A 68,818-nucleotide genomic window follows, 5' to 3' on the forward strand; every position below is an offset into this window, starting at 1 on the left:
TATGGAGCACTGTCACCTTTTGATCAGAGCAATTTTGACACGGCTCTGCTGATATAAATTACCTTTGCTCCTCCAGGTTTGGACAAGCAGTTCACATGCCATTTCCAATGGAGATGGGAAGGGAGCTCAAGATCAGAAGGGGGACGGGAGAGGAATTTTACCATTTATCAAGATATGAGTTCAGGCACCTCATTTTTATATGAAAACACTTGCAGTGAGTAGGGGATTACAGATTCTCCCAGGCAAACTGTATATCTTCATCGCTAAAATGACAGGTGAGCAAGGCATCTCTCTGGTGCCTTCCAGCTGCTTTAACTGCTATTTTATGGTGATGGGGATTGCCTTTTCCCTAAGGTCCTGAGAAGGCAGAGAGACTGGGCTGGGCTGGGCTGAACGTTGTTTGGGCTCCAGCCAAGGGGCCCTCAGCCTAGATCAGCAACACACCAGTGCCAGCTCTTTCTGCTCGTGGTGGAGGCTTTATTCCTGTCAGTTTGTCAAGAACAGAGTTTTCAAGGGGTGAAGGGGGAGGACAGTCCCTTTGGACCCAAGGAGAACTGGCTCACCTCACTCCCCACCACAGGGGAAGGCAGCTCAGTTCTAGAACCAAGTAACCATTCTGTGGCACTGCAGCTAGAGTCAAGGTGCCTTCACCCCCAGCAGACTCCCTAGCTTGGTGGGGGATCAGAAGGTCCAGGCTGGATGTCCCTGGGGCCTAGGAATGTGCTCTTCTGTGGCATCATCACAGCAGACATGCTGACTAGAGAACTCACAGCTGCCCTGTGCAGCTGATGCCCTGATTGGTGCTCTAACACTGAGAGCATGGGGCGTGGACCTGTCCCGGTCCCCTGTGCAGCTCTTCACACCACCTGCTGTCACCAGGCATCACGGAAAAATCCCCTCTGCTCCAGCAGTCAGGACCAGAGCTGGGAAGTATTGGGGAAAGAAGGCTGAGCCAGGATTCAGATGGGGACCAGTCCATTTCAGAGCCTACCATCTTCCAAGGTATGGTGATGGAACATGTGAGAAGAGGTGGGGGCCACCACAGTCTGGTTAGAGGATGGTGATGGGGATTCAGTGGTCCTGCCAGGATTCCAGAAACTTCAGAGAGAGAAGCAGACCGAAGTCTCTTCTCCCTCTAGAAAGTAGGGGAAAGTAAGGGGGCAGGAGAGTCAGGGGGGGAGGAGGGAGGTCAGAAGGTGCTAGCTGGTGTACCTGGGCTCTCACTGGCCCAGAAAGGCTGGAATACTGTCCCAGCACCCTGCATCCTGCACCCCCGGCCGTCTCCCCCCATAGATCACACATAGGTCCTGCTGCTTGCTATTTTTATTTTCCTTGTGACAGACAGACAGACAGCTGGATGGCTGGGGGGCGGGGATGGTCAGGACAACATGAGCAATTAGGATTGGATGAAAGGGAAACTTCATAAAAGTCAATAAATAAATAAATATGAATGGGAAGAAGGGCGAAGGCCACGGAGGACCAGTGGGGACATCCTTGGGCCAGCACAGAGCCCAGAGCCACATCCACTGGGACAACAGGAGCGCGCTGGCTTGCGTGACCACTGCCTCCTGCCTCCAGCCCTCCACGATTCTTCTTCTTCGGGATGCTGGCAGCTGGCCCACCCCATTCCCACCTGAGTACTTTCTCCTCTCCCTCCTCCACCTTGCTGCCCTCTCTCACATGCTGTATCTGGCACCCTGACACTGTCCCATGTCCTGTCCCTGCTTCACTCCCAGCCCACAGCCTTGACACCCTGGGCTCCTTCCTTTTCCACCTTTCCAGCCCCTCACTCATACCTTCCTTGGTTGCTTCTCCCCCCAGATGCACTGTCCCCCACCCCCAAAACCTTCCTAGAGTCTCCCATCCCTTTCTCTCACTTCCCCATTCTGTTCTTGCCCTTCTTCCTGCTCCCCACTCCACCCAGCCTGGCCAGTGAGTCTCCAGCTCTGGCTCTGGCCTGGTGGCACTGGCCGAAGCCCGGGGCCTCTGTCCCCTCAGGTCCATGAGGTAATAGCCCGGCCGGATGTTGCTGCTGGTGGTGTACGAAGCCCTGAGCCCACCGGGCTCAGCATGGGCCCTGGAATGTCCCGCAGCATCAGCGGGAGCCCCGAGTGGAAGCCTGGGGCCAGGCTGTGGTCCAAGCCACTAGGAGCTGCCTGGATAGGAGCGGAGCAGCACCTTGTGACGGGTGGCAGCCTCGGCCCTGCGACGCCGCTGCTCACCCAGGAACTCCTTGAGCCGGCTGGTGGTGAAGGTGAGTGTCTGGCGACGCAGCTTCATCAGGTAAGCGTCCTGCAGCCACGGGTGGGCCAGGCAGTCCTGCAGGGAGGGCCGGCTCCTGGCAGGCCCGGCCAAGGATAGTGAGCAGGTAGGGCTCTGCCCTCCCATATACCCAAGTCCCAATACTGGATTCACCCCTAGTGAGTGACTCTGGGCAGCTCTGGGGCTCAGTTTCCCAATTTCTGGAATGGGGACAGTGATTCTGCTTACATCATAGGGCTGTTATAGGTTTTAAAATGTGAGTAGAACAACCATTTAGTAGAAGGAGTAGCAACTGTGTATTATTGGGGGCAGGGGTGGAGTTGGGGGATCCTAGGCATGGGCTGGGCCAGGGCAGTCCAAGGCCAGGAACAGGTAATGCTGGGGGGTTGGCAGGTGTGGGGCCCACTCACCAGGGATGTACTGAGAGGACCTTTCGCAAGAAGAGGGTGGCGCTTTGGGAGGTGTTGGGGTACAACTGGAAGGCATCAAAGCGGCCCCCCACAATACGAGCCTCTGTTTCCTGGGGGTCTGGCTCATAGAACGGAGAGCGTCCACTGAGCCTGTGGTGGAGATAGTTCAGTTAACACATGAATGAAGGGTCAACTCACAGGTCCAGGGGGACATTAGTGTGGGGGTTCTAAGGGGCACAGCACTCAGGGAGAGCTATTGGCACCTGGGTACACGTGTGTATGCATGCATGCACATGTGCACACTCACGTGCTGGGGAGGAGGAGAGGGTGTAGGCAGGAAGTGAGTCCTGGGGGTACTCACATGATGTAAGTGAGCACACCCACTCCCCAGATGTCTGTGGCGGAGCCGATGGGGTCTCCCTTCACCATCTCAGGAGCTGACAGGAGACAGAGGCCAAGTTGAAACAGTTTCCTGGTGGCAGGGAAGCAGGAAAATGCTGGGGAGGCCCCTGAGGGCTTGAGGAGCAGGACAATGTCCGGGTCACCAGACCATGGGTCTGACCAGGGCAGCAGGCCCTGGATGACAGCAGGCAGGATGGAAGTGGGGGTGGCCTGCAGGGGAGATGTGGGGCACCTGAGAAATCAGCCCAGGCTCTGAATGGTGGGGGGTCACCAGAACTGCAGAGCTGCTGAGAACCAGGGTCACTGGCTCCCTCAGGTCAGCTCTAAGGTAGGGTGCCCATTCACGATGAATGTAGCCAGCACAAAGATGAAGAGCCTTAGAAATCGGCCTGGCTGGCTCCAATCCCAGGCCTGTCCCTTCCAGCCACAGGACCCTGGGCAATGTACTAAACCTGTCTGGCTCTCTAATCTCCTCATTTGTAAAGTGTAGCTTTCAGAATAACTCTAAAGGATGGACATAATGAACATAAAGTATTTAGCAGGTAGCTAAATGGTAGCTGGTTTTCCTTGTTTATACAAATTAATAATTGGTTCCCTATCTCTCCAGCTTTATCAAATCCTGGCTCGACCATTTAAAACTGTCTTATGTGGGACAAATAATCTACTTCACCTGTTTCCTTGTCTGTAAAATGGGGGTAATGTTATGCCAATCTCCAAGGCTACTATGAAGATAAATTTAAAAAAACCCAAGGAAAGGACTTTGTTCATTGCCTGCATACAGTAAGCACTCAATAAATGGCACATACATGGGTGAAGTGGGGGGACTTATGGCTGCTGCCCCTTTGGCAGTACCCCCAATCCCCTGCCCTGGCTGGCATGGTGCCCTCACCCATGAACTCCAGCGTGCCCGTGCGGTGGCCAAGGGGCTGCAGGGCCTGGGGGTTGTAGGGCTGGGCACTGCCGAAGTCCACGATCTTGAGGGCGTTGTCAGGGGCCAGCAGCAGGTTGTCTGGCTTGATGTCCAGGTGCAGCACGTGATGGCCGTGGAGGTAGTCCAGGCCTTGTAGCAGCTGCACCACATAGGTGGCCACGTCATCCTCTGAATATCGGAACCTGGAGGGCCCAGGGAAAGCAGGTGACATCCCAGGCCAGCTCCCCTTACTCTCACTCCCGGCTCCCCTAGAATGCCCAGCTACCTGTCGCTGAGCCCACATAGGAGCTCCCGGTTGCCGCAGCTCTCAGCGATGAGCACGAGGTAACGTGGGGTGATGTAGGCCTCGTGCAGGGACATGAGCCGCTCGTGGTGCAGCGTCCGCAGCACTTCATACTCCTGCAGGACTCGCCGCTTGCCCTCAGCTGCATAGGGCACGATCTTGGCCACAAACGTTCTCCCGGTAGCATTCTCCCGGCACGTGCGCACTACACCAAAGCGGCCCCTATGTGTTGAGGGGACACCACAGGCTTAGAGAGGGGGGCACCACCATTGTGAAGGCTAAGGGGGCTGGGGTGGGGGGAGCAGGGACCCAAGTGTGAGCTCTGGAGTTTAATCTTAGAAATCTGGGTTCGAATCCCAGTTCTGCCCTTCAGTGGCTCTGTACCATAGGCCAATCCCATACGCTCTCTAAGCTGTTTTCCCATCTGTGAGATGGGTGATGCTAATAATGCAGTGGCTTCCTCTCCGAGTGATGATGATTAAACGAGATCATCTGGCTACAGAGCTTAGCACAGTGCAGGGCCCAGAGGAAATTGGAACTCAATAGTGCTGATGACCCAGATCTCAGCACCTTCCCCGCTCTGAATCCCTGTGTCCCCTGTGCTTCACCCACTCCCCCTCTGTCCTCCATCCCTTCCCCGCCCTGCTTACCTGGCCTTCTCCTCCAGGAAGGTGTAGGGTTTCTGAGGGGGGCCCTGTCGAAGAGTGGTGCCCTCTGGCCCCGGAGAGCTGCGGGGACCACCCCCAGGGGAGCTGACCATCTCCTTGGCTGAACTGAGGGTCCGAACAGTTACCTTGGTGGGCTGGGGAGGGGGCTCAGGGGCTGGGGGCTCGGGGGCTGGTGGTACAGACACAAAGGAGGTCACCATATACAGGGGAGTAGAGGAAGACGCTGGTTTAACCTCTTGAGGAATAGAGGCTGGGATCGGGGTCCCAGTGTCAGGGATGGAAGACTTGGGCTCACTTGGGGCGACCTGGGCACTGGGTGGGGAGGGCTCTGCTTGCCGGGCAGCCTGCAGGCCTCTGTGCTTTCGTGGGGGAGTTGGGGGTGGTGGACCCACAGCCTTGAGTGAGGACAAGGCCTTGGTGGGGGGTGTGGGGGGAGATGAGGGGCTGAGAGCAGCTGACTGGGGGCCTGTGGGACCAGGAGCTGCAGGGGTGGTTGGGGACGGGGCCAGTGAGGTAGGAGAGTCCGGAGGTGGGGCCCTGGCTGGCCCTGAGGTAACAGGGGTGTCTCGGTGAGCAGCAGGTAGCAGAGCTGAGGAATCTGAGTGAAGACAAGGAAAACCATCACCTAGGTGCCCCTGGCAGCAAAACCACGGTGTTCTGAGAAGAGGGTGGATCTTGGGCTTAGGGTCCCCTTCCTTTTCTGGCAACCCCCAACCTCATCGCACCGACCTTGCGTGCCCCTGACGAGGACCTTCTCAGAAGGGTTGCTGAAAGGCCCTTGTCCAGCACGGTTGGCACAGGCCACTCGGAACCTCACGGTCACACCGATTGGTAGGTGGGTCACATTGTAGTAACAGTCAGGGATGCCTGAGCTCACTGAGTGCCAGGAAGACTCCCCTGCAGGCACCATGGGAAGGGCTGAGGTCAAAGAAGGGGTGGCCCAAGCTCCCAGTGCTATCTGTAAGGAGCCTAGGGAGGGGACTTAGCCCGGGGAGGGCGCTTGTCTCCCTGGCTTCTCCGCCTGCCACCTGCCACCCCTTCCCCGGGCCAGCCTGTGCAGTCCCTCACCATCCACCCGCCGCTCCAGTGTGTACGTGCAGGGTGCCCGGCTGTCTCCTGGCTTCCAGAGCACCAGCGCTGTGTCCTGGTAGGTCTGGGGCACCTCGGGAGGGGCTAGCTTGCCTGGGACACCTGGCAAGAGGATGGGAGCCCCAGTGAGCTCCTACGCTCCAGCTTAGAGCCCATCTAACCCTGCCCCAACACCCTTCATCATTGCCCCCCTTGGTCCCTGCCCCAGGCTCACGGGCCACAGCCACGGTACAGGAGCTGGTGACGCTGCCTAGGACATTGGTGGCTGAGCACTCATAGAGCCCAGCATGCCGCTTGCCCGCCCGAGGGATGCTCAACAACTGTCGTCCATCTTTGCAGGACACGATGACCACTGAGGGTTCTGACCGCAGGGACTGCTTGTCTGGGGGCAGAGAGGAGCAGGAGGGATTGCTGAGTGGGGCAGCACATGTGGTCCTCCAGGACTCCTTGGTTGCCACTCTCCCCAAGCATCACCAGGCATTGGGGCCACTTGCCTATGCCCCTCTCTGGGGAGAAGTGATCTTACCTTTCATCCAGGAGATGTGGGGTGCAGGGCAGGCTGCCGGCAGGCAGAGCAGGGTGGCTGCCTCTCCCTCCAGCAGCACCTGGTCCTTGAGTTTGATGTGGAAGACTGGGGGGAAGTCTGGAGGGAGAGCAGACAGCCATGGGTTGAGAGGACCCCTGCTCACTTACTGCTGAGGGAGGGGAGGACGCATGTGAGAGGTGGGGAGCAGCGTGAAAGCTTGTCTCTTCCCAGTCAGATGCGAAAAGTGCAACCTCTCGCCACTCTTTGGAGAATTTTCTTTGGGGTGGGCATCACTCTCCCCTGTCACTCACTGTGTGCAGAGCTATCTTTTCCTTTCACTGGCTATTGAAGATGGCATGGTAGAGACCCAATACGTTTGGAAATTGCTTAGAGCAGGGCCTGGCACTACATTTAAGTGATCTACACACATTCATTAAGTAAAATAAAAACAAATAAATATTGAAAAACTGCAATGGTTAAGATCTGACAACACTCCCTCCCTCTGGGGCACCACAGGGCAAGTGAGAGGAGCTGGTGACCTGAGCTGAGAATCCTGGGGTTGAACATAATGTTCAAGAAAAAATGCAGTCTTAAAAGATCTGAAGTCAAGGCAAAACAGGGGGCAGAGCCGGAAAGTGTGTCAGCTCCCCCCACCCCTCGTCCCCTCTGGGGTCTGGGGACACAGTTGTAGATCTTCTAATATTCCTTCAGGTCAGCAGAGTGGTGGAGCTTTTGAAGGGGCAAGAGACAGTATCTGCACGACCTTGGACCATGTCTTGTGTAAACTGAGGAAAAGAGTAACACCAAACTCATAGGGTTGTTGTGAAACATATATTACAAGAAACATATAAAGTGCTTAATATGTGCCTAAGATATAATAAGTGCTCATAAGTGTTAGCTCTTATTATTGTTATGCTTATTATCTCATGAATATGCTCAGTAGAGAGGCAGGCACAGGTCCTCAGAGAAAGAGGCTGCTTTGGCAAAGTTGGCTTCCCAGCTGACGAGAACTGGCCACGGCCAGGATGCAGAGGGGCCAAGGTCCCCTGTTCCAGTGAAGCTGGCCTGTGGCTCCTCAGTGCCATGAGGACCTGCATTCCTGTTCCCTGGCATGTGTCTTTAGAAATATCCCAATCTGGTCCTGGCCACCGGGGGTGGATTTTTCTCACACGGGCAGAGAAAGCTGAGGGATAGATACCCTGGGAGCCCCAGCTGCTGCCTGTCTAAAGAACCAGGAGGCAGTGGGGGTGGGGAGAGCTGGGCAGGAGAGGAATGCTCAGCAGGAGTGGATGATCAGAGAACGGCATGCCCGCCCTTCCCACTGCACCCGTGTTCCCCAAGGAGGGGTCCCACACTGGGGCTCCAATAACAAAATGAATATAGTTTCCTCAGACCAAGTCAGGGTGCTGGGTAGGGGGGAGAGAGAGGGAGGCCAGGAGGAGAGGTGAAAGGTGACCCTGGCCTAGCTCTGCCAGTTCTACCTCCATCGCCCCAGGGGCTAGCCCTAGCTGGTCAAGCGGACATGGGACAGCCTTCTTCTGCAGGGAGGGGGGAGAGGATGAGGTAAGGGGACACTGCCTCAGCAGGAAATCAGCTGCACAAGCAAAATGGACCTGGGAGGGAGGCCCCAGGTGGGAAGGGATCAGCTGTCCCCAGGCCTCTGTGCTGGCTTCTCTCTGTCTCATTCCCTCTCCTTCTCCACTCCTGCCCCCACCAGCTGGCCTCCCTCCCTCCTCTTCCCTCATTACAGCCCCCCAGGGCCCACTGCCTCGAGAAGGATGTCCCAGCTCCCCTGGCCAAGGCCAGACAATCCCCTCAGCTGGACCAGTTCAGAGTTTTATTGGAAACTGGAGAAGAACAGAACTGGTGACTGCTGATGATCTTGTACACAGCCTGGCTTGGTGGGCCTGTTGCTTTCTGCATGCTGGTCTGGGAGACCTGGCCTCCTGAGCCTTTGTGTATAGTCCTTGAGTAATGCCCCTTTTTCAGGTGAGGAACCGGGTGACCTCAGGTGGGAAATACCTGCCTCACTGAAGCCCAGGACACAGCCCAGGACAGGGGCAGAGAAACAGACCAGGGCATATGCTATGTTCCCCTTCCCCCAAGCAAAGAGCCCTGAAGGTGCTGAAAGTGCTGGAGACCCTGGGGGATGGGGGGGGGGTGGCAGGGAGGGGCACTCAGGTGTTCAGGGCTGTAGAGAAATGGCAAATTGGGGGCACAGTCCAGATTGTGGGCCTCTAGGCTGGGAGAAAAATAGTGTCTTTGTGTGCACATTCAAGCATACACACATAGGTACAGGCGCTGTGGGGCAGGGGAGCCCTACCCTGACCTCCTTCAGAACTACACGCAGTTACAGGGACCTTCTAGGCTCTCCCACGAGGGAGGCTAGCCAAAGAAAGGCATCAGTAGGGTGTCCTGAAGCCACTTCCGGGGTCTGGCTGCACAGGGTCATACAGTCCCGCTCTCTGGCTGCCGCACTTACTACCAGCTCTGTGCCTTCCACAAGCTATTTAGCATGGCTAAGCCTCTGTTTCCTCACCTGTAAAATACGAACATGATGCAAATAACAGTTCCTCAACAACGTGGGAGCATTGAGGGAGGCAGCCCTTGTAAAGTGCTTAATAAGACACTTGGCGCTGCTAATTAATGACAGCTGCTGCAGTTATTATGCTTGTTGTTGTTTTCCTGATTCCAGCTCCCTTCCATCGCTGCCCGGGCTCCTCAAAGTGGTCCATCTCCCACCCAGCTAGGACTGTCCCCTCGGTAGGATGGCCTACTCCTCCAGCAGGCTTCTCTTACCTGATTCGCTGCGCACATACTGGTGACCCAAATCCTCCTGGACGCTGGCAGAGAGGTTTGGCTGTGATGACCCCTTGTCCTTTCTCAGTCGAGAGAGGCCCCAGCGCAGCCGGCTCCGGCTTTCAGCAGGAGCTGTGAAGACCCAGGCACCTGAGCCCTTGCCCAGCCAGGGCCAGACAGCTCCCACCTCTCTGCAGCCCTCAGCCCAAGAGAAGTAGAGCGCACCCAGCCCCAGCCTGGCCTGCTCCCAAACCAGCCCCTGCCCCGCAGCCTCCTGCAGCTCCAGCCCACGCCAATTCCATCCTCAGGGCCCCCAGCACCTCCTCAGCCTCTTTCTGGTGGGTGCCCGGCCCCGCCTCCTCCCAGGGCCTCCCTCCATCGAGGCCCACCCTCTTCCGTCATCCCGGCCCGCACCCTCCACCCGCCCAGGCCGGCTCACGCCGCCTCCCGCACGCTGCCCCCGCCCCTCCTCACCGGAGCCGCCGGACGTGCCGCTGGCCTCGGAGCCCAGGGACTCCTCGGAAGGCGTGGCGGCGCCCGCCTGAGCCGCCAGCTGGTTGTGCGGGAGGCCCAGGCGCCGCAGGCTCTCGCCCTCGGACGTGGCCCTGCGCAGCCGCCCGAACAGCGGCGTGCTCCGGCCCGACGCGCCCCCCGAGTCCTCGCTGCTGCCGCTGCGCTGCAACCGGCTGGACAGCCGCTCCAGCGTGGAGCTGAGCCGCCTGCGCACGGCGAGCGCGGGGGAGCCGCGCGCCGAGCTGCCGGCCTCCGAGCCCTCGCCCTCCCCGCCGCGCGCCTCGGCCGCCGGGGGGCGCTGCGCCGGCGGGGTCCGCCGCAGCCGCTGGGACAGCGACAGCGAGAGGCGGCGGGCGAGGCCCGGCTCCCCCGCGCGCAGGTCCTGCACGGAGCGCGAGCGCGCGGGCCGCCGCACCATCTCCAGCGGCGTTCCCGCGGGGCTGGGCCGGTACATGCCGTCGTCCTCCTCGGCCCCGCGGAAGGGCCCGCGCTCCTCCGAGCGCGAGCGGCTCAGCATGCGCAGCCCCCGCGACAGGACCGACTCGCGGCTGCGCTTGAACTTCGCCTCGAACACGGCCTCGGACTCCAGGTTCTCGATGCTGCTGCTGAGACTGCTGCCCGGCCTGCGCGGCACCGTGGGCACCCGGGCCTTCTCGGCTGGCACTGGGGGCGCCGGCCCCGGGGGAGCCGCGGCGGGCGGCGCGCGCTTGTTAGAGGCTCCCAGAGGCGGGGAGGCCACCCTGGCAAACACGGCGGGGTGGGACTTGGGCTCCGTCGGGGGTGTGGCAGGGCCCTGCCGAGGGCCTTGGGTGTGGCCCGCCAGCTGCAGCGACTGAATGATCTGGGCATAGGGTGTGAGGGGGGCCGCTGGAGTTTGCAGAGCCACGGGGGGCTGTGTGGGTTTGGGGGCGGGGACTGGCTCTGCCTTGGACTCTGGGGCCTTCTCGTGGGCAGGCTGGGATGCCAAAGGCTGAGCAGCAGCACTGGGTGTGGTGGCAGGAGGTTCTGACGACTTGGGGGCACTCTGTTTGCGGGCACTGGGCTTCAGGGCACTGGGCTGCACGGGGCTGGACGGCTGAGTCTCGCTGAGGGCAGACAAGGAGGGAGACTCCTGTAGTCTGCGGGCCCCAAGCCGGGCCACAGGGATCTCGAGGGGCGCCCCAGCGCGGCGGTGCCGGCCCCGGGGCTCTGCCTCCCCCTGAGAGAAGCTACTGCTCTTCTGCAGGCCCCGCGTCTCTGGTGGAGGCTGGTGGCGGGGTGCTGCCTCGCTGGAGGCGGCCCGTGCCAGCCGGGGGTCCCGGGCGCGGCTCCCCAGGCTCTCTAGCAGGGGCCCCCTGAGGCCGCTGACCTTGCCATCCTCGGGGCCTCCCCGCAGCAGCCGCTGGCGCAGGGCCTGAAGCCTCTGGGCATACTCACCCTCACCCAGGCCTCCCCGGGTCAGGCGGGTGGCCCCCGGGCTGGGGCTCCGGCGCTGTGGCAGTTCCACAGACGCCGCCTTTTGCAGGCCCCGGCCCGGCTCCCTCAGCCCAGCCCGGGGCAGGGCGCTCTCAGCTGAGCTGCCCCTCCGGAGCTCTCCCCGCCGGGGGCTGGCCCCAGCGGGAGGCTCCTGGCCTGGGGAGGGGAGGGCCGGAGGGCTGGGGGCATGCTGGTCCTGGGAGGTGGCCCTTCCCTGCTCCTGCCACTCCATGGGGGTGGCAGCCCCAGCTTCTGGGGTGCCCAGGGCCTCGTCCTCAGTGGGAATGTCAGTGAGGGACACTCGGGAGCCTGAGAACTCGGGCTGCAGTGGTCGGGGCACTGAAGGCAGCTCCTCCAGCTCCTCCTCTTCAGAGTCAGAGGAGGAGGAGAGCCCCCCGCTGGGTGGCGTTCTTCTGGGCACGGCCACCCACACCCGCTCTGGGGGTGCCCGAAGCAGTTCAGGGATGGGGCGCAGCACCAGGTGGCACTTGTAGCTGATCTGCGAGCGCTGAAGACAAAGTGCTGGAGTCAGACCTGAGGGACCCTGGGGCTGGACTGACCCGCTCAGGCCCACCTCAGCCCCCCGGGGGGGGGCCTAAGGCAGACAGAGAGGGCTGGGGGCAGGAGGGACACTGGGAGTTGAGAGAGTAAAAAGTAGATGAGGGTGGGTGAGTAGGAAATGAGGGCTCAGGGCAGAAAAAGGCAGGGCTGGAGAGAAGGCTGCAGAATGGGACAGTGGAAGGCACAGAGCAGGACCCAGTCAAACTCACCTGCCACCTGCGCCGGGAGAGGAATAGCTTCAGGTGGTCCGTGCTCACCTCTGCGCCCTTTGCCTGTGTCTGCAAACCCGGGAAAGAGGGACTTAGGGAAGTCCTTTGTCAACCTAGACCCTCAAGGTTTGGCAATGGAGACAAAGTCCACAGGAGGGAACAGAGGGCCAAGCAGCATTGAGTCCAGGGTCCTGGGGGTCCCCTTCCCCTTGGATCTGTCACAATAACTCCCACAGCCAAGGTGCCCACATGTAGACAAATTCCCTGAACCTAAGTGGAGAGGCCAAAAACCAGTGGCTCCTGGGGTGGGCTTTAGAACTTACACCCGGGCTCAAGGCCCTGTCCTGGTATAGTGGCTGCCCTGGAAGGCCTGTGCTTAGGCCGCTGGCCTTGGCCCTACTGCCCACCTTGCCACCTGTCTCCATGTGGAGCTAGTGCCCCAAATAGCTGGAGCCTTGGTGGGCCAGACCAAGACAGATGCCTCCCCCAGCCACCCTCCCAGGCTGTCCTCTCTGGAGCTGGTTTCTGATCTGGGAGACAAGGTTCGTTCTCCAAGGACAGATACCAGAATTACCTCAGCCTTCAGTTGACCCAGCACAATTCCCAATGGATGGTTTATTCAGTCGCTCTTTCTGGGTCATTAGCTGACCCCCCCCCCCCCCCCCCCCCCGCTTGGTGCTGTGCCCTGCAGTGCTGGGGTTTGAAGATGAATGAGAACTCTGCCCGCACAGAACTCAAAACCAAGAGGCCAGGCCACATACCAACCACAGTGCGTGGGGCCAGTGCAGGACAGAGGTGGAAGCACAGGAGTGAGGAGGACCAGGGTTGGTCACAAGAGCCAGGAAGAACCCTGATGGGGACCCCCAGGATAGGAAGTCCAGATCTGTGCCTTGGAATCCATGATTAACCCAACTCAGGCCTCTGTTTCCTTATCGACAAAGTGGGAGTTATAACTTCCTTTACAGAGTTATTTGAGGCTGATAGATCAGAAGTATATAAAATGCCTGTCACAGTAACTGCACACAGTAGGTACTCAATAAATGAAGCTGTTAATGTTCTTTCTCCCTCCACCTCTTCTGCCATGATTTTGCAGAACTAGACTCACTTTGAACCAAGGATGTTCTAGGGTCTCCTCTGCGGTAGGCCTCCTGTAAAGGAACAGGATTAAGAAGGGATTCATCATTCATGAATTCAGTCAGTCAGTCAATAAATGTTTGGGGAAATGGGGCCTCTAAGGACTTGGGGGATTGGATGTCTATGGGCAGAGGTTGTACAGCAGTAGGGGTGGCACTAGGGGATTCTGCAGGTGGGGGCTCCCCAGGGCCTCGTACTCACAGCCGATCCTGCACCAGCACTTTGATGAGGAAGCCCCGGGCCTCCCGGCTCAGGCTCAGGAATGTCGTCTCCTCAAAGGCCACGTTATAGTTTCGGATGTTCATCAATGTCGTCCGATCATTTTCCCCAACAAACGGGGAGATTCCCGTGAGACTGCAGGGGAGCAGAGGGCTGAGTGAGAGGTGGGCCAGGCCCTAGGGCTCAGCAAGAGATGATGGGATGCTAATGGGGACATGGAGTCTGGGAGAGGCGGAGGCCTCGGGGCTGTGGAGCAGACAGAGGCTGGGTGAATCTGAACAGAGTCTTTCGGACACATGCCAGTCCTGCTCCCACCACCATCCCAGAATGGCCGCAACTGGGTCCCTGCACTGGGCCTGTGCTTTAGAGGACCTGTTCTGTCCCTCCTCCAGCCGTGGCCTGTTCTTGAGGTGAGGAGCCTGTGCTCAGGGGATATGCCTCCCTGAGCCTGAGCCTACTCCTTCCAGTCCCTGCTGGACAGTCAGGACCTTGTAGTTCCTGCCTAAATGGCACTGAGCCTGCACTGGCCTCTCTCCACCCAGCCTGGGTACCCACCCCTTATGGAAGACTTGGACACACAGACTGGGGTGTCCACATACATGCACATGAGGCCCCCTGCCATACAGGAAGGAACAGGGAGTGTGGAAAAGAAGGGTGGGCTGCACACCCCAACTTCTCTCTAGCTCCAGGCCCTGCAAATGTTGGGGGGGCCTGCTAAGAGACTGTTGGAGACTGGGGTCCTGAGTACATAGAAGTCCTTACCAGAGGAAGGCAACGACGCCCACGGGCCTGTGGGGAAAAGAGAGTGGGTTGGTGAGAGGACAGCCCACCTCCCACCAGAAGTGAGCAGTTCTTGGCTCCCAAGAATATAGCAAGAACTGTCATCTCTGCAAACACTGTCATGGACAAATGGCCACAGGGATGCCTCCTGCAGGGAAGACTCTGAACTCAAAGGTCTAGGCATCCCTGGAGGAGTCAAGGGTCATGGCAGGACCAGCCCAGGAAACCATGAGACATCTAGGAACTGAGGGACTGTGCCTTCCTCACTGGGGGGAGGCAAGGTGGCTACAGAGGGGGCAGCTGACCGCCCAGGGGAGACAAGGAACCAAGGACTGACAGGCCTGAGGCCTTCAGTGCCCAAGTCATCCCTGATTAATGGATAGGCAGTAATGTGGGCAAGGGACCCGTGAGCAATGCCACCAGTTGACTGTCAGAGAAGGAGTCTGGGCTTAGTAAAGTTCCTCTCTGCCCGTAAGCTACTCCCCAGCACTAAGGGAAACTGCCCTGGCCCACCCCAGCTCAGTGTGCCAACATTACCAGATGTCAGTGACTCCGGACACAGGGGTCTGGTTGACAATCTCGGGCGCCACAAACTCAGGTGTGCCGTACTGGCAGTACTGGGGCTCCCCTGGAGTCAGCTCCTGGGCGTTTCCGAAGTCACAGATCCTCACCTGTTCTTCACCCTCTGCACCGTCCCACACCAGCAGGTTCTCAGGCTGCAGGACAAGGTGTGGGAGCTGAGTGAAGAGGGGACACCCCGCTACCTGGCTCCCACAGGGGCTGCCTGCTTCCCGCCCCCACCTGCACCTCACCTTGACATCCAGGTGCAGCACATGGTTCTGGTGCAAGTAGCATATTCCCTCTAGCACCTGCAGCATATAGGCCCGGATCTGTGGAAACAGGTGAACCAGAGTCCGTGGGGGAAGCGTGGGGTATTACGTTTGATCCCCACCAGGGCTGTGGCAAGACGTCAGGCCATGCCTGTAAGTGGCCTTCGGATGGCCAAAGGAGGGGATTGAAACATAGGTTTGGGTTGTTGAGACCTAGGGCCTCCACATACAGCTACAGGGTCAGGCACCATGATTATAGAAGGGAGTCATTTACATTATAATAAACAGAATTGCACAGTGCACAACTTGTACAGCCTCCATGGCAGGACAGCAGCGGGACTGGATAGAGTCTGGGTGGAGCTCCTCCTGGGAGTGATGTTTGAGGAATGTTCACTTGGGGAGGACTGGGAAACACAGAGTTAGGGGCAGGGTGGGTCTGCCAAGATTTACAGAGCACAGTGCCAGTTGGGGGGGGGGGCAGTCTGACGGAGAAAGGGGACTCTGCTGCCTGCCTGACAGTGCTCTCCAATACCACCCTTGGCCTATTCATGGGCACAGATGGCATGCCCAGGACCCACCCCTCAGCTCTCAGAGTTCAGGTGGGTGAACGCTAGTGCCCAACCTGACCCCTGCCACCCACTGCCCTCACCTCAGACTCACACACGGTGGGTTTCCTGGCCATTCGCTCCAGCAGCTCCTCTGTGCAGCTATGTCAGGGTTCAAGGAGAACAGTGACCAGTTCCAACTGCCCAGCCCTCCCTGGGCAGTAACTCCCCCCCCTGGAGCGCAAGTCAGATTCCAGCTCAGCACAGGGCTCTCCTTTCCCTTAAAGCACTTCTGATACCAGTTAGCAACTGTGTCCTCATTGTTTCACCTGTCACCCAGGTGCACAGATAGAACAACCCTGCTTATACTTTCATTTGCTGTGGGATCTCAAGCAAGGCACCTAACCTCTCTGAGCCTAGATTCCCTCAGGAATAAAATGGGGATAACATCTCTTGCCCACCCTGTGAGGTATTTACAGAGATCAAGTTCGAGCAGAATTTTGTTGACTGTAGATGGAACTTATTGACTCTATTCGAGAATGACCTAGAAGGTCCATGACATATAATAATTGGCCATGTTGCTGAGGTCTGGGTTCTAACAGTGCAGACTGGGAGCCTGGTGTGAAGCACATGGTCACCCTGCTAGTGAAAGTGACAAACCAACCACCCAGCATCCTCACCATAGTGTGCCTTCATTTAACAATAGCTCTCACACAAAGTTGAAATCCGTTCTTTATGGAAACAGCCTCCTAATAAAGCCAAGTATTGATGCTCATCTGGAATGGGGTCACTTCAAACATTCAGATACACTGTACTGCATTTCGTGATCAAAATTGCATGCCTTGTCCTAGCTGTGTGACTTCAGTGAGTGCCTTAACCTCTCTACACCTCAGTTTCATCATCTGTAAAATGAGGATGATAAAATTTCTCAAGATAGGCAGGTATACATGAGAATTAAATAGATAAAACTCAGACCATTGCCAGGCACACATTAAGTACTATGTAAGTTTACGCTTAAAGGGGGGGGGGCAGAAAATGTTGGTTTTTGCAGAAGTCTCCAGACTCCTCTCTGTGAAGTATATTGAGAGAACTCCCAATTATCAAGGGACATTTTGTAAAGATAGTCAGCCCCTCCCATCGTCAATGGGACCACTTTGTTAAATGTGAAACATGTTACTATTGGCTGTTACAAGGACCAGTCATTCAGGCCAGGTATCCCCCAGACACCCAACCTCTCCCAGGATACAGCTCGGTGACAATGACCAGTCCCCGACGCCTCTCGAAGGCCTCATGGAAGTAGAGGACACAGTCATGCTGGAGCCGGGCCAGCAGCCGGGCCTCCCGCCACGCTGATGCCTTTGGCTTGGCCTGGCTGGGGATGAACTTGGCTGCAAACTCCAGGCCTGAGTTACGTTCCACCACGCGCCGCAGGTAGGAGAAGGCACCCCTGGGTGATGACACAGGGAGAGGATGGGATTCAGGTGTCGCTGCAATCCTGACTCTCCACACCATCCTGGCTCCAGACCCAGCTTTTCTTGGCCCCCAGACACCACACCCTCTCCTGTCCCACACCTGCCGATCTCCTGGTGGATATCATAAAAGTCGCTGAGTCTCTTTCCTCGCTGCTCCTCACCTTCCCCGGCCCCTTCCACCTCCATAGCTGTCTGAGCTGAGGAAGAGATGCCTGGCGTTAGATGGGAAGGGCGAGAGAGGAATGAGGCAGAGACTGAGGCAGGCAGGGTAGATGGAGTAGGCAAAAGAGAAGCTAAAACATTGGAAGCCCAAAGTGGGGTGCCAGGGCTGGAAGACGTGGGAGCCACGGAGTGCAGGGCGGGATGAGGGACTCCTAGCCAGGGGCTCCATCGGATCCCTGGGCGTGAGCACTTTTCCTTTCTCCCCTGAGCCCTGGCCCACCTGAACGCACAGCCAGCTCTGCTTTGCAGAAGACCTCTCCAGCCAGGTTCCGGGCAGTGCAGGTGTAGACGCCTCCATCCTGGGCCCCCGTGCTGAGCACCACCAGGGAGCACTCGTTCTCCTCGTACACGAAGCTCACGTGGCTGCTCTCGGTCAGCAGCACCTCATCCTACAGAGTTGGCCGTCACCTCTGGCCTGGGCCTGGCTTCACCTCCACCTGGGACCCAGCTTTACCTCCATGCCAGAGACCCAGTCTCACCCCCATCCCAGGGGCCTTGCTTCCCCCCAGGGCCCAGAATCAGCTCTACCCTTTGTCTCCCACTAACAGCCTTGTACCCCCCAATTAGTCCCCTGGTTCCTCACACCCCTGCCAGCGTCACTCAGCACCCCTGGGTCCCACTTCCTTCTAACCTCATGTCTGGCAGCACCTCTGCTCTTCTCTGTCTCAGATCCCCTCCTCCTAAGATGCCTGGACCCCTCCCACACTCCCAGGAAATCCCTCCCCCTTCCTCCCAGGCTCCCAGCCAGCCCCAGGCCAGGGCTCCCCTGAGGCCTTCATCACCCTCTGACCTTGTACCACATGATGTCCGGCAGCGGTTTCCCCTCAACCACCACAGCAAAGCGAGCGGTCTCCCCAGCCCCCACCTCCACGTCCTCCATGATAGACTCAAAGCGAGGGGCCTCTGAAACACAGGGGTGGGGTGGGAGGGGGACAGAATGTTGGGGTCACACGGGCCTGTCTCCTCAGCTCTTCTCCAAGCCCTTCCTCAGCAACTGGCTCACCAGACCCGCCCTCCCACTCCCCAGAGCCCCAGCACCTCACCCACCGGGGCTCTCAAACTCGGCAGGCCTGTGGGAGCACCAGAGTTCCTGGCCTGGACCAAGCGCTCTCCCTGTGAATCCACAGGCGATGTCCTTCAAACCCCAGAAAGCCTAAGCCGGAGGGTGCAGACTTGCTTTGTTTGACTCTCAGTGTTCATCTGCCAGCTTTGAGGTTTTAGGAGATTTTCACACACAAAAGAAATCTAGATTTCCTGCCTCTCTTGAGAATCAGGGCTGGCCATCCTGAGCCTCTGCCCTCACCGCATGAATGGGCTGGCGTGGAGTGGCTCAACGCTGCCCCCTGTGGGCGACCGCCCTTCTGCACAGTCCCACTGAGGGCTTCTTGGACTTTACTGTCCTGAGCCCTGAAGGCCATCAGCCTGTGACCCCGAATCAAGTTCACTATGGCATTGCCTCTGTCTTGAAGTTTACTCTCTGAATCTTATTTAAATGCTTAAGGGGCCTTCTGGCCATCTTGGAGATGGCAAGAAAAACAAACTGGTACCGAATCTCAGCTTAGTTCTCCCACGTGTGACTCTGATTTTATTCTCTACACATATCATGCGATCATGTTACTTCCTTAAAAAGTGGCCTCTAATTCTCATGATGGAATTAAATACATGTTCCAATGCGCTTCGCAGAGGAGCCTGTGACTTCCTGCGCCCCTTCCTGAGCATGGTTGAGGGTCTCCGCCTTTAGAAGAGTGGGAGTGATCAGGCCCTGAGGGCAGAGCAGGGGTGCTGGGCAGGGACACCACCATCACAGGCACGCTGCTTGCTTTCATACAGATAAAAGGGGAGGGCATTCTGGGAGCGGGGAAGATGCTACAGTGAGGCGGCTATGGAAGGAAGGGGCCACTGCCCTGCCTAGGGATGGGGGTGGGGCACAGTGGGACAGGGTGTAGATCCAAGCCCCAGGCCTGTTCTAGCCCTGGTTGGCTGGAACACAGTCTCCCTGTCACTGTCCCAGCCGCCACGCTGCGGGCTCTGGGTGGCCAGGGCCTCTTCCTATATCTGGAAAGAAAGATGCGTCCTGCAGATGGTACTGTCAAGGAGCAAAGCGGTGGTTGAATAGGAAGTGACGGGATGGAGTGGGGGGAAACTGAGCAAGGGACAGACACATAAAAGGGAGACCTCGGGCCCAGATGATCTGTGGCCTCACCCTATCCACCATCCACAGGGGGGCCAGTAGGGCTTCCCCAGCTTCTCCTCACACCCTCCTGTCACTTCTCTTCCACTTTAAAGATGCTCTCCCTCCCCTCTAGGAATCTGGTTCCTAGTGTATGGGGGACATAGGTGGATGAGAGGATGAGCTCTATGAAGGTCAAAGGACTGGGATATTTCAACTGAACTTGATAAATTTTTTAAAGGCACCAGAAAATGCACACTTACCCATGATAAGTATGCCTGGGCTAACTAAAATGTCACTTTATTTGCATTTGGTTGGAATTGTATCTACTCAGCAGGTAACATTGTTTAGCTGGCATTGGTCTGAAATTCTGAGTGGCAGTTACATATGTCTAGAGTTAATTAACAAACTGGGACACAAGGCAATTACTACTTAATGCATGCTGGGGGTTGAGAGACTACATCTTTGATGGAGAAATTACAAAAAGGTCCTCAATGCAAAGGTTGGGAGGCTCTCTCCAGCAGGCTGAGTGAAGGGCAGCCAGGATCCCCAGAGCTGAGAGCCTCATGATGAGATGTGCTCCCCTGGGCTTTTTTTCTTTTTTAAATCGACTTGGTCTCCCTGTGCTGGTTACACTAGAGGTATTATTTCCTGTTGTGTTTAACACAGGAGCTGGGAGCACCCTCTGCCTTTGGAGTTGGGTATCAGAGCTTGAATTCCAGCTCCTGTGCTTATAGGTTGGGCCTGTTACTTAGCATCCTCTCAGCCTCAGTTTCCCCATCTGTAAAATGAGGCTAATAACCACCCCCATCTCACAGGGTTGATGTATATATCAAATGAGTGATACATGTAAGATACTTAGCACTGAGCCTGACATGTACTAAGTGCTTAATAAATATCTTATTAGTACTATTACTATTATTATTAGTTCTGGTGTTATTATGGCCATTAGATGGACATGGCCTGAGAGGGAAGACTCAAGATTGGCAAGTGGATGTGTGCACCTAGAGGTGGGAGGAGAGGGCTGTGGGCCTCAGAGGGATGAGAGGGAAGGGGTCTGCTACCACCTACCTGCCAGTTCCAGCGTGACCGAGCAGGCCTGTGTGCCGTGGCGGTTGCGGGCAGTGCAGGTGAGGGTCCCCATGTCCCGGCGGCTAACCCGGCAGATCCGAAGACAGTACTGGTCATCATCTGGCTGGCTCAACTCGTACACACCTGCCCGAGCCTCCAGGAGGGCCCCTCGGCAACTAAGGTACACATGACAGAGAGGTCACTCAGGATCCAGCCACAGGGAGGTCAGTTGTGGGAATAGAACCACTTGTGGGAATAGAGCATGCAAGGTGGGGCCCCACCTCCTCCAGACGACCTGGGCCTCCACATGGTTGAAGGTGACGGTGACACTGGCAGGTTGTCCCTCCACCACATATACAATATCTGGCTTGTCCAGCACAGCGGGCGCCTCCTCCAGGGGCGGGCCTGGGAGGAGAGCACAGGCTGTATGCTGGGCTTGACACCAGATCCTCAGTACCTACTGCTCTTTTGACCCTCCCCATTGCCCTGTGAGCTCCAGTTTTACAGATGAGGAAGCTGAGGCTCAGAGAGGTTTAGCAATTTGTCTAGGGAACACAGTCATGGAGTAGCGGACTGGGACTGCACTCCTAGCTTATCTGACTCCAGAGCCTTGGCCTCGCCCACTGAGTGCTGCTTTTGGGAGTGAGAAGGAAGCAATTTGATGGTCAAGGTCACACCCAGCCACACCGGTCCTGTCAAAGTTCTAATGTCCAGACCAGCCCTTGAGCTTCCACCATGGGGACCCATTTCCCAGCCCAGAAGAATCCACCCCACTCCATAAGAGCACCCAAGCTCACCTCGCTCCAGCAGCTGCACAGGCTCCGAGGGCGGTGACGGTTTGCTGCTGCTCTTGATGGTGGCACTGAGGACCCGGAAAATGTGCTGGACCCCCTTACGCAGCCCTATGGCTGACCACCCAGGATCCCGCAGGCCCGTGGCCAGCGCCGTCCACTGATCCGAGCCCAGCACCTGGTGCTGCACTGTGTAGGTCAGAGCGTCTGGGTCTGATGGGGAGGCAGCTGTTAGAAGTGGGCATTGCTGGGACATCCCCCATCCTGCCCCCATGTAGTTCCTCAGGACCCAGGAACTCATGATTAGTCTGCTCTGAGGACCTGCCTCAATTTCTCTTGTTGCTTCTACCTGCTCCCATCTGCTCTTGCCCAACCACTGGCCTAGCCAAGCTCAGAGCCAGCAAAGTGCCAGGCATGGGGTCCAGTTACAGGCATGGAGGGAGCTTGACTTGTATCCCAATTCCTTGTTACTATCTAAGGTGGGGAAACTGAGGCATGAAGCAGGAAGAGGTCATGGACAGAGAAAAGAATATTCCCTGGAGCACGACCCAAGCACCTAACCCCTCTGAGAAAGAGAAAGGAATGTGGTGGCCCCCTCTCTCGCCTCTCCTGACCCAGAGCCAGGGCTTCATACACCATGGAGAGGAGGCAGTCAAGGCTGCTCCTGGCCATGGCCCCAGCACTCCGTCCACTCCCCACCCCGTATGCTTCCTTGGGTCTTGCCTTCCCCTCCTGGCTCCCTTGCCACCCTTGCCACCCTTGCCTGAGCCTACCCTGTCCATGCCCTGTCTCCACCACACAGCCCTGTGTGGCCCAACCCACCGATAGCCATGTCCAAACTCCTGGGTGGGTTCCATGTGAGTGTGATCATCCTCCCGGTCACAGCCACCACCTGCGGGGCACCATCTGGGGGGCCTGGAACCACATCTGAAAGCCACAGGTCAAGCATCCGCTGGGTCCCAATGGTTCCACAGGATCACCAAGCCTCAGGGTAGTGGGCTAGGGGCTGGGGGCACAGCCGCAGGGGCAGGGGCAAGGCCAGATGGCTCCTCAGGGGAATAAAGGAAGGGAGTGGGTGCAAAAGCCCCTCCTTCGCCCAGCCCTCTGGGTAGGCCAGAGGCTAGACTGTGCATGCAGCTAGCCTGGAAGGTGCCTGCCTCACCTGTGACATAGAGGTGGGCGTAGCAGGCAGCTTTGCCCAGCTTATTGGCGATGACGCTCTTGTAGACACCGGCATGCTGAGGTCCCACAGCAGGGAACACCAATCGATGGACATCCCTGTCTGGGGTGGGGGGGAGGAGGGACAGTGACACTGGGCCTGAGATAGAACGATACTTTGAGGGGTGTGTCCATGCCACCCCAAGCCTGGCCCTTCACCCCCATCCACTCAGGGAGGAGGTGACAGGGAAAGGAAAGACAGACAAGAAGTGTGTCTACCATGTGGCAAACCCTAGGTCCAGACTGCCGAGTCTACATTTGCAGCCCTGGCCCCTCTCGACTGTCCTTCCACCCTTCAGGCTCTGCAACTTCTCACCTTCCTCCCACACCATTCACCACTGTTGACTGCCCCTCTTTTTTGCACCTCTGGGGGTATGTGTCACATCTCTGTGTCAAAGTTCTGACAAGGCTTGGTTCCTAAGGCCCCTCCCATGGCCACTGGTGGCCCCATTGCCAGCAGAGACCCCCTGAAAGCCCACCGCTAGTGCAGTCCACACTCCACCAACAGCACCGCATGTTGCCTCCCGACCTGGAAACCTTAAAGGCATCTACAACTTATGGACAGCAGCCAAAGCACTCAGACTAAACTCCCATCCTGCCACGTCTCCTGCTAGTCCTCCACTGTCTGACCCTGACAAGCCAGCCGGGCCCTGGACACGCCATAGGAGTTCTATCTTCAGGTCTTTGCTCAAAAATTCCTCCCTTCTGGAACATTCTTCTCTTACTAAGGCCTCCTTCTTTTTCAAGACACAGTTCAAGTGAGTGCCAGCCTGGGAAGCCTCCTGTGCCATGCCTGGTGGGGCCCACTCTGCATCCCCTCCCTGATTCCCCCAGGACCTCCAGCAGAATCTGCTGCCTTGCACACAGTAAGTGCCAAATATATGTATTACATTATACATTCCAATAAGAGTTGTCTGCTATGTCAACTGCTTGACATGCGTTCCCCCCCATAATCCTTTCAGCAACTCTGCAAAATTATCCTCATTTTTCCAATGAGGCCAGAGACATTAATGGACTTGTCCAAGGTCACATAGCTAATAAATGATGGAGCGACGGCTTGAACTTGATTACCTCTGGATTCGAAGCTCTTTCCTTACACCGTGCTCCCTGAATGATGATAAGGGAGCCATTGCCAGCGGGGTAGGAGGGGGAAGAGGCCTACACTGTCCTCCTTCATATAACAGCCGTCTCCAAACACCCCTCCCTTCTCTTAGTGGTTATCTCCCATGGAACAGTCACCCATTCATTTATCTCTACTGAGACTATTTATAAAGGAAGAGAAACCAAGGGCTGCCACTGACCCCAGATACAGACAGAAGAGATGCCAGCTCAGATCCTGAGACAGACACCCAGCCAGGGCCTCAAGCAGACGGAGAGCTAGGAAGCCTGTGGGCTGAGCAGACAGCTGCTGTGGCAGGGGGCTGAGGGGAAGCATCAGAGCCACAGTGATGGCACTGGAGATGGGGCATGGGCAAGAGGGGGCATCCTGGTTAGGAGGTGGGAGCCAGAGTCAGATGGCCCTTGCCTGCCTTTGAGCAAGCAAGGACCTCTGCAAGTCTCAGTTTGTCCCTCTGTAAGCCTCAGTTTCCCCATCTGTAAACAGGATTAATAGTACCTGCCTCACACACAGGCCCATGGTAAGGAAGGTGAGATTGTCCATGCCAGGCCTTTAGCACTCAGAGCCTGGCACACATAAAGCATTCAATAAAAGTGAGTTTTGTCTCACTGCAGCTGCAAGAGGAGGCCACTGTGGTGCCCAGGGGGTTGCTGTCTGATGGGGGTAGGTAGGCCTTCCCACAGGAGACTTGAATTCCTTCAAGGGTAGAACTGAGAGGTTCCCATGAGAAATACCCCAGGCTGGGAGGACACGGTCCCAAATACATCATTTCCCTCCAGTTCCTCCTTTACTTGCTACTCATTAACAACGTTGGCCAAGCATCCTTTCGGTGCCAGACACTACCCACATCGGCCTTCTCACTGAAATGTCTTTGCTTTGCTGACGAGAATGAAATGGTGGCAAAAACAATAGCAATAATCGTAAGATTTAACACGTACTGACCACTTGCTATTTTCCAGGCCTTGCTCTAAGTGTTTTATATGTACTCACAGATCTGATTCTCTAACAAGCCGATTACAGATAAGGAAACTGAGGCACAGAAGGTTCTATAACCTGTCCACGGTCAGTAGCAGGCTGTCTAGTAAGCTCTAATAGAGCTGCCAAGGTCCAGAGTAGTGACTAAGCAGAAGGGTGCTGTGTGGGCTCAAGGAAGGAGGTGACCTCATAGCCTTTCTGGGCTACCCTCTACCAGATGCCCCATCCCTGACTAAGCTAGAAAAGGAAGGCCTGAGGGTGAGCAAGGGGAGGGCACTGCAAGCAAAGAGGGTGCTGGAGGGGCCACTCCCCAGGGTCCCTTCCTGGACACGTACACTGCATCATGCGCCGGTCATCACTGCTCTGGATACGGTGACCGTTGTGGAACCAGCTGATTGTGGGGTAGGGCAGACCAGTCACCTGGCACTCCAGCATGGCCTCCTTGGCCAGTCCCACCTCCAGGTCCTGCAGGGGCCGCAGGAAGTCGGGCATGGACAGCCGCTCTAGTTCACCATGCTCCGGCTCCTCCGGGATGGATGGCATCTTCTCCAGCTTCGAGCTGTAAAAACCACACAGCTGCCCAGAGTCGCAGAGCTTTGCCTCCTACCACAGGCAGGGCTTGGGCCCCACAGTGACAGGCCCACCAGCACCAGGGTCCCAGGCAGTACCTGGGGCCAGTGGCAGCCGTCCGAGGCTCCTCTACGTAGAGCTGGGCCGAGCAATGGGCCTGGCCATGGGTGTTGGTGGCACTGACCGCGTAGAGCCCCTCGTCCTCGCTGCCCACGTGGGCAATGTGCAGCGAGTGCAGACCCCCATCCTGCCGCAGATGCAAGTTCTCACTCTCCTCCACAGCGCGGCCTGGGGGAAGGGAGAGGGAATGCACAGCAGACTCAGAGAGGGGTCCTGTTTTCTGGTCCTGGGGGGTCCCCCAACATCTGCAGTGTAGAGAACCATACCAAAATGAGTCCAGGTCACGGAGGGAGGCGGGGTGCCACTGATCTTGCAGTCAAAGCGGGCCGTGCGGCCTTCCAGCACCTCCACGTCCTCCAGCAGCCGTGTGAACAGGGGTGTCAGTGAGGGTCGCACAGTCAGCCGGGCGCTGCAGGTCAGCTCATCTGCGGGAGGGGTCAGCACTGGGGCATGAAAGGCCATGGAAGTCCAGGCACCCCCACCCAACCCACAGGTCCTACCCTCATGCTGGGCAGGAAAGGGGGGCTGGGCCAGGAGCTGTAGTCTGGCAGAGCCCAGAAAGGTCCCTGGGCACCAGAGTGAGGCAGTGGACAAGATCCAAAGACCGGGCCTTCTCAGGAGGGTGGAGGTTGGCAAGGGTGGCAGCAGGCTGCCATGGTGGCTGGGGATATGATGGGTATCCAGGGCCCCAGACCGGCTCTCCCATCCTCAGTTCACCTTGCCCACCCAGGATGATGCTCAGCTCAGCAATAAAAGAGGGGCCTAGAAGCCAAGCCCCTTTCCTCCCCTACACCCCTCTTCCCTCTCCTTGGAATTCTCCTCTGTGCCTGCGTGGTGCCCATACTTCCTCTTACCCTTGCCAGATAGAGCCCACACCCCTTCGCCCTACTCCACTGCCCCACAGACAACCTTCTGGGGGAAGTAACAGCACCTAATGCTGACCTAGTCCTTTCCTGTCTACCAAGTCCCTCCAGTGTCACCTTAGGTGCTCATTACCACGACCTGGTGAGGCATTGTCTCCACTCTTCAAACAAGGACAGGGACCAGGTCAGAGATGTCATTAATAATAATAACGGCCGACATTTATTAGGTGGCACCCTTCGCCAGTCTCTGTGCTTTGTTCTTTACATTCATTATCTCATTAATCCTACCGATTCCCGAGCTAGGCATTATCATGATCCCTTTTTTTACAGATGAATAGTCTAAGCTCAGAGAGATGAAGGGACTTGTCCAAAGTCACGTGGCTGGTATGTGACAGGACGAGAACTCGAACTCACATCCAGGTGGTCTGCCACATCTCAGCAGACGGGCTCCCAACAGAAGCAACCACTAACACTGACACAGAGGTCCTTCATGCCAGGTGCTGCTCCAAGTGCTGAGTGTACTGAGGCAGGTGCATTGCACCATCTCCCACCCAACGCTATTCACCCAGGAGATGGGACCCATCTTATTCTGCACCCACCTCCTTCACCTCCAGTCCCCTCCCTCCAGCTCTTGGGTGCCCAAGGCAGCCCCAGGGCCCAAGTGGGCAGTTACCTTTGGCCGTGCTGAGCTTGCAGGTGTAGACGCCACTGTCGTCCTCATGCACAGAGGTGAGCAGCAGCTTGCACTTCCGGCCATCAAAATGCATCTTGCATTTGAGTAGCGCAGGCTGCAGCAGGCGGCCTCGGCACAGCCAGTCCACCTCCACGTCAGCAGGGCCCGCCACCAGGCACTCAAACAGCGCCATTTCCCCGGCCCCCACGTCCACGTCCTGCAGGGGGGCCAGCACGGCCAGGGACCGGCTCTCAGGGTGTGCTGGGGGGAAGCGGCCATGGGGGGCACACATGGAGCAGAGACACACGAGGCGAGGGAGACACACACACGCACACAGAGAGAGACAGACAGACACAGAGAGAGAGATGCATTTTGTTCCTTTGGAGACAGAGGGAAAGCCCACCCGCTGGCTGGCCAGGACAGCAAGGAGGTCTCAGGCCTGGCTTCAGGATGGCAACCCCAGCTGGGCCAGGGAGGGGGAACTCAGGGGAAGCAGAAGGAATCAAGGACGGAGAAACTGAGGGTCGTGTAGGGGCAGAGACGGCGGCGGAAAAAAAACCACACAGCACACCAGCTGGGTACAAACTGGACTTTATTTGAACTAAGAAACAGGTATTTCTGAATCTCTCCATGCCCTCTACAGTAGGTCCCTGTTCCTGTGTCAGGTCTGGCTAACTCCCTTATTCCCAGACAGAGCCTCCCAGGCTCTGACAGTAAAAGGGAGAGCCCCAAATGGGCCCTAAAACTGCCCACAGCCAGGACTCAGCCAGGCCTCCTCATCAGCACAGGGCCCGGGGCCTCTGGCTTTTGGTCTCTTGTGAAATAGTGTGTTGTGCCATTTGAAACCCATTTCTGGAATGGTCAGTGCTCTGCCCCCTCTTCATGAGCCCCTTGTCAATAGCACTCTACCTCTCTGGGCCCCTCCATCCTGCAGATGCTATGCCCTGTCTCTCCCCTTCAGCTTTACTTCATGCCAGCTCCAAGGTATCCTTCCCTGACTGTCACAGACACACAGACAGACAAACGGATAGACAGACAGGGCCTATAGCAGCGGTAGCACATGCGCTTGCTGGGTGCTCCCCTGCGGGGAGAGACTGGGAGGGGGTCTTGATACCCCTCATGGCCACCCTTTCCTGGCACTCAGTCCATGTGGGGGCGCCTGGCCTGCCCAGCCATATGTCCACTTGGGGAGGGAGGGGTCCACAGGGGCCCATGGCTATCCCAGGATGCTGCAAGGGGAAGGGAGGGGCGGGGAGGCTGGAACAGGGTCCAGGCCGGCAGGGTCTGTGGGCAGGAGGCAGTGAAACACAGCGAGGTCCGAGAGGTGCCTGAGACAGGGGCGCGGCTCGGAGGGTATCGGGGGGAGCGCAGGCGGCCCCCTGAGCTCACTCGCCTGTGTACAGACAAAAACCTCAGTCAGCAAGCGGCAGGTTAGTGCAGTACACGCTCACGCACACGCACACACAGGCGCGCACGCAGCCTGGCTAGGCCCCCAGCGTGGACAGCTGCCTCTCACATGGCCAGGGCACTGCCACGTTCAGCTCCCCCAAGAGCAGGCCTGGGTGGGGGGCAGGCAGCCAACCAGAGGCCGGGTCTCTGAGTTTCCTGGGCAGGTAGAGGCCCTGGGCACCCAGGGGAGAGGCATTCACAGGTATCAGGAGCACCCCAAAACCTGAGGGATGTTGAGATGAATCCCATAGAGAGAAAAGCACCAAGATGTGGGTTAACATGAGAAGCAGGGCAGAGCCAGGCCCTGAAGGGTAATGAGGACCAGACTGTGGGGATGGGGGTAGGGAGTAGATATAGAAGAATTCAGGGACTGAGAAGGAGGCCACCCCAGGAACAGGAGGCACAGAGCCCAGTAACTGAGGCAGGCAGGGCTCAGCAGAGGCAACCATGGCTGTTAGGGTCCAGGCTCCAGCAGCAGTCTGGGGGGATCCTGGATGCTCTTAGAGCTGGCCTCTGCCAGGAAGGGAGTGACAATGGCTGAGTGTGGAGCTGAGGGGTTCCCAGCCCTGAACTGCCCACAGGGAAAGGGGAGGGGAATTGTGGGGCAAATGGCCAGTCCTGGGGAAGAAAAGCACCAGCCCCGAGGGCAGCCTGGCTAGGGCCCACCATCCCCAATGCCTGTAAGGTCCCCTGCTCTTATGCCCGATTCTGGGACCCAGCCCTCTCCACATTTCTGCTCTGCTCACCCTGGCACCCCTGAGGTCCCTGTGATGCTCCATGCCGAAGTCACCCCAAGGGTCCCTCCGAACGGGTCCAACTATCAGACATTCCCCACTGCCACCCCCAACCACAATAGATTCTACACAGCAATGAGATGGGTAATAAGAGAGAGGAGTGGGTGTGAGGGAGGGGCCTGAGAAGGGCAAAGTGACAAAGGCTTAGAATAGTGTAGGGAGAGGATGGTCAGTGGCAGGAAGCAAGGTCTCTGGCTGACATCAGGGGCCGGCATGACTGAGCATGGGGGAGGCAGTACTGCATAGTACTGAGCACTGAGCAACTTGCTGTGTGGCCTGGGCAAGTCACTTGCCCTCAGTTTACGCAACTGCAATATGAGCAGCTAAACTTGGGGCTCACTTGAGGCCCTTTCAGTTCTGGCATCCCATCACTGAGGTTGTGTGAAAGTTGGCAACAAGGTGAGGACCAGGTTGAGGGGTTCATGGAGAGCGTGATATACTCACCTCGGACTTCCAGGCGGGCCTCACACTGCCGAGCGCCATACTCGTTAACTGCTTTGCAAGTGTAGAAGCCAGCATCACCCCGCTCAGCCGCCAGGATCCTCAGCCGGCACAGCCCACCCTCTGCCTCCTCTGCAAAGCGCCGCTGGTCTGGGCGCACAGGCTGGCGGTTTCTCAGCCTGTCGGAGGGGCAAGAATTCAGTCCCAGGGCCCAGGGTCCTCACCTGCACATGTAGGGAAGTGAGGATACAGAGCCAAGCAGGCCTCTCTTCCCTGCACATCATTTGTCCCCTCCCCATATCTGTCCCACTGAACACTGGCACCCCTTTGTTACAAGTTAGGTTTTTGCCCTGACTCTGCCATCCCACCTCCACCAGAAACTTCCAGACCATATCTGCCCACCTGGTTCGCTCCTTCCTAGGAACCTAACTGCACTTAGAGTGGTGCCATGCTATTCAGCTCTTAATAGCTCTTAAATTTCCTCATGTTTTATTTTTATTTATTTATAATGAACACATAGCTTTTCCACTTCCCAAAAGGGACATGAAATAACTTATAATGTTAAGAAATCACATTGGGAATGAGACAATCAATTAAAAATGAAAAACAGAACCCAAAACAATAAAAAAAAACCCTAAGTGAACTAATCAAAGTGCCAAGCACCTGGGGTGCAACACCGCAGAAGAGCCCCGAATCGAACTCTGGGCTCTGGAAGCTCAGAAACAGATGGTCCCACCTGGGCCTAGCACAGGGCTGGGTGCAGAAAAGACCTCAAAAGTCACCCTGTTGTCAGCGGACTGGGGCGGGGGTGGGCAGCCTTCTCCAGGGGTGAGATGGCTCCAGGATGTTCATCACAAGTGAACAGACAGGAGATCATTTGTTACCCAAACCCCTCGCCCAGAAGGAAGCCACGAATGAGCCCTGAAGCCCGGCAGAGGCAGGGGCAGGAGCAGGCTGGGGGGAGTGGCGCCACTGTACATGGGATGTGGCCCTCTGCAGATCATGGGGAAGTCCACAAAGGACCCAGTCCCTCTACCCAGAGCCAGGTCTCACAAGGCCAAGCCTGGAGTGGGGGGAGTAGGCAGGTGGCCATTAGCGGCTACTACTCACCAGGAGACCACGGGTTTGGGCTCCCCCTGCACACGGATGCTCATGGTAACATCTTGGCCTTCTCTTACTGACTGGTCCATAAGGGAGACCTGAGGGGAACCCCAAAGTGTCAGGGCCCAGCTTCAGTTCCTGGGGGATGTGAGATCTGGGACAGAGGCTTCTTCCACCCCAGTCTAACTGAGGCTGGCTCTGGGTTAATGGGGTCAAGCTCCAGGTGGTACTGGAGCCGGGTGTGGCCCCAAGAACAAGAGGCCACACGAGGGAATGGAAGTACTCAGGGGGCTGAGACTGCTCAGGGGTCTGACCTTGAAGGTGGGGGGTGCCTTGGAGCCAGTGTCTGAGGAGCGGCGGTTCTGGCTGGGACTGAGCTTCATGGTGGGGGGTTGGGGCCAGGTCTCCCCAGGCTCTGGGAACTCCTCTGGGGGGCTCAGGTACTCCTCGTCAGAGGTGATGGGGCTGCTGAAAGGGGATGTGGACCCACCTGGAGGAGAGATGGAGGAGAGACAGTGGCACACAGAGATGCCAGAAGAGGAAGGGGGGTAGAGAGACTGAGAGTTGGGTGGATGAGCCAGGGATCAAAGACCTGATAAGGTCTGGAATGGCAGAGCCTGGGAGGTGAGAGGTTTCCTACAGGCTGGCCCAGTTCTGACTTCACTTCCTGGGGCTCGTCTGCTATGTGACCTTGCTAGGTATTTCCTGTCCCCGAGTCCCTGAACCCTGCTCTGCTACAGACCTTCCCAACACTGACCCTGCTGATCCTCCTGAGTGGAGGGAACCATAGGTAATGGCCTGGGGCCAAGGATTCAGGCAGTAGAGAGGCTGCTCCTAGGCCTTGTGGGAGACGTGGGCCTCCACTGGAGCCGAGAACCCACATTCCTGGCACAGACAGCAGGCTCCTAATGCAGGTGGTTCATGTTTCTGGACCCCAGAGTAGCACAACCAGGACACCCATTTCTTGGGTGAGCTGGGCCTGGTGCAGAGGAACACACACCTCAGACAAGCCCCATCCTGACCTCAGTGCCAGGGCCAATGAGGCGGCACTGTCCAGCCTGCCCTTCCCCCTCTCCCTTCTCAGCTTCCTGCCCCAGATACCCCAGAGGCACCTGTTGGCCCCAGCCTTAAAGCATGGACCCCAAAACTCTCAGGGGATGGGAAAGCAGAGTCTGAGTCATCCACAGAGAAAGGTAGCTCAGCCTGGGGAAGAGGAGGGGGCACCAGTGTGTCTTTGGGGGAGGGGTGTCCCCAGGGCCCTGACGCCCTCCCCTGCAACTGGCCAGTGGCCCAGTCTCACTGAGCTGGCTCCTAGCCGACTGCCAAATACAGACATGAATCTTCCACAGCCCCCTGGCCCCTCCTCCCGGTTCCCCCACCCCAAGCCCCTGTGGCCCGGCCCCCCACAGGGCTGCACCCCAACTCACCTCGAGATTCTGCACACGGACCCCAGCCTGCGCTTGTCCAGAAGGCTCTGCCCTGGCACCAGGCCCTTCTGCTGCCTGCCCACTACCCACCCCGCCAGGCTCCCCAGAGAGCAAGAGCCCAGCCTGCCCAGCCCCACTCACTCGCTGACCCTGCTGAGGCTCTGCACGAGGTCCTGGGGGAGGGGAAGGAGGAGGTGGGGGCTGGCTTGGTGGGGACAGGCTGGGTGGCAGGCAGGCAGCTGGCTGGGGAGGTGGTGCCTGCTGAGACCACAAGCAGCCTGGGCCTGGAGTGGAGGGGGAGGAGAGGGGAGGGGCAGAGTACAGCACGGCTGTATTTAGCCACCCTGCTCATTCCCAAGCAGCAGGATCTGCCTTTTCTCTCCTTACAGCTTCTGGACCCTGACAAGCACAAAGCCCCCTCAGTGGTGCCTCGATTCAAAGTGCCAGGGCCTTGGTCCCCAGGGGAAGATGGGGGTGGCACTGCACTGCAGCATCCAAGACGCTTGCCCTGACCCATTCGATTAGACGGGTCCAACAGAGGAGGTACTGGAGACAGATAGCCCCTATGATGACCCTTGCTCTGACCAAACCACCAAGATCCCCAACAAGCCCCACCGTTTTCTCTGGTGCTGAGAATCAGAGAACTGTCAGGACCCTCAGCCTCCTTCCCAGAGAAGCACCCTCTACCTGAGTGGGCCCAGAATCCCATCTCTGTCTCCCCATCCTGCCATGGCAGGTTTGGGCCTGTGCCCAACACTCTTCTTACAGACGTTCCTGGCTGGCAACTGTCCCTCACCCCATCAGCCCCACCAGGGCCAACAGTCAGGAGGCAGGGGCTGCTTCCTCAAATAGTCCCTCACAACCAGCACCCCTCTGCATCTGGGGTGGGAAAGGGGCTTGGAGAGAGAGCAGTAGAGTAGGGGAGCCGTTGAGAGGTCACATGTCCTTCTCCCTCCTCCTATCACCCCTGCCCAGGGCCACATTCCCAAGCTATGACCTGTGTTTCCCATCATTGCCAGTGAAGAAGGGGGGAACTGGCAGAGGAGGGGGGCTCACCATTCAGACTGGCTGTCTTGAAGTGGGGGTGGGGAAGGAAGTCAGAATGGCCACTTGGTGAGCATCTGCTTAGGGCTTGCCATTAGCTGATGCTGATATCACAGGCAGGGGCCCCTCCCCTCTGTGGATCCTGGTGACCTCTTGAGTCACCTCCAGGTTGGGCAGAGCTGAGGCCACGCATGGCCCAGGGAGGGAGGGAGAGGAGAGATTAAAGCAGATGGGTAAAGTTTGCAGGGAGCCTCAGAGACCCCTGGTGGTGGCTAGGGGAACAGCACCCTGGGGGCATCCAGTGACCGAGCTAACCAGAGTCCTTCAAGCTCCTCAAGAGGGGGGGCTGTCAGAGAAGCCTAGGCAGGAGGCTCAGGCTACAGAGACGGTAGAACTGGGCCTCTATGAAACAAGGCCATGGCCCCTACCCTTCTATACTCCCAAAACTGTGTGGCCAAGGAGGCTGATCAGGGATCTCTGTCTCCAGGTCCCAGAGCCTCTAGGGTTCCACACGAAGCCCTGGTACCACCCCACTTTTCATTGGTCCCACACTAAAACCATCTTTGTAACCAGCCCCTACACCCAGCCCTGCTCCACCCACAAGACCAGCTCTCACTGTCTGAAACATAGTTACACCAGCCAGGGAGTGGGGAGCAGGTACACCCCCAAACCTAGACGCACACATGCCCACCATGTACGCACTGCCCCTGCACCTCCCACCACTGCACAACATGCTGACTCTGCACATGTCTGGCCTTTCAACACTGCTCCCAGGTAAGACTCACTTGATCAAAGTACTGGCCTTGGGGAGCCCACAAGTTGGGGAGCCCTCCCTCCCCAGGCCAGTGCATCCCACTCAATACTGATCCCAACATCCCCTGAGGTGTTCTCACAATAGAAACAGTCACAGCCAGCTACAGGAAAGGCATCACTTAAGGCCCTCTACATCAGGGCTTCTAGGATGGTCCTTGAACCACCCACATCGGGACCACCCAGGAGCCTGTTTAAACTATAAATTCCTGGGCCTCACTCTGACCTGAAAAATTAGATTTCTTGGAATAGAGGTCAAGAAACTGCATTTTCAAAAGCACCTAGTTGATTCTTAAGCACATGGAAGTTTAGGGACCCACATGACTCAGTGTAAGGAGGACGATAACCCTAAGAGGTGGTATCACTCAGTCCCATCTCACTCAGCCACCAAACTTTAGGGCAGGGCTCTGAACCTCAGAGGTCTAGCTCCACAGTCCATGTGTTCCCACTATTCCACCTGGCCTCCCACCTGTGCAAGGTCCCTAACTCTACGGCAGTGGTTCTCAAATTCACCATTCACCAGAATCACCCGGAAAGCTCCTTAAGATATAGGTTGCTGGGACCCACCCTGAGTCTCTGATTCACTAGGTCAGGGCTGGGGCGAGCAATGTGCATCTATAACACATTCTCAAGGTGATGCTGGTGCCCCTGGTCTAAGGACAACACTTTGAGGACCACTGCTCTACAGTCTCTGTCTCCCACCTTCCACTCTTAGGCAAATCCTCACTACCCTTTGCAGACGTGTGTCTCCCCCCAGCCTCTACGTGTTACCCAGGTTCTTCCAGGGGCTTGGAAAGTCTTGGGTATCTCTGCCCCCTACTGTCAGCTCACACACAGCCCTTGACTGTCCAGGAGGCCCTCCAGGTATGGCTGCAAGGGCTAAAATAGCCAAAGCACAGCCATAACCTCAGGAGCCTTCTGGCTGATATGGATGATAAGCCAGATACACACACGACTATAAGAGGAAACAGGGATAAGGTGGCAAGAGGGAGGCAGATAAGGCCACAGGAATGAAGACAATAGGACATTACTCTTGGCTCACAGAAGAAGGGGACTGAGGGAAGGAGTGGTATTAGAAATAAGGGTTTAGTTTAAGCAGAAAAAAAGCAATCCTGGGAGAGGAAATCACAGGAGCAAATGTTCAGAGGCAGAAAGCGTGTGCAGAGAACTGTAGCTCAACCCCTCTGGCTACAGAACTAGGTGGAGAAGAAAGAAATGGGATGTGACAATGTTGGAGCAGGTCCCTCCCTCTGCCTCAGCTGCCTCCAGCCACCCTCAGATCCTCTTCAGGTCCAGAAGGTGGAGGCCAGTTTCCGGAGTGTGGCCTTTACCCTGAGGGCTCAGGGAGCTCCCTGAGGAGTCTGCGGAAGGGAGCAGTGTGCTGGAGGGTCGCAGCCTTGTATGTGGCCTGGCTGCTCACAGCGGCTGTCCGCCCACACTGTCTCTGTGGGTTCCTCCAGAGGTGACTTGCGTAAATGCCCACTGTGGTAATCCCACCATGGAAGTGAGGGAAAGGGGAAGAGTTGTGCTGAGAATGTTTCAGTTTGGTTTAAAAATGAACAAGGAAGCAGAGAGCATTTCACATGGTCAGCCTGACCTAGGCATGGAGGTGGTTAATGTCTTCCCTATGATTATTTAGGATTGCTCCATGTTAGATAAGCACTGGCACCCACAGTAAATTAGGTCCCCATTCTTCTGATAGGCTGTGCATAATGACCCCCATTCTGAGGTAGCAGCCCTGGGGGACACCTGTTGGGGCAGACCTGCTTCTGGTAGACAGAGTGGGGAGGAAGGGCTGAGTCCAGTCAAGGACTGAACTTGCTTTTTTAGGTGCTGTCCAAATCCCAAGGATGGACAACAGGGCCATGTGGCATTCCAAGATCCCCTCCACAGGCAGCCACTGACTTCACAAGTGAGAACCTGCCGGGGCCGGGCCAGGGCCAGAGCCAGAGTCAGGAGGAGAAGGGGGCTATGATTCCCTTCTTTCCCTTTATATTCCTGACCTCCCCAAACCACCTCTTTTCTGTTGTGATAGTGTCATCAAACAGATGGGACCCAAATGAGTTTTGATAAGCCATATCCTCTGGCCCAAAGGTCCTTAGCTAAACCTTCAACCCTGCAGAGCCTCACAAGTCTTACCGAGAAAGCAGCCCAAGAGTTATGATCCTTGCTGTACAGATGAGGACATGGTGGCTAGTTAGTGAGGAGGCCAAGGCCTCCACTGGAAAATGCTAGAACCTTGGGATCAAACTGAGACCTATGCTTGAGGGGAGGACTGCAAGCAACAGGATGAAGGCCTGGGCACATGGAGTCACCCACGTCCCCCTTCCTCCTGACCAGAGCCCTTGGTGAGGTGAGCCGATTGTGTGCATACCAGGCGTGTAGGGAAACAAAGCAGAACCACAGCCATGGTAGAAAGGGAAAGTGAGGAGAGGAAGGAGAGAAAAACCCAAGGCCATCGGCAGTCTTTGTCCTCAAAGACTGCCGATGAGCATAATTCTACCTGAACCTTGAACCTCTTGGGTAGAGGAAAGTAGACAGTATACGGTGCAGTGGTTAGGAGTATAGGCTTGGGAGATCCATGGGAGGGCTTCAAATCACACCCAGTTTCCCACTGACGCTATGCTCCTACAGCTGAGCAAATAGGGTAACTGCTAGCCACTGAGACCATTTAAATGTACATTTATGAAAATGAAATGAAAAATTAACTCTTCGGTCGCACAAGTCACATTTCAAGTGCTCAGTAGCCACATGTGGCTAGTGGCTACCATATCAGACTGAGCACATATATAATATTTTTATCATCACAGAAAGTTCTATTGGTCAGTGCTATTCTAGAGCAATTTGCTAAAGCTTTCCAAGTCTCAGTTTCCTCATCTGTAACATAGGCATAATAAATAGAACCTACCTCAACAGGGTGGATTCAATGTAAGAACCCAATCAGTACAGGGCCTGGTACATACAAAGGGCTCAGGAGATGCTAACTAGTCACATTATGTTCGTCTGCCATCACACTGAGTTTACTTGCTTCATAGGTGAGTATTTCAATCGCCTGCTGCTTATAGCATCCCTAAGCAGATTACGGATGCTAAGTAGAGGCCCTGGCCTTGTGCTATCTCAGTGTCGCTTCACTCTCCACGGTTTCATCTTCCCACTTGTAAACTGGGAATGTCATCACATGTTATGTCCCTCCAAGAAATGTACAGTTGGTCCTGAACAACATGGGTTTGAACTGCAATAGTCCCTTATACAAGGATTTTTTTCCAATTGGTCCGAGCAGTTCAAACCCGTGTTGTTCAAGGGTTAGCTGGCGGTTGGGAATGTGCCCACATGGAGGGCCAACTAAGTTACATGCGGATTTTCTACTGTAACGGCAGTAGGTGCCCCTAACCCCCGCACTGTTCAAGGGTCAACTGTACATGGTGTGATGTAGCTCAAGTAAGGGTAGAGATGTGAAAGGGTTTGGAAAAAAGCATATGCCATTCTCCAAACACATGAAACTGTTTAGAGAGATGTAGCACTTGGCGTCCAGTCGGGACTCAATAAATGCCTGTGTGATGGATGCAGGCAGCTGTGAAGTGCTTAGCTTCAGTTAAGCTCATTCCACGAACTCTCCAACCCCCTGCTCCAATACACACACACCTTTCAGGAGCTCAACTATGGTCTCAGCAGTTATTCAGGGGGGTGGGGCAGGGTGGGAGGGATCCAGGGCTGGGTGGGGCTGCCAGAGCTGGTGAGAACAGACTGGGCCCCCCAGACCACAGCACCAGGGTAACTACATTCTCTAGTTACCGATTCCCTGTCCCAGTGGTTCCCAACCAAGAATTAGGATCTGTGGGTCTTCAAAAGCAGGTCTTGTTGGGGTAGGCACCCCAAGAGGTCACTGGGCAGCCAGTCCTGGCTACCAAAGGGGTTGGTAAGGAGCAAGAAAAGGAGGTGGTTCCACAAGGCCTCTTCCCAAAAGACACTAGACACTCCTTCTCTCAACCTACTCCTACCCCACCCACAGCCACACTGCCAAATACCCTTCCTTAGCCCCACCCCCTCACTCCTTACAAACTCCAGGCCTGGGACCCCAGCCTTTGCCAAATGTCTGTGCCACCCACTGGTTCCACCCACTCTTGCTGCTCTCCCGTCCACTGGCCTCCATCCAGCTGCTCTGGACCAAACAGAGCCTTGTAGGGTAAGAAAGTCTGCTTCCTCCACAAGAGCTGAGTCTGGACCCACGTGCCTGCCCCTCAAGCCCTGGAGCCCTGGAGCCAGTCTGACTTTTAGGAGGTGCTCTCTGGGTGCATGCCCTGGCTCCCCAGGATGGAGAGGCACAGAGATGCTATGAAAGGCTGGGAAATATAGGGGGCTGGGGGCTACAGGCCTGGTAAGGGGCGGGGAGACCCCAAGGCACAGACAGTAGGAAAAAAGGGAAGAAAAGGAAGACAGCTTCCAGAGCCTCCTAGGAAACCTGAACTCCAACCAACATTTGTCTACAGTTTTACAGTTCATAAAGCTCGTTCACACATTTGCTTTCTTTTGTGTGAATAGTATAATTATCTCTGGTTTACAAATGAGGAAACAAACGCAGGGAGGTGCAGCAGGCAAAGGCAAGACAAGTGCAGACAGCTGCCTTGTCCCAACCCTCCTTCCCAACCATAAAAGGCTCCCAAATGGGCCCGAGCCAGTACTGGGGCACCCCTCCTCACTCCTTGCCAAATCTCAGTCCCAACCAGGTATTGACCGGAGTCCTGGAGCCAAGCCTGGGCCCCCTAAGGGGAGCTGGGAGCTGAATCAGAAGCAGATCCCAGAGGTGATGGAAGGAAAGCACACAGTAGAGGGAAAGGTATGATTCATTGAGGTGGGAGCGGCGAGGGGAAGGAGAGAGCCTAAGACCTGAGCTCCTGGGAGGGGTCTGTAAGCTAAGACCTGTCATTCTGCAAAGTCAGACAGGTACAACCATACGGGTGTAAAGTAGGACTTGGATTCGGGTCATATACCACCAAGAACTCCCTAATCATGAAGGTGCTAAGGCCCTAAAACAGCAGCAAGACAGGCTCTGTAATCTTGTCACCAGCAGGGCCGAGTAAAAGAAAGGGACAGAACAGCGTGTGCTTTTTCCCCTCCTAGCATGCCGGGCCCCTCCCACAGCCGGTCTAAATCCCAGCCTCCTTCAGGGCCCCGATGTCTCTCAATCCAGCATCCCTCCACACTGACCCACTGCTCGACCACCTAGGCACAGGATTCATCTGCCCTGCACTTTCCTCCAACCTGAGTGCTCTGATGGAGGTTCATCATTCAGTGATAATCTCCTTGAGGGTTGAGTCTGCATCTTTTCCTTCTGGAATGTCCCTTCCCCAGCCTCATTTCCCCCCAACCCCAACTGCCCAGGGTCAGCACATTGTCAGGCCAAGCAACCTGAACAAGTTGAACTGGCCATGTACATGGACACCAGTCCAGCCCTAGCCTGAACCTGAAAGAAACTGGGCTTAAATCCAAAGGAAGTAGTCCAACACCAAGTGAGGACTTTCATAAAAATAGAAAACAAGGCACTGCTACTCCGCAGCAAGAGGTGGTCTCAACTGCACCCTCTTTGGAGCTCTGGGTTCAACAGAAGGAGCAGGGGAGGGGAGGAAGCACTTAAAAGCATCTCCTTTAAGGGGACAGGGGGTTGTTCTAAAAAGGAAGTGACCTCAGAAGGTTCCTGATGGCTTTTAAGCCCTTCGAGCCCGGAGATTCTTTTTCTCTGAGACTCAAGGATAATTTGCTTTCCCCACAGGACCCTGTTCAGGGAAATGCCGTGAAAGGATGGCATTTAGAGGATGCCTAAAGACAAATTTCAGTGACTTCATGAATTGGCCAGCCTGGTGTGTGCCTTGGGAATTTGGCCTCTGCCCTGAGGCCAAGGCCATTTAAAATGCTTCCACCAGAGCAGTGGACACCAGAGAACAGACTGTGCACGATAGTTGAAAGTTGAGCTCTAGGTTGAGTGGGAAGGGAACCTGGGCCCACAGGGAAGAGTCATTGCTCACCCCACCCGGCCCTGGGGCCCACAGATTCCCTACCAGGTTTCACAGCCAGCGTGGCAGCACAGCTGGCCTGGCCCAGCTCGTTGGTAGCGGTAGCTTTGTAGTTCCCGGCATCAGCTGTCCGGGCCTCCCGGAGCAGCAGGGTATGCCGCTCACCCTCAGCCCGGATGAGAAGGTGGCCATCACTGCGCAGCGCCAACCCATCCTTCTGCCAGGACACTGTGGGGATGCAGCAGGGTGACCAAGTTTCCATGGCCCACAGGGGCCCACTGGGACAAAGCCCCCCACCCACCCAGAACCCAAACCACTCCTCTCCCCACCCTAGGGAATTCTGAGGATTCCCCTCACTCACAGAAGCCCAGGCCTGCCCTCCCTTTTCTCAGGGGATTCTGGGAAAGCTCTAACACACACACACACACACACACACACACACACACAGGAGTCAGGCCAGCCCCATGGAGCAGATGATCTCCTCTCTTCCCCCCCCCCCCGTCTCAACCCCAGCCAGCCCCCAACTCTGGGGCTCACCTTGGGGAGGGGGGTTGGCAGTGATGATACACTTGAGCAGCACATCTGCCCCTGGGGCCACCACCGCATCTTGCAAGGGGATCTCAAAAACGGGGGCCTCCAGGGGCTCTTCTCCAGCAGACACATAAGAGTCGTCCGAAGACTCTGCCAGAGACACAGGTGACAGGGTAAAGGGATGTGGTCCCTATGGAGATTACTCAGGGGGAGAGGGTGTGATGGCAACCCCTCTTCTTGGAAATCCAAACCCTAGAAGGTGGGGGTTGGGGAGCAAAAGGTCTCTCTCCTGAATGTCCTGAGACAGGGAAGAAGGGAAGGCAGAGGTGGGGTTCTCAAGCAGGAAGGGGCATCCCAGACTCTATATTAGTTTGGCTGCTCTTCAACCTCAGCTACAGTGTTGTTTCTGGAGGAAGGCAGGAACTGTGCTGTGTCTTTACACCAATCAGTGGTTGGGGATGGTAGACCAGACCGTGAGGGGCACAGGATATTACAGGCTTCCATACAGACAGAACACAAGCTAATAGCAACCTAAAACAATAACAGTGGTGTCACAGGGCAACACATGGAGTACTGTCATATTAATGATGCCACCCTATTCACAAGAAGGAGTAGCAGGTGGGTCCTACAGCCCTCTGAGAGGCATCATGAAAATCAGCTTTGATTCTGCCCACTAATCAAACAGTAGCACTGTACTGACTGCATACTAAGCTCTGTTTGGCACCAGGGAGATAACAAGAAATAAGATGTGGCTCCTGCTTACAGGGCGCTTGGACACATAAAGAGACCTCTCTGGGTATTTTCTAACTCTGACGTTCTATAAGCTAGATAAAGCGCAATGCCAAAAGAGCAGTGAGGATCCCAATTATGCTGTCCTCTAGCTGCATAAACTTGGACAAATTAGATAACCTCTCTGTGCCTCAGTTTTGTTATCTGTAAGATGGAGCTGATAAATATACCCAATATCTTGCAAAGCTGGCATACAGATTAAGTTAAAATACCCTCTAAGTGCCCAGTTAACAATGCCTGGGACACAGCTGTGCATATGCAGTAACAATGGCCAGTAGAACGATGGACAGGGGCCTAATCATCTCTAGAAATTTTGAGACGGTGATACTTAAATGAAAAATAAAGTAATTCTGCTGAAGAAAAGTACAGGGTGGTAAATGCAATGAAAAAGGCATGCACAGGGTCTCCTGGGCACAGGGAGTAGGGGAGCAGCAGGGGGTGGGAACGAGTGAAGGATGGCTTCCTCTGCCTCAACCCAGGAGTGGGCCCCAAGGTGATGCTCAGGATGAGCAGAGTTAGGGGCAGGGGCAGTCTGGCTATTGGCCATCACCCACAGGAAGACTGGGAGACCACACACAGGCTGGCATGGGACCACAGTCAGCTCAGGATGCAGGGACTCAAGGATGGGAGCGAGGAGGCTAGGAGACTGGGTCAGATCTTAGCGGCCACAGATGGGCCAGGGGATGGTGCCAGGATGGGGAGGCAGAGATGAGAATTGGCTGGTCCAAGGCTTGCCTGTAACAGGGACCTAACAAATTATTTATTGAGGCAGCCTTCCGTCTCTTCCCTCACAGAGGGGCGGTGTGTGGAGGAGCTCCTTAAATCTCCACCAGTGCCTTCCATCACGGTTGTCCTTCACCCCGCAAAGTAGAAGGCCACTGGACGGGGTGGGGGTGGGGGGCTGATGCAGGCATCTGGGCACCGGATTTTGCTCACACCTCAGCTCCACCCAGTCTCCATAAAAACACACGCACAGCGCCTCACCGGCAGGCAGGTTTTATCACAGCAACCTTCACAACCCTACGCTCAAACTTGTGCCTGGGCCCATGCCCTGGGAAACCAGACCCTCGCAACTGCCTAGCAGCTTCCCTCTCCCCAAACGCCCTCCCACCCAGGTCCCAGCACCTCTGGGTGCTTCCGGGGGCCTTACCGAGCTCAGGCGAGGTGGGCCGGGCCCTGCGACCTCTGCCCTGGCTACGAGTCCCTCTGCGGTCCCAGGCCCCCCAGGGGCCATCCTCCTCCGGCCCTCTGCGCAGCCTCTTCTCGGCCTCAGGCCCCGCCCTGTTCTTCTCCAAGGTCTGGGGCACAGCAGCGCCCTCCGGGCCCGGCGTGGCCCAAGGCAGGAAGCGCACGGCTTGTGCCGGGGGCTCCCTCTTCCGACCCGCGGGAGCTTTCGTCCTGGCCTCGGGGGTGTCGGCCGGGGCGGGGGGCGGTACGGGGCTCCGGCTCTCCTGGATGGTTCTGCCCCGAGTCAGCGGGAACTGGTCCCGGCGCCTAACCTCCTGCTGCGGGCCTTCCCCCAGCTCTGTCCTGCCCGCCGCCCCGCGGCTCCGGGGCCTCCCCGGCTCATCCGCGGGCCTCCCCGCGACGCTGGGCGGGGGCGGCTGCGCGGCGGCGGGGCTCACGGCCCGCGAGGTCTTCGGGGTGGAGGGCTGGGAGAAGAGCGGGGGCTCGCCGGGCTCCCGAGGGGACGGGGCGCGCTGCAGCGTGGCGCGCAGGGACTCGTGCGAGCGCACCAGCTCCTCCCGCGACGTGGAGCGGCGGATGCGGCCCAGCTCCTGGGCGAAGCGCAGCTCGAGGTCGGAGGCCGGGCTGCGCTGCCGCGTGCGCTCGTCCAGCGAGGCAGCCTTCTGCTGGAACAGGCGGCGCCGCTCGGCCACGCTGCCCGCGGGCGCCTGCAGCTCCTCCTGAGAGGCCCCGGGCGACCCCCACGAGGCGTCACCGTGCGACCCGGGCTGCTCCAGCGAGCGGGCCTTGCGCAGGGGCACCCAGGGCCGCAGGGGCGCGGGCGGCGAGTCGCTGCGCTCCAGGCTGCGCCGCCGCTCCTCGAAGAACTGCAGCTTGTCCAGGATGCGGGAGCCGGCGCGCGCCAGCCGCGGGGAGCGACCCAGCGCCGACAGGCGGCCCGAGGCCTCGCTCAGCGGCGTCTGCGGCCGGGACTCGGCGGTGCCCGCCGGCGGGGCCCCCGACGACTTGGCCTTCTTCCCTCGCTTCTCTTCGGCGGCGGCGTCTTCGGGCAGCACTGGCTCCGGAGCGCGCCGGTGGGGCGCCGTGGGGGTGGCCGGGGGCTGGGCGCTGGGTCCTGGCGGGGGCCGCTTACCCACCCGAGGGGACGGTGGGGGCAGCAGCGCGGATTTGGACGGCGGCGGTAGGGCCGGGCGACGAGGGGCTTCGCTGGCCCGCAGAGGCTGCAGGTCGGGCTCTTCCCTGTGCACGCCGCTCTGAGGGACACTGCTGCGGAACCGAGACGAAGAGGAGTGGAAGATTCAGGGGCCTCCCCTCCTAGACCCTCCGCTCTTGACAGGAGCTGGTGGTGGGGCATGCTGGGAAGGCTTGGGGGTGACACGGGCCAGACCTCCGCCCCCTCCCCCCAGAGAGGAAGGCACAGCCAGAGCAGGTGCTGTGCTGGGGAGAGGTGGCGGCCCTGGCCCCAGAAGACTGGGCTAGTGGCTGGGTCCAGGTACAGACTCAGCCACGGGGGCTCTGACCAGCCCCCTCCCCCCAGCCCCAGAAGCTGGGAAACAGAAACAAAACAGCGGTGAGACAGAAAAGAATGAGGCCTGGGACCCAAAGGATGCAGTGGTGAGGGAAGGCAGGAGGGTTGGATGGGGAGGGGCCCCCTCAGGAATGCAGCCTCCCGCTCATTCCTGCCCCCAGCGGGCCCCCACGGTCCTGCCCGTCCTCAGCAGGACAGACCCCATCACAGGGGCCCCAGAAGAACAGGCAGGAGCCTTTCAAGCCTCCTTCCAGGTGCAATGCTCCATCCCTGGGGTTCCCTAACACCAACTCAGACCTGAGCCCAGTACTGATAGGGCACAGAAGGTGGTGGCTGGGGTCCCTAGGGTCGGAGACTAGGATACTCAGGTTCCCATTCCATTTCATCAGTCTGCTCCCAGGACAGGCCTTTGACTTTGTCCTGCCCCTGGGAAAGTTACCTGAGTCCTTGGAACTCCCTGGAGAAGCACAGAAGCTCCCCAAAGGGGTATGCTCAGAAATAACTCAGCTCAGAAATAACTACTGCGTGGGCCTGAATTGGGAGTGCGGGAGAAGAGGAGACGGGAAGGAGCCGGTCAGCCCAGAGTACTCCTCGCCTACAGAGCTCTGAGGTCCAAGAGCTGGGCCTCAGTTTCCCCTATCTGGACCCTTGGGGAGCACATCAAACAAAGATTAGCAAGAAAATGAATCTGAGATGTTAACATCACACCTGACACATTAGAGAGAGCTTAGTAAAAAGTACGAAATGGCTCGTTGTGTGCCAGGCTTGTACCAAATGCTTTAAGTGCACTGTCATTTAATCCTCAAAACAATCCTTTCAGATAGGAACTGTTACCAGGTCCATTTACAGATGAAGAAACTGAGGCTTAAAGAGGTAAGGGTGCCTTAGCAAGGTGAGACAGCTAGAAAATGGTGCTAGGACTGAAACCTGAGCCTTTGTTCCCCCCAAAATGCCTGGGATTCTGGGGGCACAAAAGGGAGGAGAAATAGGGTACCAGCCATGAGCAGAAGTTCTAGGGGTGCCTGAGTATAAGGATGTTTTAGACCACCTGGGTCAGCCACCTCCACGGCAGACCCCACCTCTGACGGGGGCATGGGGATGGCAACCCATAGTACCAAGGGAGTGGAACCTCAGCCAGCCACCTGCAGGAAGGCAGAATCTGTTCTGGGGGAGGGACAGCAGAGTCCCTGAGGAATGAGCCATGGGAACTGGGTGAGGCAAGGAGAGAAATTGGGACAGCAGAGGAGGCCTCTTGCCGGCAGTTTCTAGCTCCAGGCCAGCCTCTGTACCACAGACATCACTAAGGAAATGGGTTCCTCGAAGTTGCCATGGCAACTCCAGGCTCTGGCTGGGGCCTGGCAAAGACAAGCAGGGAAGGAAAAGGCAAGTCCAGGGCACAGGAGCACCTGGTTAATGCCAACCAGATAGAGCAAGGAAGCCTCCCCTGCCCCTGCCCAGACCTCTTCCCTGCCCACCACTAGCCACTCCAACCACCTTCCCCACAACAGGCCCCTTCCTTCTCTTCCGTGGTAGTACCTCCTCCACACACCCACAACCAGCACAAATCAGGCCCCCTGTCAGCTCCCCAAATGTCCCCCAATACCTCTTTCACCAGCCACTCCCCTCTTCTACCATAGCACTCCCTCCCGTATCTGCCAATCTCCAAATCTCCAAAAATGGCTCCAGTGCCTCACTCCAACACCTCAGCTTCTCAGCCCCTACTCTGACGACCTTCACCCCCACCCTCGGGAGTTTCCCACAAGATCATCACAGGCACACACACCCCTCCAGCATTCCAACCCCTCTGCCTCTACCCCAGCCCCGTCTCCATCCCTCCCTGCCCTGGCCCCCTACGCCTGCTTCTCCCACACCCCACATCCTCCTGCTGTCCCAGGCCCCCGACCCCACCTGCCCCCGACCACCTCGCTCTCTTCTCTCTCCTGGTTGTGCTCTTGCTCCCTTGCTCTCTCCTGCTCTCCCGGGAGCTGCCGTGGTTCCGTTCCTCCCAGAAAAAGGCCCACAGGGAACAGGAATGTGCAGAGAATGAAAAGGCAGCAGCTGCTGAGACAGCAGGCACGGAGGGGGCCCCAAGGGGGGGGATCCTGGGGACAACTGGAGCCTGAACGGGCGAGGCGGAAGAGGGCCCCTGGGAAAGTGGAGACATTGGAAGAGACAAGGGAGGGACAGAGGGGTCCAGAGACCATGAGATGTCACGGTGAGCCAGAACAGTAGGTGTGGGAGGGTGTGGGTGGTGATGGCACAGGAGACGGATGGAGCACTGTGGGAAGACAGAGTGAATAGCTGGGGCCAGGAGTGGAAGCAATGGGGGGGTGGAGGAGTGCACAGAGGGGTGGGTGTGCCCAGGAGATGGGGGTGAAGGGGCAGTGCAGGACAGCATGGTGAGGTGGGACAGTGCAGGCCCATGTGAAGCGTTACTTACACGTGGATCGAGAGCGCCCGTCCTCTGTACAGACTGAATGCGCTGCCATACAGGTCACTGGCCACCGAAAGGCTATCCTCTGACCCCCAGCTTGCGCCCACCAGATTAGCTCGAGATGCCCGTACCAGCGGCTCCACCCCCAGGTGCCGTGGCCCGGCCCCGGCCGCCTGTGCTTGCCTTGGGCTGCCTGGGAGGCGGCGGGTGCCACCCCTGCTGCCCACTTCCTGCTCCAGGACCGTCTGCCCGCTGCCCCACCAGCTCACTTGCTCCTCTGAGGTGCCTGTCACGGAGGTCGGGGGGGTGTCCAGGGAGGTGCCCACCAGTGTGTCAGAGCCCCCTAGAGAAAGGAGCATGGTTAAGGCCAGGCGCCTTTGGTGAGAGGCCCACCTGCCTGCTCTCTGAGCACCCCATACAGCTCACCTGTGGGGGTACTGAAGGTCCTGTCATCACGAAGCTCCAGGCGCTGGGTCCCTTGCACATCGCTGATGTCATCCTCGCCTGTCTCCAAGTCTGGAGAAACAGGGGTCTGTGTGGGCAGGGCCCTCCTCCCTCTCACTCCAACTCTTCCCCATGCCACCTCCTGCCTCCCCACAGCAGGCTCCATCTTACCACTGTAGGACTCCCAGTACCCTTCTGCTCCTCTTTTGCTCCCCACATTCTCCTGCCCATCCTGGGCTGCTCAGGGTAGGCCCTCCCATGCCCAGCCCCCTGGTTCCATGTCTGGGCCCCTGGTTACTCACCCTTGCCTCCTTGGTAGTGCCTGCCCTCAACTACCTACCATCCCGTCCCAACCACTTAATGAATGACCAGGGCCTCAGCCCCTGTCCCTCCTCCCCTGTCAGTGGTAGCTTAAGTTCCCATGCAGCCCCCAAAATAACAAGGTCCTAGGTTCCAAGGCTCTAAATTCTGGGTTCCAGTACCCCAGGAATAAGTGGGAGTCACCTCAGAGTCGTATTGTCAGGGCACTCGACCAACTGCAGGACCGGCCTGTCCTCCACCCCGAGCCAGCCGGGACACATCGGGGTGCAGCTGAGGCAGGGTGAGGAGGGGCCGGGTTGGGCAGGGAAGAGGGGGAGTGGAGGGCTAGGGCAGGAGCCAGTTTCCTACCGTAACTTTGCTTTCTGCAGGAGCGGAAAACTTCGCTTCCATAGGAGCAGCAGAAGAGAGACATGGACAGACTGTTATCAGAGCGTTTGTGGGGTAGGGCATGGTAGGCAGGCAGCACAGAGGCACAAGGGTACCCAGTGCTCAGAGATGCCCTGTGGGGACGGGGCAGGGGAGGGAGATGCCTGGGATGAGCTCAGCATCTCTAGTTCTTGACTGACTGCAAGCTCCCAGTGTGCCCAGGGCTGGGAAGCCCCCATGCTTTGGCTGGTTGTTCCAACTACCCCAGTTACCCTGTACCCTTGGCACTTTTACTGGTGTACTCACTGGTCACACACACATACACACACACACACACATGCCTGCTTGCACTAGCCCAGCCCCCCCCCATTAGGGATCAGGCTCACCTGCTATTACAATATTTGTATTGCGCTTTGACCCCTCTTTGCAAACTGCCCCCTCATCTGTTCTGCATCATGATGTGACAGGAACCCTCTTCCCCGCCCCTCTCTTCTACTGCTGAATGGTCCTCAAAAATGCCCAGTTAGGCTAGGAGCAGTTTCCTGGGCATATTTTCAACTTTCCCTGACTCTATCAGGTTCTGAGCCTCAGTTTCTCTATGCGTGCCATGACAAGCAGGAGCCATGTACTGGTGGCCAAAGCCTGGCAATGAGCTCATCCTCACTTGGTCCCATGGTGGGGTGTGTATGACTCCCCCACCCCCTTTTGCTAGGTCCTCTCTCAGCTCGGGGCACAAGGGGCCTTCTTGGGTGGGCAGGTGAGTATGGGTGCATGTGGGGGGCGGTGTCCCAAATCTCATGAGCTGTCTTCAGGGCCTGGGTGCCTCATGAAGGAACATGAACCAAGAGAAGGAGTGGGCATGGGTTAGAGCAGGAAGCCCACAGTCCACACACCATGGGTGAGGCGGCTAAAGGCCCGGCGGGAGTGGCCGGTTTTCTGAAAGAGAAAAGCCAGAATGAGTTGTTGAGGGGAAGGCTCGCTCCTGACACCCTTATACCTCCTGTCCAAACATTCCAGGGGCCAGTGGGCAGGGAGCGGGGGTTGGACAGAGACTCAAGGTGGCCAGCTTCCCCCACAGCAAATGTCTCCACTCTTCTAGCCTGTCAGCCCTCCCGGCTGGAGCTCCGCTTGGCTCTGGGAAGGGTCAGGGGAGGAAGGAGAGGGAGGACAGCAAGGCTGTGGGTCAAATGCTGGGACTCAATTCATGGAGAATCCCAGGACAGGGGACCTGAGGGATACCCCCAGAGACAGGCTAGGAGGCAGGATAGGGGGCTGACGGACATGAAGGAAAAGATGGGGGGTGTTGCTTGGATGACTGGGAGATGGAGGGAGGAAACAGATTCCTGCGGAGGAAGGCAGACCCCAGGGACAGGTGTCAAGAGGGCAGGAGGGGGGCACAGAGGACAAGGTCCCCCAAAGGGCAGGGGCCTCACGAATGCAGGAAGGAGGCCCGGGTATGCGAGGACAGGGCAGGGCTTGGGAATTTATTGAGCTCAGCGCGGATCCCTGTGCCTGGCTCTCGGGAGCTCCGGAAGATGGAAGGCTCCAGAGTGGGGGGCTGGGGGAAGCCGGCCAGGGCCCGGGGCCCAGGTTGGCCAGAGGCTAGAGAAGACCAGGTGGCCAAGAAGCCGACGGGCGCTCCACGCCAAAGGCGGCTCGGAGACCTCCCCGGGTGGTCGCAGGGAATGCAGTCGATTGGGGGGGGGGGGGCTTCCTTGCGGGGAGGGGCGAGGGGCTGCGTGCTCGTCTAGCAGATCCGGGAGCCCCCCCCCCCCCCCCCCCCGCGCCCGGCCCGGGGCCTCGGCCGCCAGGGTGGGACAGGCGCGACTCCAGCGCCCCCTGCCCCCGGCCCGGCCGCGGTGACCCGCCCTCCCTCCGGGGCGCCCAGCCCTTCCTGCCCCCTCCCGCCGCCGCCCGCCCCCGGAGCCCTCACCTGGAAACGCTTCTTCACCCACAGCTTCTTCATGGCGGGGGAGGGGGCCGGGCGGGCGGCCGGGCGAGGAGGGGACGGGCGGGGGCGAGGCGGAGTCGGAGTCGGAGGCGGGGCCGGGGGCGAGCCGGGAAGCGGACCAGAGCCGGCGCCGGCGGCGGAAGCCGCCTCGGGGGCGCGGGAGCCCGGGCGGGGGGAAGGCGGCGGCGGCCGCGCCCAGAGCCCGCCCCTCCCCCGCCAGCCCGCACCCCACCTGGCGCCCCTTCCCTGGCCCGCTCCCCTGCGTCCCCGGGGACGGCTATCACCCACCCCGCATCTGCCTCCCGGGCCCTGGACACATGGGGAAACTGAGGCACAGAAAGGGGTGCAGGGGCCCCCATGAGAGATCGGGCCACCCGCTCATTGGCAGCCCTACGCGACCTCCGCGCCACCTCCTTCCGCCGCCCGCGGGACCGCTCGGGAAGGTCAGCGCATCTCGGCTCGCTCCCTCTACAAACATGCGCACACGGACCCGGTGCCCGGCGGTACCCGACTCGCCGCGGCCGAGCCCGCCGCAGGCCCCAGCGCCGGTGCGGGCGCCTGGGTCACACACGGGGCGGGGCAAGGCTCCTCCTGGTGGGGGCTGCGTGCTGACATGGCCCCAGGCTGTAAACACCCTCAGGCTCCCCAGGAAAATCACAGAAGGCTCCTGAGTTCCTGAATGGTAGGTAGGTACTCTATCCCTGCGCCCTGGCGCACGGACACACACACCAGCCAAGGTGCCAATAGGCTGTCCGAGTCACAAATAAGACCCACCTTCTCACTCCCAGGTGAGCATACTCACCAAACTTTCTTTGTTCTCCCATTTAGCATCATGCACACTTTGCCTACACAAAACTCTACTTCTCACCCAGTTACTGTAACTTTCTTAACCATGTGCTAAATGCCAGGCACTTTATAAATGCTACCTCATTCAGGACAACCCCGGGAGCTTGAAACCTTTATGAGCCTTAACTGGCTCCATTTAACCTATAAGACTAAGGCTCAGAAAAACCCTGTCACTTAGCCAAATCCACGCAGGTTGTGTATCTCCACGTGTCCCCCAGATCCAAATTTCCATCCCAGCATTCACAAGTAGTGCCAATCCTGGTTTCTGAGATGTGACTACAGTCATTGTCAACAACACTTATTGCATGCCGAATACGCACAGAGCATCATGTTAAGCACTTCATATGAATAAACTCATTTAATCCTCACAACAAGGGGGAGACTGAAGCACAGACAGGTTACTTGCCCAAGGTCACACAGCCAATAATTGGTAGAGCCAGGACTCTAACCCAGGCGCTGTGACCACTTTGCCATAAAGCCTCACACACTGATTGGTCAGTAGGTTCCCTAACTTTATTTCTTGAAAGCATGGGTCCAAAATAAACACAGAGCCAACTGATGAGTTTTGTTCAGCCTGCACAGTACATATTTTAAGTGGAGCAAGCATGCTCAAGTTCAGCTGCTGACAACAGAGCCTTGCTCATCAGTTTCTACTTGGCTTCTGAAGTTATTTGAGTTTGTGGGCCCCTTATTTTAAAGTTTAAAGTCATGTCTTGTACATTCTCGGTACACACAGGTGGTCCCGTTTCCCAGACTCCCAGAGGCACATACAAGACACATGCACAGGGACATGTGCTGAGAGAGTACATGTGTGTTCATATCAGTTCTAGCCAGAGGAACCTGAACGCCCACAGGCGCCTTCCCTGCCCACCCCCAAACACACCCACTCACAGATGGGGGAGCAGAGTGAGGAGAGGGGGTAACTTGAGCCCCTGTTCTCCAGGAGAATCCGAGGGGCTGGCACATTCCATAGCAAAAATAACCAATGGGCAGCGGGTGTGAGTGACGGGACAGCTGGGCTGAGCAGAGGCCTGTGGGATTCTGTGTTCCTGCTCTGGGTCGGCTCTGCTCACCCCCGTGAGGCTGACCTGGGGCATGCTTGCAGGGTAGGCCCAATATTGCCCCATTTTCTCTCCATGGCTATACTTCTGTGTCCCTCTGTCACTTCACCAAACCCAGACTTCTAATTTCTGCACCACCAGCATTTCCCTTTCCAGAGAAAACCCAGGTCGTCATGCCCTGCCTGAACTCACACAGACCCTCCTCCGAGCCAGTCCCCTCCTTTTTGCCTCCACTCTTTCATGCCTAGGTTCAGTTTCTTCTGTCCCTTCTTTTACTTACCCTGAGCTTGAAACCTTTATCAGCTCTGTATCTCTAACATAGTATATAATTTTTGCTTGTTATGTTTATTGAATGTTGTCTGTCTTCCCTCACTGGTATGTAATCTCTAGGACAAGAATTTTGGTCTTTACCCCTCCCCACACTCATGTATCCTAAAGCACCAAGAACAGTGACTGGCACACAGTAGCCACTTGAAAACAGTGGGAGGGAGATGGCAGAGCGGATGGTGGAGATGATGAGGGGTGGTGCGGATGGGGAGAGTAAACCTTCCAGGAGCAGCTCATTCATCCAGCCTTCCTCCCTTCTCTGTCCTGACCCAGACCTTTTCCAAGAAACAGCTGGAGAAGTTACCATCTCACATTCTACTCAGGATCTGCCTGGGAGGACCTGCCTTCCTTCAGGAAAGCTTCAGTGATTAGGGCCTCTCTGCTCTTCTCTTTCTTTCCTCCCAGAGCTCCTCATTGCTCCCACTCTGGCCCTTCCTCCTCTCCTGATTAGGACCTGGCATGAATGGATGGAGACACTCCCCATACCCATTTCCAGCTCTGTTCTAGTTCCCTCCTGGCTTTTCATTCAGACATTCCAAGTTCCAGATGAAAAGATCACAACTGCAGAATATACCTCAATGCAGCTTCTGGTGTATTCCCCACCTTCCCCTTGCCTAAACTGGCCCTTTCTCTCCCTATCCCTAACCTCTCCTCTCCATGCTTTCAAATCTCCACCACCTCCTGCATGGTTCACTACCATCTGTTGACCTTTGGCCCTTCTGATTGACACCAGATTCCTCCAGACTCTGGCAATGAAACTTCCAGGTAAACAGTGAGCACCATCAGTTCCTCCTTACCCCCTACTCTTTAGTGCGGGCCTTCCCTTCCAGGCACATGTCCCAACCTTTGAGGGTGGCATTTACTCTGGTCACTTGATTTGCACATGCGGATGGGAGCCTGATGTTTTGAAAGAGAAGACTGCCTATCTTGGAAACTGGGCCAGAAGATGACTTTGGGGATATTGACAGAAGGGTGGTTATGATGACAGATCCTTGCCTTAGTCTTCCCATGCTTCTCTTTCTGAGGACAGGCAATATGGCCTAGACCCAGAGACCTGGCTTTCAGACCCAGCTGTACCACCTCACTAGCCATGTGACCTTGGGTAAATTTTCTTTTCAAACCTGTTTTCTTAAATGTATAATATCATAACAGTAACCAGGGGCTTCAGAATTAAATAATGGAATGAGATAAGGTGCTCTACACATGTTAAGGATTCTGTACTTCTGCCATCTTCACTGTTCCTATTCTTTCCTCATTTCTATGCCCTAAATCCCACCTTCCCATTTCCCATTTTTCAAACTTCCCATCCTCCAGCCCACTTGTCTTCTCAAAGGCCTGGCCTCCCCAAGCTTTGCCAATACCCGTCCATTCTTGAGCTAACATCTCAGGCCTCAGCAGTGCCAGGAACCTCAGCATCAACCCCATCTTGCTGAGCCAGACAGCAGTCCCAGCCAGGAAACTGCCTCCTTCCCTCCGAAGCCAGGTCCTGGCTGGGCTTCCTCGAGATCCCTGAAGTCCTCCCACTGTTGATCTCAACCAGGAAAGTTTTCCATGAGTAAACCTGAGCAATGCTGAGCTGCTTGCCCAGCTGCCCCTGAAGAACTTGTCATTGGGCTGGGACTGGTGGGGGTGGGTTGGGCAATAGGAAGAAGCCAGACTCACCCAGTCAGTCCCCAACATCACCAAAGCAAAGCCCCTTCCTCCCCCAAATCACGTGGGAGGGGTGTAGTAGTTAAGCACACAGTTCTTTGCAGTGGAACAAACTGAAGCTTCCATCCCTGCTCTGCCACCTTCTATCTATACATCAGGACATGTCACTTAATCCCTCTGTGCCTCAGTTTTTCCAGGGCTGCTATGGGACTTAAATGATATGTGAAAGGATATGACAGCATATTGCCTACCACACAGTAGCATAGTGGCTATTCATACTATTATAAGTTACTACTAAGAATTATTACCAATTAACAATAACTATAAACCTGCTCTTGGACTAAAGATTTCACAGGTAGGAAAAAGTTCTCAAATGTGACTTGCTGTAGCCTGACCCTCTTCCTGTTTAATGTGGCTGTCAGAAGGCCCCAAGTCCAGTGCCACAGCCCCCAGGGGCCTTTACTTTCCCACATGCTTTTCTAGCAGAACAGCCTGGAGACCACCCCCCTGGCCTCCATCTAAGTATGCCAGCCAGGACTCACTCTGCTGGCCATGCCACCCATATGACAGAAGGGCTGAGAAGACAGTCCTACCGGGGGAGGGGCTCTAGTATCCTATCACTCTGCCCACTTTGAGGGACCAGGGCAGGCTAGGAGCCTCTTGTCTTCAGAAAGGCCAGGCCTGGGCTACTCGCTATACAATGGACAGCTCCCCCTCACCTCTCTCTCCCTCCTCCAGAACTCCTGGAGTACTGAAAAACCAGGAGGACAGGCTTCTTAATTCAGGAGTGGCAATAACTGCCTGTGTGTCTTTGGGCAGATCTCCCTCCACTCTGGACCACAGTGTCCTCACCTCTAAAAGGAGGCGTCTGGAACTTCAGTTCCCTGCGATCCTTTCCAACTCTAAACAAACCTTGTGACCACCAAGATCCTCAGCATTTCCTTTCCCTTCCTTAATATCTCTCTCCCCTGAGCTGTAGTCTCATCACTCTATCTATCCTGTCCTTCGAGTTATGTTCTGTTTTCCATCCCCTTAGGAGACAAGAGCTAAGACCCCCAAGGAGTTCGATCCTTCCCCAGCTCAGAGCTCTGCCAGGATGGTTCCCATTCTCTAACTCCAGGCTAGGAAAGCCTGTACCTAGCCAAGTGCAGGGCCAACCAAGAGAAGCCAGTCTTGACCCTCTCTTCCCCAGGCTTGGCCACTGGAACTCCAAGGAACCAGTCATTGAAGACTGTTGGAGGGTGGGCAGGGTGGGGCTAAGGAGAGAGGGGATGCTGAGAGAGGGAGGGTGAGCCCCTGCTCTATGTCCTGCTGTGGCTGCACCTTAGCGCCTTCTTTCCCCTCCAGCTCCTGAGGTGCTTCATCCCTATGCCTCCTCCTCAGCCCCCAAGGATGTACCCCTACATGACAGCACCCAGCTGGAGGAAGAATTCCCTCTTGAAAATGCCCAGGACACTCTTAGTAACCCCCAAACTAATTTCCATCTCCCCTAACCGCAGCCTATTTCCTCTGAATTCTGTTTCCCAAGGCTCAGTCATGCAAGACTCTGCCTTTGGCCTAGAGGAGGTCAAAAAGGAAGCCCAAACATGGACCCAAGGAGAATGGGCCCTGGCCAGGCACACCCACCACCAATAGGGCTCTCAGCGCCGAGCCCAGCCTCAGACCCCTCTCCTTCTGCCTGGTTTCATCATCAGTCCTTTCACACAGGAGACTAACACTCTACACAAGATGGGCAGGAACCCAGGGACCCGCCTAAGCATCCCCCTTCCATGGCTGGCCCACAGCAACTCCACAAACCTTTGTCCCTCACCTGCTTGTACCACCAGACTCCTCCACAGCCCACACACGTAGACACACAAGCACAGGCACACACTGGCACGTGGATTCTCAGGCACCCACCTCCATACATGCCTGGGAGCCCCCAGGCCTAGCTCTACCTCCTGATGCCCTGAACCCCATTTATTCCTACTTGTCCACCCACTGGCCTCTTCCAACCAGCCTGGTGCTGACCATACCAACCTGCTCCAGTGACAGACTCCAAGGAGCTCTGACCCATCCCCTCAGCTTTGCAGTGGGACCAAGGGGCTGGCTCTCTCCTTCAGACCTGCACAGGCCTGTCGGGCTGATCAGGAGTCTCAAGACTAACTTACTGGAGCTGATGGAGATGATTTTCCACAGGTGGCCTCTAGCTACGGGGAAACTAGGAGGGCGTCCACTGCGAAACTCCCAGAGAGGCCGAGTGGGCCTCAGGCTTTGCTTACCCACTGCTGACCCTTGACCTCTGACCTTGTGTGGGGGCTTCTCTACCTTGACACCCCTTTCCCTGCACTCTCCCCTGGGTGGGCATTTCTGGGTGAGCGCAGCTGAGAAGCCAAAGCACCTGGGAAGAAGTCTGGATGAATCCACGTGGCCCCGCAGCCCTTCCCTACCTCTGATCACCCCCAGCCCCCGCCTCCCCATTACCTCCGACCTCCAGCACTGTGACAAGGGCCTCACAGCAGGCCTGGCCCCGCTCGTTCTGGGCCCTGCAGCTGTACTTGCCGGCGTCCTGCGCCCCGCAGTTCCTCAGCCACAGGCAGCTGGGCTCGGGCGCCGGCGGCGGCAGCAGGTGCCCGTCTCGGAACCAGCTGAGGCTGGGCTGGGGCGTCCCGCTCACCACCACCCGCAGCCGCACGTCGCAGCCCACAAACACTGCGGCGTCCTTCAGGGGCCGCAGGAAGACCGGCGCCCCGGCCGCGGCCCCTCCGCCGGCCCCTCCGCCGGCCCCCACCTTGGCCCTCTTCGGGGGCACCCCGGGGCTGGGGGGTGCCCTTGTGCCCGCCTCCTCGCCTCGCGCGCCCCGGGATTTCTGCATGGCCTCTGCGAGCTGGGCTGGGGGGCGCCGGAGCTGACGGCCACGGGCACCCGGGACGGTGCCCTGGAAGATGAGTCCTGGGGGGCCGGCGCCCTGCCTCTCTGCTGCCCGCCCGCCTTCAGCCTGTGCTACCCAGAAGGTCACCGGGGCGGCCTGCTGGCAATTGCTCCTCGGGGGCTATTTTTAGGCCCCCCGGCTCCAGTTTCGAGGGAGCTGTGGAGGGAGGGGGCAACAGAGGAGGGGACTTGGACTCCACGCTGCTCCTTCCCTCCCTCCAGGAGCCCCCATGTCCCCCTCAAGCTTCGCCGGCTCCCAGCCCCCGTCCCTCGGTGTGCCTGCGCCCAAGCCCACTCCAGGAGGGGGGAGTCGGGTTACCCTGGGGCTCAGTCCATTCCTCCCTCCCTCCTCTCAGGCCCCTGACTCCCAGGCCCCTCAGCTGGGGAGAGGGACAGGAGGTCTGGGGTGATGTCTGAGAGGCGGATGGGAAGGAAGGCCCAATGGAGGTGAGCGCAGGGCCAGAGCGGAGGGCCGTGGCCTCCCGCAGCCTCCCTGACGGTGGTAAACAGTAAGACCAGGAGCAGGGAGTCAGGTGGATTCCCGCTCCCAGCTGGTCCTGGCTGTAGGTGCTGGCTGACATCAAGCCTCTCAGCCTCCAAGTCCTGTCTGTAAAAATGGGTGGCTGAAGAGGATTGCAGTAGGCAGGGAAGAGTGGGAAGGGCATTCTAGGTAAAGGGAACAGCATGACCGAAATCAGAACATATGAAAGTAGATGATGTGTTCTGGGAATCAGAGGAGTTTGGAGGGATTGAACTGCAGTGGGGAGGGGCGAGTGGAGGTGGGAAATGGGGCCTGATCCAGGGAGCTTTGCTTGCTAAAGTCTGTATCATGATACAGTTGGGTGCCACTGCGGGGTGTTAGCGGGATAACATGAGCTATGTTTTAGAAGGATCCCTCTGGCAGCCAGTGCGAAGGGTGGCTTGGAGCTGGGAGAGTTGGAGGCCAGTTAGAGCAGTGGTCCTCAAAATAGGCGCCTGTGAAAAGTACAGGTAATCAAGCCCCACCCCAGAGATGCAGGGTCAGTAGGGGATGCTGGGAAAGTCCAGGAGTCTGCACATATAGCAAGTGTCCCAGGTGACTGGTGCATTAAGGGCTGCCTTTGAGAAACATCAAGATAGGACATACCCACTTTTTTTTTAAATGCTGGCTGGGAAATTCTTTTTTTTTTTTTTTTCTTTTAATCCTTACCTGAGGATATTTTTTCCATTGCTTTTTCAGAGGGAGTGGAAGGGAGAGAAAGACAGAGAGATACATTGATGTGAGAGAGACACATGAATTGATTGCCTTGAGCCCTGAGGGATAAAGCCTGGGAAAGCAGAGGGGAGCCACAGGAGGAGCCCTGAGTCATTTGGAGATGGAGCAAAGTACTTGTAATGTTGCCCACTTACCTCCCACCTTCATTCTAGGAGACCAAAGTCAAAGTGTGCTTGTGTGTGTTCATGGAGAGAGTAGAGGAGAAACAATTTAAACAGTGAATTATGTCCATAGGGATTAAAGGCCTTGAGGAATGAAAAATTTTTTGTTGTTTGCATACATTAAACCTTACTTTTTGTAACATGCAGTTCTCAGGTTTTGAAAAATGCAGAGAATCATGTATCCGCTACCCTAGGACCGTACAAAACAGTCTGATCTTCCTAAACATTTGCTTGAGCATCCCCTCTGTAGTCAACCACACCCTCTGTACCCGCCCCTGGCAACCACTGAATGATGAATTGAATTCTTAACAGTAAATTGAATTCTAAAAAACAGATTAAAATGTAGGGGCAAGACATTGCAAGCAGATGGAACATTAAGAACAAAAAACTAGAGACTGTTTTTAAAAACCAGCAATCAGCCACCTCGCACTGTGCCTCAATGATTTGCATGGAATGCAGTAGATGGTCTGAAATGTTGGCTGATTTGTTGGTTAGTTGCTTAGTTTGTTGAATCAATGAACTGTGTGATCTTGACATCTCTAAGCTCCAGTTTCCTCATCTATAAAATAGGGGTGATCCAACTCAGGGTTTATTCATTCATTCAACAAATATTTTTGAGTTTCTACTATGTGCCTGGCACTGTTCTAGGCACTAGGGGTGTAACAATGAACAAAAGAGACAAGGATTCCTGTCCTTGTGTTGCTTATATTTGTTGCTTATTTCTACTTTATAGAGAAATAATAAAGGTGTTTAGAAGGAGATACGCACTGTGGGAAAAGTGGAACAAGGTAATGAAGATAGGAATATGTTGGGGACCTACATTCTCATGTAGGGTGGTTAGAGCTTCGCTGGGTGAAGGAGCGAAGGGCACAGGTGTCTGGGTAGGACTGCTCCAGGCAGAGGTGGCCTCCAAGAGGAGCCAGGAAGCCAGTGGGGCTGGACAGAGACATGAGGTCAGACAGCCTAGCATCTTGTAGGCCTGGCATTTTTATTCCTAGTGAACCAGAAAGTCATCTCAGAGGATGACTTGAGCCGAGGAATTACATGATCTGACTTAGGTTGTTGTTATGGCTTTAAATTATTATATTAAATATTAAAATGAATATTAACTATTTAAAAAGGACCTGGCACAGAGCCTGGAACATGGCTTGTATGTCTCCTGACTCTTCACAATGGGGGCTGCATTCCTTGATGTGCAGGCAGAGGTGTGAGGGCCTGGGTAGAGAAGGCACTGACCTTTCCAGTCGCTGGCGCCCTCTCCTGGAGGAGCCTGCACTAGCTGTGACAGCAGGAAGCCATCAGACTGGCCAGGCCTGTCACCCAGGGCAGCTGTCTGCAAAGCGCTCATCTGTCCCTCAGAATGCACCCCACACTGCCCCGCGGCCTGGCGCCAGGCTGGGTGTGTGCTGCCAGTCTGCCCTGACTAGCAATCACAAGCCTATGGTGTCATGGAAAGAGAACTGGGCTCTGGAGGCCAAGGAACCTGGGGCCCAGTCCTCCTCTGCCACGGATATGCTGTGTGACCTTGGCAGTTCTCCCCACCTCTCTGGGCAGTGGAGAGCTTCCTCTTATTCATAATGATACACCATGTGCCTGGAACATGGTAAGAGCTCAATAAATGTTGGTTGAATCAGTGAATAAAGTGGGGGCCATCAGCCTTTCTGATAAATATTTAATTTAGAGAAAAGGAAACAAAAGTGCCCAGTGGGTATTCATTCAACAAGTATTTAAATATTTAATGAGCCCCTTCTATGGACCAAGCACTCTTATGGGCACCAGGGATACAGTAGTGAATAAAAACCTTGCCCTTGGGTAGCTGACATTTTAGGTGTTGAGCCAAAGGTCACTGATATACTTGCATACGTCTCCTGGGCGAGTTTTGGGGGGCAGGGGCGAGAAAGTGGTGAATGGGTGTGATGCATCATCCCAAGGGGTGGGGGGTAGGGCAGCCAGAGTAGACAGACAGGGCAGGAAAGTGGCCCCTGAGGCTTCGGTTCCTGGCTTAGGGACCTGCTTGCCTCCACAGTCCTTCCTACTCCTCCAGTTGGTCTGAAACTGGTCCTGTGGCTCTAGTGGGAAGCCGTCAGTCCTTGTTTCTCAATGTTCTGAGTCTTGGAGGAGAAGACGCCAGGCGTCCCCAGTAGCAGGGAGAGGCTCAGCCATGAGTGATGGTGATGGGTGTATGTGTATGACCACAAAACTCAGATCTTCTTTGGTTTACTTTTTTTTTTTTAATGTTTGTAATTGATTTTTAGAGAGAAGAAGGGAGGAGGAGAGAGAGAGAGAAACATCAATGGTGAGAAACATAGATTGGCTGCCTCCTGCACACCCCCTACTGGGGATCGAGCCTGCAACCCTGGCATGTGCCCCTACGGGGAATCGAACCAGTGACCTTTTGATGCATGGCTCAACCACTTAGCCAAATCAGCTGGGCATTTGGTTTACTTTTGTCCATCCTCTAGGAGCGCTGCACCTGTCTCCCACCCTAGCTTCCTTGGGTCACTGTCCAGCTCCCAAGGAAAGAGAAAAACCGAGCACTCAGAACCAGAATTTCTAGTCCCAGGAGGGCTCTGCTAGGAGAATGCTTCCCTACTGCGGGACACAGGGTGGGTCTGGGCCTCCTCTCTTCTCTGAGGACAAGTGTGTAGTCATCACAGGACACAGAGGTGTGCTGAGAAGGAAGGGCTTTCTGATTTTCAGAGCTGTCCCCGGCTGGAAGGGGCCACCATGGAGGTAGTGAGTTCTCTGACACCAGAGACATTCAAGCAGAGCTTGACGATTGCCCCTCAAGGTGTTGGGGCAAGGCTGGGGAGGGGCTTTCAGTATTGTGGGGATCATGGCCTTCCAGGTCTGACTCGGAGTCTAAGACTCCTACACTCCCTCCACCTTGGTGACTCGTTGGCATCTAAGCTTTTCTTTGGAGGATGGCGCTGCCTTTTAGACCTTCCCTGACCTTTGTGTCCCTTTGTCCTTCAGGTGGTAGGTTAGTGCACATAACTCATCCAGGGGAAAAAAGGAGTCTGGAGGCTCAATAAATTACTCAAAGATACACACACCACCTTTTATCCAGCTGGGCACAGCCTCCCCCAGGTGTTCTCTCACAGAGAGACTAACTTAGATTCCAGGGTCCCCAGCAGGCTCAAGGACAAGGAGCCCCTCACCTACCTCTCCTCCTCTATCCCAGTGTAAAGACCTCTAATTTCATGTGGAGCTCTGCTACAGGTTGAGGGGGTAGTTCTGGGGTCTGCAGGGTTCACCCCATTGGAGCACTGGGGAAAAGCAATGATCATGAGTAGACAGTTGCCCAGAGTGGGGACCAGAGGTGCAGGCCCAGATGTTTCCAGGCCAAAGGTGAAGAAACACTAAGGAGCCTTGCCGGAGTGGCTCAGTTGGTTGAGTGTTGTCTGAAAGGTTGCTGATTTGATTCCTGGTCAGGGCACATATCCAGGTTGTGGGTTTGATCCCAGGTTGGGGCACATATGGAAGGCAGCCAATGAATGTTTCTCTCCCTCTCTTTCTCTCTTCCTTCCTCTCTCTATGTGTGTCCTCAGGTGAGGATTTTTTAAAAAAAGAAACACCAAGGAGAAGGGAGTCTTCTTGGAGGGAGGGACTACACAGCCCAGAGGGGAAGGGGCAACTTGTGAGCAAGGAGTGCATCCAAGGAGAGGAGAGAGATACCAGAAAAGCTTTTGGAAGTTTCTAGAAAAAACCTACTTAGGAACACCAGAGTAGGCACTTTAAGACTAAAATCCCATTAGGTTTATTTTACCTACAATCTGAATTTATTGTTTGTGATCTCTACCCTCTTCCCAACTCTGAAGGGTAATCTCTCAACCTGTGAAGAGCATCAGGAAAGCTGAGGCCTACATGGATCCATCAAGCTTCCTAAATCCTTGATCCACCTGGAATTTATTTTTTGGAAGGAGTGAAAAGAGAGACAGCCTTAATCCTGTCCCCTGTGGCCAGCCAATTGCCCCCAGGCCCTATGTTAAATAATTAAGGTTTCCCCACAGAAACCTTTAACATATGGATGTGAATGTTTTATTCCACAATTTCCTAATTTTCTTTTCATATGTCCTACATTCCCCTCCCACCTTCCCAGATTCTCCCCAAATTTCCCTTTAGAGTTTTATTGAGATACCATTGCATTAAAATGATAAATTAATGAAGGGACAGCTTTAGAATACTGGGTCTTCTCTAAGAACAAGATAAAGCTTTTCATTTTCCTTAACATTATCACTTTTCCTGAATTCGCCCTTGTGCATAACAGGTGCTTAGGCGGTTTTCATGGAAAGGGTGTAAGCTGCTTTGGGGAAGGAACTGGGGGAGGAGCCCTACTTCAGAGCCAGTCTGTGGGGGGCGGTGGTGACCTTCAAAAAGAACAGCAGGTGGCATCCCTGCTCCCTGATTATCTGAATGGGGTAAGAGGCCCAAGGGGGGCAGTCCCAGAATTGGGGCCTAATTGGAGGTATGTGTGGTTTCCCAACAAAGGCCCTGTCCAGCTCCCTCCCCTAAATGCTGCCCACGTAAAACAAGGCTGGGAGGCTCTGGGAACAGGAGAGGTGACAGACCCTGGGGGACAGTCTGGCTGGCCAGGAGGGCAGCACAATCCATCACAGGGCACAGTTTGACAGGGCTCAGGGGCCCCTAGAGGAGACCTGGCAGTCAGAACAACAGGGGACATGCTAGGCTTGTGCTTCTCTTTTATTGTTTCTGTCCAGCCCCTGCAGCGGGGGAGGGGCAGGCATGGGGAGGTGGGTGCCCCTGCCACCTGCCTGAGACCACTCTGCCTCTGTCCTCTCCTTTCCTCTCAGCATCTAGCCTACCCTCACTCCTTCTGAATCTCCTGCTCCCACATCTGGCACCTTCGGGGGTTCCTTCTTGCAGGCCCTGCTTTTTAAGCCTACCCTGGGAATGGAAGGGATTATGGGGTTAATTTAGTGCCCCTCTCTCCACAGGGGACTAGTCCCCCAGTTACCTGCCCGGCTTACTGAGGAGTCCCTTTCTTTCTCTGACCTGGTCTGGGGTGTGGGGAGGTCCACTCCATGGGTCCCAACACCCTTCTGGGGTGAGGGACTCTCTCCAAAGCCAGAGGCTAGAGCCTGAGGTCACAGAGGTGGGAGGGGCAGGGCCACTGCTCTGCCTTGGCTCTCTCACTTCCAACATCTAGGACTCACGTTACTGGGGGCTCCTTGAGCCGGGCAGGGATAGGCCATGTTCCCTGTGGGGACCATGAGGGGTGGTGGTGAACAGGGGTCAGAAGCTGTGAGAGGAGCACTGTGGCTGGGTGTGGTGCTCTGGGATGGAAGGAGGCTGGCTTCAGGAGGCAGTGAGGACAGGGGCAAGGATGGTCTCTGGTGGCAGAGGGGTCTCTGGCTTTAGAGCACCTCGTGCTGCTGCTGTGTGGCCTCGCTGACAACCTGGGGAGGAAGAGAGCACAGTCCAGTCCAGTGCTGGCAGGAGAATGGAGCCACAGCCGCCCACCCCCACCCCAGAACAGCAGGACCCCCTCCCTTCAGACAAGGACCCAGACAAGCACAGCTGGCAGAAAGCACCTGGCTGACAGCTTCCCAGACACCCCCATGGCCCCACCAAAGGCAAGGGGACCAAGCAGACTGCTCACCTCCCCATCCCGGGTCTCGATGGTCTTGATCATCACTGTCTTCTTGGTATGGACCTCGGAACCCCTCTGTTCAGGGCTTGTTTCTGTAACAGATCCATCCACATGCTCAGCCTGACCAAGTCCAGGCTCAGACTGTTCCAGGGGCTGGGAGTCCGTCCCTGGTCCCACCAGGCAGAGCCCAGAAGACTCCCCCCCCCCTTCCAGACGGGCCTGGTACTTTTTCAGCAGGACATTTATCACCTGTCCTTGAGCCCAGCTAGTGGCTCTGCAGACCCCAGGGTTAGTCCCACAGCTGAGATGGGATCAGGAACCAACAGATATGCTCCAGGTGTGGACTGGTTCAGGAGCCCAGACCACGCAGCACTCCCATCCCTCACACATCTCCTTGTTCCCTTTCTACCCCTGGGCTGCAGGAGAGCTCAGCATGAATTTTTACCCTAACAGAACCCCAAAGCCCAGTCTCCAAGATACTCTCTTGGAGGCCTGGTACCCAGCCGCCTTTAAGACTCCAGATGACTAATTTGATGTCTTAATGAAAGAGAGTCGGACAGGAGTCAGTCACTGATTCACTGTGTTGGTAGCCAGTGACTGGCCCTCTGTGCCTCAATTTCTTCATTGTGAAATGGTAGCAATGATACTTGCCCTATCATGGCCACAGGACTATTAATTTCAAAAAGCATGAAGCCATTTTAAGTGTAAGGCTCACACTTAGTGTCTGTATAAACGACTAACTGAAAAGAGAGGTTCTGAGTTTTATAGGGTCAAGTTTAGGTCCTTGGTACTAAGAGTTTGGTTTTCGTGAATCTCCTTCTAGAGCAACCAGCCAGTGATGAACGTTGTGACTCGGTGGAGCCAGCATGTGTTTTTCCCTGATGCAAATGAACATCGAAGATATAAACTGTTTGATCTAGGAAAGGCGAAGCTGCCAAGGACTCCGACTTCCTTTCCTAATGTATCATTATAGTGTGTTTTTCTGTTCTCCAGGGTTGGAAAGCCATGCGATCTGCATATTACTAATGGCAGAATGGCAGAATGCCCTAACAGCTCCATCTTCTCATTGTTTGGCTTTGCTAAGGTTTGGCTTCATTGTTATAAACCTGCATCCAACATCTTATTCTAGCAAACTGGAGGTGTTCAACAAGCAGCGGAGAGGGGTGGAGTGGCACTTGGCAACTTGCTAAACAGACAATGGGTGGTTGGTGCCTTATAGCCCAGGGAGTATGGATCTAGATGCTTCTGCTGCCAGGTCTCCAAGGACACCCCTAGTTTTTTCAGAGTCTGGGTATATCAGCAAACAGTTTCTGTTTCATACTCAATACTTCCAGAAGGCGCAGTGGACATCGTCAATACAATACCATGAGATTAAAATAAAACAAAATAAAATAATCTCTTTGTCAGAAGATGCCTCTACCTAAACTGCCCCCACCGCAGCAGCCCCCTTTCTCTTCCCCGGGCCCCAGTGCTGCCCCCACAGTTCCGTCCCCCCTCCTGGCAGGCCTTGGGCACTGCCCATGCCGGATTCCTGCCCCTCACCAGCCCAGCCTCCACCTGCCCACATGCACTCACCTCGAAAGTTGAGGGTAGAGAAGGTCTGGATAGGGAGGTTGATCCTGAAAGGGGAGAGATCAAATCCCCCAAAGGTTAGGACCCTCCACCTCTCCCTGCGACCACCTATCAAAGCTTGCCCTGGTCTTCTCTAAACACCACCCGAAGCTGTCCAGTCCCAGGGTCCCCAGCACTCCCACTGCCACACTGCTCAGGGCATAGGGTCAAAGGCCAACTTTAGCTGTCCCAGGAACTGTCCCTTCTGGAAGGATCACCCATTCCATCCCTAACCTGCTGGCATGACACCGACACCCCCAATCCCACTGCACTCTCCAGTTCAGGGTTTCCTTCTTGCTCCTGACACAGCAGGAAGTATGATAGCAGCTCTGGGGGACACCATTGTGTGTGCCCACCCTCCAGCCAGGCTGGGAACCTTTGGCCCACCCACGTGAGGCCAAGTTCCAGGAACTGCCAGTTAGCTACCTTAAAATGTCATTATATGTCCGTGTTATTCTACAAAATCCGAAATCTATGTGTAAGTCTACATCTATACATATCTGCTGATTTTTTAAAAACTTCCAACGTTATCATTTTTATGAGTATCAATAGGCATCCCCTTTTTTTTTAGTTTAGTTTACATACAGTGAAATGCACAGATCTTTAGTGTGCAATCTGGTGAGTTTTGATCAGGGTCTACATCCATGAAACTACAAATCTAAATAAAAATATAGAACATTTCCTTCACCCCAGCAGGTGACCCCGTGTTCCCTTCCAACTGTATGCTATTTTCTGTGTCTAGAGGTGAATTGACATGTCTGAGCATGTCATTCTGGGTCTTTGCCCACGAGCATGGGTGTGTGTATGTGTGTGTGTGCACATGTGCGCCCTCAGTATACAAGTCTGCACCCTCTCTCTCAGCCTGTATCCAAGGCTCTCCGTCTCTGCCTTTATCTGGCCCCTCCCTTTCCTGCCTCATCCTTCCCCACTTTGCTCTCATCTCTCCCTTGACTGGCAGTAATATTTTATTACCATTTGCTGAACATGGTTTTATGCTGCTGGTTCTTAATTCTGAAGGCAGATGAGGGAATAGTTATATTTCTCTTTTTATAAAAGCTATTAATTAAATCACTTTTTACCCAGGTGGCCTTGGTTAATTCTCTGCAATTAGTGGAGTGGTGGCCTCTTGTATAAAATTGTTTCCAGATCTTGTTGAGTTGATCCTGAGCACCCACTGGGGCAGGAATCGGCCCCCCAGCGTCTCCCAGACCACCCCCCCAGCCCCGCCTTGTCCCTCACCGGCTCTCCTCGCCCTCCAGCAGCTTCCGGTAGGTGGCGATCTCCACGTCCAGGGCCATCTTGACATTGAGCAGGTCCTGGTACTCGCGCAGATGGCGGGCCATCTCATCCTTCAAGTGGCGGATCTCCTCTTCTAGGCGAGCGATGTTGTCCTGGTAGCCGCTGGCCTCACTAGCGAAGCGGTCCTCCAGCTCCCGCATCTGCCTCATCAGGGAATCATTCTGCAGGGGAGGGACGCCCAGGTCAAGATCAGGTTGTTTTAAGTGGGGATTCACTGGGGGTCCAGGATGGGGGAAAGACAGACTCAGGGCTGGGAGGCAACCTTGGATGGTCAGATCCAGGAGTTTTCAAACTCTTTTGAGCCAAGGAACCCTGAACTCGAAGTGTCATGAGGAAACTCAGAGAACAGAAGGCAAAAGGCAGCATCGCTGTTCGGCCTCCACGCCCCCACACAGGGCAAGCCACCTGTTCTTCCCCTTGTGGTGGATTTGAGGAGACAGGGGCCCAGAGAGGGCATGTGATAGGCCTAAGGTCACAGAGTGAGGGTGGGAGCTGCAGGCAGAAGGAGCTGGGCCAACCAAGGTGGGCAGGGACTCACAGTGCCTTTGAGGGCATCGATCTCGCAGGTATAGGACTGGATCTGGTGCCGGTACTCCATCATCTCCTGCTTGGCCTGGCGCAGCGCATCGTTGTTTTTGTTGGCTGCCTGGGTCAGGTCGGACACCTAAGGGCAGAGAGGGGCCCTGAGATGAGGAAGATGCAGGTTGCAGGTCGGGCTAGACCAGAGAGCATGGAGACCCCGCTCACCCTCCTCCCATGGATGGAGCTACAGGAAACACTTCCAGACCGGGATTGAGGGGGACACAGGGGCCAGGCCACCCACCTTCGACTTGTACCACTCTTCGGCTTCGGAGATGTTCTTAGCCGCGATGGTCTCGTACTGGGCCCGGATGTCCCTGAGGGCAGCAGTGAGGTCTGGCTTGGTCATGTCCATCTCCACGTGGACCTGCTGTTCCTGAAGCTGGGCCTGGAGCTCTCGGATCTCCTGAAAGGTGCATCTGGGCTTCAGTCCCCTACCAGGCCCCACACAGCATCCTCACACCCCCATTCCCAGAGCCCAGCACCACCATTCCCCCTTCCTGCCTGCTTTCACCAGCGGCTAAGGGCCCTGAGGAGGAGGGCCCAGAGCATACCTCTTCATGCACTTTCTTAAGGAAAGCGATTTCCTCGTTGAGAGATTCGATCCTGCGCTCCAGGTCAATTCGAGCTAGAGTGGCTGCATCCACATCCTGGGAGAGGTCAAGCAAGAGGGACAGGGTGACCCACACAGGGCTGAGGCAGACCAGGGGCCACACCGGGGGCACGGACGGGGGATGACGGACGGACACAGGGGTAAGGATGCTGGAGATCAAAGAGGGCTCACCGATCGAAAGGCAGCCAAGTTGTTCTCTGCTTCTTCTTTCAGTTGAATCTCCTCTTGCAGCCTAGTGGGGGCAGACAGACAGACAGAAGGATAGATAGTCAGTGAAGATAAAACTGCCCTGGAGATGACTGGCCTGGGGGCTGCCCAGAGAGTGGGCTGAGAGCAGAGAAAGGAGGCCTGGCAGCCTGGTAGAGACAGTAGAGGCCCTGCCCAACTGAGAGAGGACAGGAAGTGGCCCAATCTCTGCCCCAGAGCCACACCCTGGAAGTCTATGTCCCCATCAGACTGTGACCTCGCTGAGATTAGGAAGCATGGTTATTTTAACCACTTCTACGTTCCTGGTTCCTAGCCCCAGCTTGGCCCACATAGGTGCTCAGTTCATGTTTGTGACCTGGGTGGCAGGGTGGTGACTCTGCCCACTGGGGCTGTCAGAAGCAGGACCCACCAGTACTTGCTCTATACTTGCCCTTTTGTACTGGGAGCCCAGTGGAGCCCCCCATCCAGTCCTCCCAGCTTTCTGAGGGCTGCAGCCCCCCACCGACTCTCCCCTGTCCTTTGGATTATCTGCTCCCCTATGAAACGGCACAGCCTCAGCCAGGCCCCCAGCCAAGATCCCCACTATACCCCCTCCCCAGGGTCTCATCACAGAGAAGCTGAGAGCTACTGCTTGGATTCCGCACCCCCTGCCCTTCCCAGCGGGCCCCAGATTTCCTCTCAACCTCCCCTTTTCCCCTCTGACTGAACTGGGCCTCCTTCCTCCACCCATCTGTCTGCCTGACCGCCATCAACATCACCCCATCTTCTTAAGATGCCTTTTAAGGGGGGCTGTCCACAGGGCACCTGTTCTTCCAGGGTCTCCCATTTCCACCCCAGGATGCCTCCAAGAAAACTCTTGCCGAGTGGGAGAGGCCTGGAGTCCATCTCCGCTCGGGGGCGTGAGCAGGTCTTGGAAAGGGGGTTCTGGGAGCGCCCGGCTCTCACCTGACTTTAAGCCGCTGCAGGTCGTCCAGCAGGTTGTCGCGCTCGAGGTCCACGCGGGAGCGCTGGTTGCTGAGCACGTCCACCTGGCGCCGCAGCTCGCGCAGCTCCTCCTCGTAGATCTCGGCCACCCGCGTGGGCTCGCGGCCCTTGAGCCGGTTGACCTCGGCGGCCAGCACCGCGTTCTGCTGCTCCAGGAAGCGCACCTTCTCGATGTAGTTGGCGAAGCGGTCGTTGAG

The 68,818-nt window shown here is 56.4% G+C and overlaps 2 protein-coding genes across 5 annotated transcripts in view; both read right to left on the reverse strand.

Annotated features, from left to right (window-relative positions):
* Nucleotides 1-1,306: 1,306 nt before the first annotated feature.
* Nucleotides 1,307-56,242, reverse strand: SPEG (striated muscle enriched protein kinase; the record flags this gene model as incomplete). Of its 3 annotated transcripts, XM_081143063.1 has the most annotated exons (41): nt 1,307-2,338; nt 2,673-2,822; nt 3,034-3,109; nt 3,964-4,187; nt 4,271-4,510; nt 4,939-5,554; nt 5,686-5,853; nt 6,025-6,147; nt 6,260-6,427; nt 6,572-6,688; nt 9,371-9,502; nt 9,845-11,846; nt 12,109-12,177; nt 13,214-13,256; nt 13,444-13,596; nt 14,779-14,957; nt 15,054-15,131; nt 15,721-15,778; nt 16,863-17,063; nt 17,189-17,285; nt 17,531-17,699; nt 18,101-18,213; nt 20,552-20,727; nt 20,833-20,956; nt 21,349-21,555; nt 22,165-22,269; nt 22,505-22,624; nt 24,988-25,211; nt 25,321-25,510; nt 25,609-25,767; nt 26,879-27,139; nt 29,566-29,741; nt 30,673-30,761; nt 30,978-31,153; nt 39,998-40,180; nt 40,490-40,633; nt 42,423-43,726; nt 46,429-46,765; nt 46,849-46,938; nt 47,536-47,565; nt 55,852-56,242. In XM_081143063.1, the coding sequence occupies 41 exons, from the start codon at nt 56,240-56,242 to the stop codon at nt 2,146-2,148; spliced, it is 9,855 nt and encodes a 3,284-aa protein (XP_080999189.1). In that variant the 3' UTR covers nt 1,307-2,145. The 3 variants fall into 3 exon arrangements, with proteins under 3 accessions (XP_080999189.1, XP_080999190.1, XP_080999191.1); XM_081143064.1 differs by lacking the exons at nt 1,307-2,338; nt 2,673-2,822; nt 3,034-3,109; ... (26 more) ...; nt 25,609-25,767; nt 26,879-27,139 and adding an exon at nt 27,453-28,271; XM_081143065.1 differs by lacking the exons at nt 1,307-2,338; nt 2,673-2,822; nt 3,034-3,109; ... (33 more) ...; nt 47,536-47,565; nt 55,852-56,242 and adding exons at nt 27,455-28,271; nt 32,091-32,252.
* Nucleotides 56,243-59,947: 3,705 nt separating this feature from the next.
* The window catches only part of DES (desmin), an 18,418-nt gene continuing 9,547 nt past the window's right edge, over nt 59,948-68,818 (reverse strand). For both annotated transcript variants that reach the window (XM_081143077.1, XM_081143076.1), the window contains 9 exons: nt 68,583-68,818; nt 67,602-67,662; nt 67,372-67,467; nt 67,062-67,223; nt 66,777-66,902; nt 66,179-66,399; nt 64,904-64,947; nt 63,338-63,420; nt 59,948-63,134 (listed from right to left, as the gene is read on the reverse strand). The exon at nt 68,583-68,818 is cut by the window's right edge and continues 402 nt beyond it. In XM_081143077.1, coding sequence (XP_080999203.1) covers nt 63,093-63,134; nt 63,338-63,420; nt 64,904-64,947; nt 66,179-66,399; nt 66,777-66,902; nt 67,062-67,223; nt 67,372-67,467; nt 67,602-67,662; nt 68,583-68,818 — 1,071 coding nt within the window. In that variant the 3' untranslated portion in view covers nt 59,948-63,092. The remainder of the gene's footprint in view (nt 63,135-63,337; nt 63,421-64,903; nt 64,948-66,178; nt 66,400-66,776; nt 66,903-67,061; nt 67,224-67,371; nt 67,468-67,601; nt 67,663-68,582) is intronic.

Source organism: Miniopterus schreibersii, assembly GCF_964146895.1.
Source record: "Miniopterus schreibersii genome assembly, chromosome: 7".
Lineage (NCBI taxonomy): Eukaryota > Metazoa > Chordata > Mammalia > Chiroptera > Miniopteridae > Miniopterus > Miniopterus schreibersii.